Here is a 58,203-nt window from a genome sequence, read left to right on the forward strand (position 1 = left end):
ACCATCCACCTTAGCCAGTCTTCCGCTGAACTGGCTGACCTAGTGTAAAGTCTGGTGCTTTTTCTTTATAATTTTTATATCTTGACTTATCAATCTGCCCGTTTTCACGATAAGCCCCATTTCACCAGCTGGAAAGGAAATTGCTTGCTTCTGGTTTTTTTTCTATCGATAAGCTAAATAAATGCATCTTCGAGAAACTTTACTGTTGATATTTACTCGTCAGGGACAAAACTTTAGAAGATTTAAAAATATATTCAAACTGCTCTAAAGCTGCACGAACTGCACCTCTGCAGTTGCGGTCCTACGATCTTATTGGTTTGTGCTGTTCGCTTGCCATTTAGGGGAGGTTGCGCCACTCTCACCCGGCAGGGGCGCGGCGACGTGGGTGGGACGGAATATGATTGATGGAACGCTCAGCCATTCATGAACCGGGTTGCCATCCATACGCGGCAGTTTGTAGCCGCTAGCGGCCAATCAGTGGGCGCCTGATGGGGAGGGTGGGCCTTCGTTCTCCTGAGTCGGGACTCCCCCCCCAACGCCAGGCTGCGCTGAAGTTGCTTGTCTGTGCATGGGTGGGAACTTGCCAGGTTAAATTCGTTGCAGATATTTTCGCTTCTTTTGCGTTTTATTTGTCTTTTTTCCCCTCTGCTACTTTTTTCGGAGGTGTTGTTGACGTTGAGAGAAGCCATGGTTATCAAGGTCTTTATAGCAAGCCAGTCCGGTTCCACCGCGGTAAGTGAGACTTGTTTAAAGTTTTTTTTCCTCTTGTCTCTCTCCATTCACTGGAGGAGCAGCGTTTATTTTTATATCCAGCACAGCTGATAACACATACCAGACCCAGACCAGCAATCAGTCAAACCCAGGCACTTCCCCACGCAGATAGTGCACAGCGAACCTTCCAGAACCTGAAGTTACATTTTTACTTTCTCATACTTCCTACGAAATACTCAACTATTTTATACTGCATTAATTTATAAATTTTCTTTCATTTAGAAGGCATTGCGTTTACTTCAAGACGGCGTGTTGTAACAAGGCGAGAACTGGATACAATCCGTTTCAGGGAACAGCTCTAAGCTTCCACGATGCATAAGACAATGGGTGGCTGAGCTGTACAAGGTTTCGCAATGTGTCACTGATCTCTGAATTGGTTGACCTCAGCACAGTTGATTCTGCGGGTGTTGCAAAAGCTTTCAGTATTCCAGGATTAGGGAGGAAAACCTCGTCTTTAGGGCGTCCTTATCCAGTGATCATTTTTGGCATTGTGTCTGTGTAACCGTGCCGAGTTATTTGATCTCAGCTCCAGTGATGTTACAGGGGAGAATGATGTCTTGGTTCAGGCAGAGTTTCTGTGCCCAATGATCACCTGTTAACCCACTCTGAAAATGTATATTTGAAGAGTTGGGCCAGATTGAGCCTTGGTAGTAATACTGCTATGGTAAGTTGGTTCCACAACATGCACTGATCGAATTAATACACAGTGGCATTGGTAAATCGTAGAATCCCTAGTGTGGAAACAGGCCATTCGGCCCAACAAGTCCACGCTGCTGTTCCGAAGGGCATCCCACCCAGACTCATTTCCCCCACCCCGATCTCCCATGTCTGACCCACCCAACCTAAACATCCCTGGGCGCTACGGACAATTTAGCTCGGCCAATTCAACTACCAGGCATATCTTTGACTTGTGGGAGGAAGCTGAAGCACCCAGAGGAAACTCATGCAGACATGGGGAGAATGTGCAAACTTCACACAGACAGTTGCCTGAGGCTGGAATCAAACCTGGGTCCCTGTGCTAACCACTGAGCCACCGTGCTGACCTGTACCTTGCGTTCCATCAAGCAGGGAATAGTGTCAGAAGAGGAGGGAAAAATGGAGGTAAAACATAATTTTTAAAGCATTTTTTTCATCTGTGAAATATCACTTGCATCAAGCTTTTGCGGTTAATGGCATAAAGAACAGAATCGTTCAGTGAAGGATAAAGGATAAAACTTTTTTGCTGCCTGGGTTCAACAGGATATGAAACTTTTAAATTGCACAGGAGTTGAACTTCTGAAGTCTTAGCTATGAAAGTGATCAGAAGGTGCCCAGCCTAAAAACTGCATGACATCTGGTTATTGAGTTTGAGAACAAGTATGGGAAATTTGAAATAAACACAGAAAATGTTGTATAAACTCAGCTGATCTGGCAGTATCTATGGGGAGAACGCAGAGTTCATGTTTTGTGACTGGTGACTCTTCAGGTTCTGGTGAGAAACTGGACTCAAAATGTTAACGCGGCTTCCCCCTCACAGTTACTGCCAGGCCTGCTGAAGTTCACCAGCAATTTGTTTTTGTTTCATATCTCCAGTTTTTTGTATTTAGTTTCTAAAGTAAACAGTCCAGTCCTCCAGCTTCTCATCAGAACTTGAAGAGTTGCCAGTCGCAAAACGTGAACTCTGCTTTCTCTCTACAGATGCTGCCAGGCTACCTGGGTTTCTCCAACAATTTCTGTCTTTGTTTCAGGTTTCTAGCATTTGCAGTTCTTTGTTTTATACTAAACTGTGGATATCACTGTCTAGGTCAGCATTTTTTTTGCCCATCCCCAGCTGGCAGTGACGAGTCAATCACAATGCTGTGGGCCTGCAGTCATTTGTAGGCAAAACCAGGATGACAGAATCACTTGCTTAAAGAACTGTGGAAGCCTTTATAAGTCGTTCTTCAAGTTAATAATTTCTCCTAAGTTTGAAAGAGTAGCAAAATGAGAACTCAAATTTGAATTCCTGATCCAAGACTTTGTGACTTCAAGACTTGATCTTGTTTGGCCTGTTATTTTACACTGTTCAAATAACAATTACTGCACTTAAAGATAGTTTACAGCCAATGAAACTCTGGTACATCCTGAGATCAGGAAAGTCTTTGTTTACTGACTATCATCTACCTCACACTGAGCCCCAATCACACAGTTCTCTGGCCTGTCTTGGCTCCCAAATCCATCCCCAATTTTCACTGCTGTTTCCATATAAACCATAAATTCATCAACTAATGCCTCAACCTATGATTCCCTCTTAATACCTCCACCTCGCCCTCCACCTCACCTTCTGTCATTGCTTCTGCCTCTTTAACCATGTTCCTATTCCTCATCATTTCTTCTGTGGCACAGTGTCGTAACTTCATAATTTCATTAGAAGCCAATCCATGAAGTGTAGCTCATCATGTTAAAGATGTTATATACAGTACAAACTGTTGCTCTAAGATTATGCTGCTTGTGGATTTTTATGGCAAATGGTGAAATTGGAATTTCAAAAAACTCTGGTTTAAAATCTAGCTTACTGTAGATCGTGCAACTACTAACAATTCTGACCCTTTCATGATCTCAGGATGTACCAACATAGTTTATAGCCAATGAAATAATCTGAAAATGCAGTCACTGATGTTTTGATTATGTAAAGTTAGAGGCCATTTAAGATTAAATCTGGAAGTCACATAGTCTTGGATCAGGAATTCAAATTGAAGCCCCCACTTTGCTACACTTTCAAATTAAGGAGAAATTATTAACTTGAAAAAACGGCTTCATAAGTCTTTCATTTTTCTACCACTGGTCACAACCATTGGCTGTAAAACACTTCAAGACATCCTATGAGGTACTTCTGAAGTATTATCATTGTTGTAACATTGAAATGTGGCAGCAAATTTGCACTCAAAGCACCGTTAAACTGGAATATGGCCATGACCAGATAATGTTCTTCTTAATGAAATTGATTGAAGGAGGGGAAATAAAAGCATAATGTTTAAGGTACTAGGAAACAGTTTTTACAAGCATGAGAGGTTTCATTTAATCTTCTCCTTAAAGCATTTTTGAGAAGGGAATAAGGAGGATAGTTTTCCTCCATTTTTTTATTCTAACTGTCAAACACTCAAGTTGAGAGGTTGTATGCAAATGCAAGACTCAGTTTCTGCTTTCTGACTATTTTATGATATATTTTCAAAGCAATTTATGCAATGTATTTGTTCACATTGTCTGGTTTTAATAATTGGAACACCAATGCCATTAATATGCATCAACTCTTCCCTCAAACAAGCCTCCTGTAATCTCATGATTTCTTGAGGGAAGTGTTTTCATTGGTATTGAAATTTGCAAAAGGCACCCAATAATCTGTCATATCTGTATCTATTTTATGAAATAACTATTGCTGAGGCAGGAGTGACGAGCCTGTTTACATGTTTAAAAATATATCCTTTGGCTTTCCTATTATGTTGATTTTTTTTTCACTCGAGATCTATTTTCTCTTGGATAAAGATAACCTGAACAAAATGACTTGCAGGCTGTTATAGTTTCGGAAGATGATTTACCACTATCTGCTTAAGGATGACTTGCATTGTTATATATGTAGTTTCTGGTGTCTGTGATTGCAGGGGGAGAAATAAATTGGTTTTAAAGTTTACTTTTGAGTGTATTGGGGGAATGGGGTTAGAGAGAAGAGAGATGTAATTAACTAACAGTTTTTTGTTTATATCTTCAATTCAAACTGCAGTCCATAATTAAGCTCATTGTAATATTACAGTGTGATTGTAGAACAACAGAATTACTTCAGCCTGGGAGAAGGCCGTTTGGCCCACTATGTGTGCACCAATTCTCCAAATAAGTATTTCATGCAATGCCAATTGCTTTCCTTCTCTCTGTAACCTGACACATCAAGCAAGTCTAATTGACTTTTCAATAGCATCAGAGTCATACAGCACAGAAACAGACCCATCAGTCCAAACAGTCCATGCTGAAACATGATCCCAAGCTAAACTAGTCCCACCTGCCTGCTCCTGGCCCATATCCATCCAAACCTTTCCTATTCATGTACTTGTCCAAATGTGTTTTAAATGTTGTAATTGTTCCCACGTCCACCACTTACTCAAGAACTTCATTCCACAGGGTACCACCCTCTGTGTAAAAACTGTACTCAAAGGATTGAGCATTGGAGACAAGTGTGCCAAATTCCTTTTTAACTCTGTATGTGATGCAAGCTTCAAAGAATTCTGTACCTGCTGTCGAGGACCCTCTGTTCTACAACACTACCCAGGGCCTTACCATTAATTATATCAGTGCAAATCTTGTTTGTTCTACTGAAATGTAAAAGGATGAATATTTGTTCTGCTGACATGAAAGAAATTCGGTGCTTTTTGCTCTGTTGATACCGAAGAAATTAGGTTCTAAGCTGTGTCATGGGTGCCTCTGTCTCGCAGACAAATTGTGGTAATCTAATTATAGTCTGCTCCCTGTAAATGTTGAACTAAAGCTAAAAAGGTACGGAACTGTCTAAAGCGGCGGTTGAGAATTGAGGAACTATGTGTGTACGTGTTGTTTTTGGGCAGATGAACTTTGCTTCCAATGATAGATGATTTAAGTCACTTATGATCACTGTTGCTAGGCCGATAACTATGGTGAAGTTCAAAAAATTGTATCTTGCATACGTGACTAACTGTGTTGCAAAATTCTATATAAGAGGAAGGTGGTTCCCTTACTGGGGGCATCACTGTGCAATACGTCACATATAGCATGGAGTTTGTAGAGTAATCCTCCACATTGGTAAGCACGATACAGGCAACCAGCTTGTAACTGATGTCCATTTCAAGCCCACCGACTCCCACAGCTACCCAGAATACACCTCCTCCCACCCACCCTCCTGCAAAAATTCCATCCCCTATTCCCAATTCCTCCGCCTCCGCCGCACCTGCTCCCACGACAAGACATTCCACTCCCGCACATCCCAGATGTCCAAGTTCTTTAAGGACCGCAACTTGCCCCCCACAGTGATCGAGCACGGCCTTGACCGCGTCTCCCGTATTTCCCGCAACACATCCCTCACACCCCGCCCCCGCCACAAACGCCCTAAGAGGATCCCCCTCGTTCTCACACACCACCCTACCAACCTCCGGATACAACGCATCATCCTCCGATACTTCCGCCATTTACAATCCGACCCCACCACCCAAGACATTTTTCCATCCCCTCCCCTGTCTGCTTTCCGGAGAGACCACTCTCTCCGTGACTCCCTTGTTCGCTCCACACTGCCCTCCAACCCCACCACACCCGGCACCTTCCCCTACAACCGCAGGAAATGCTACACTTGCCCCCACACCACCTCCCTCACCCCTATCCCAGGCCCCATGATGACATTCCACATTAAGCAGAGGTTCACCTGCACATCTGCCAATGTGGTATACTGCATCCACTGTACCCGGTGTGGCTTCCTCTACATTGGGGAAACCAAGCGGAGGCTTGGGGACCACTTTGCAGAACACCTCCGCTCAGTTCGCAACAAACAACTGCACCTCCCAGTCGCAAACCATTTCCACTACCCCTCCCATTCTCTAGATGACATGTCCATCATGGGCCTCCTGCAGTGCCACAATAATGCCACCCGAAGGTTGCAGGAACAGCAACTCATATTCCGCCTGGGAACCCTGCAGCCATATGGTATCAATGTGGACTTCACCAGTTTCAAAATCTCCCCTTCCCCTACTGCATCCCTAAACCAGCCTAGTTCGTCCCCTCCCCCCACTGCACCACACAACCAGCCCAGCTCTTCCCCCCCCCCCCCCCCCCCCCCGCCACCCGCTGCATCCCAAAACCAGTCCAACCTGTCTCTGCCTCCCTAACCGGTTCTTCCTCTCACCCATCCCTTCCTCCCACCCCAAGCCGCACCCCCAGCTACCTACTAACCTCATCCCAACTCCTTGACCTGTCCGTCTTCCCTGGACTGACCTATCCCCTCCCTACCTCCCCACCTATACTCTCTCCACCTATCTTCTTTACTGTCCATCTTCGGTCCGCCTCCCCCTCTCTCCCTATTTATTCCAGTTCCCTCTCCCCATCCCCCTCTCTGATGAAGTGTCTAGGCCCGAAACGTCAGCTTTTGTGCTCCTGAGATGCTGCTTGGCCTGCTGTGTTCATCAAGCCTCACATTTTATTATCTTGGAATTCTCCAGCATCTGCAGTTCCCATTATCTCTGATACTGCAAGTTATCTGTCTGTTGATGCCGTACATTTTATGGAGACTAGTTTATGGAGACTTTATCTGGGCGGCATGTTGGCTCAGTGGTTAGCACTGCAGTCTCACAGCGCCAGGGACCCGGGTTCGATTCCCGCCTCGGGCGACTGTCTGTGTGGAGTTTGCACATTCTCCTTGTGTCTGCGTGGGTTTCCTCCACGTGCTTCGGTTTCCTCCCACAGTCCAAAGATGTGCAGATTAGGTGGATCGGCCATGCTAAATTGCCCGTAGTGTTCAGGGGTGTGTGGGTTATAGGGGGATGGGTCTGGGTGGGATGCTTCAAGGGGCAATGTGGACTTGTTGGGCCAAAGGGCCTGTTTCCACACTGTAGGAAATCTAATTTGTTTCAAGCGTATATGTTAGGTGAAAAAGAACTCAAAAGGACAGTATCAAAATGCAAAGGGTTGGTGTGACTCAAAATGGGCTGAAATGCCTGCTTCCACACTAGAGATTTGATGATTCTATGAATTACGATGATGTTTAAGTACAGTAAAAGTGTTTTGTACAAATCTCATCTCTCTCACAACTTGTTGCTTTAGCATCTCATACGGCGGTGCTAGTGGATATTGCAAGAGTGTCTGTTTACAGTAGCTACTAATTTGTTGGAGGATCAGGAACACTACTTGAGTCTTTCTTGGCAGTTGCTGCAATCCCGTTTTATTGCTTGGAACCGTTCCATTTTTGTGTGTAATTTAACAGCTTTGACTTTCTTTTTGTATAGTTTTGTTTATACTGATTAACAGCAGAACAAAATAGCTTGACATTAGTTCTCAATCCTGAACTTGTAACAGTGCTGAAATACTAGAATGTTTAGACTTCTGACACTAATGCACTTACCCACTGGCTAAGTAGCTATAGGACAGGCTGTCTTTACATGTTCACTGTTTCTGTAAAAGGAGCAAAAGTATTGATGACACTATTTATCACAGAACTAATGTAAATATGTTCAACTGAAAAGATGCAGGAACTAATATAAATTAATAGTTGGCTGATCTACAAAAGGAAATAAAGTAGTGGTTAATAGGTGATCATAATAGTGTATTTAAAAAAACATTTATTCAAAATAGAAAATCTGACAATTAACAGATCTTTTGCAACTTTCAAAATACAAGTAAAGGGTTTGATAGTGGCAGCTAGACTTGGACAGAAGAACTCCTTGACTGCTATATTTACTAATCTGGTTTTAAAACTGGTTTTGCAGTTCTTGCAAGTTGTTAGAATAGTGGGAACATTCTCTTTCAGTCATAATTCAAATAGTCACAATATTGAGTACGAATACTTCTTGCACTTAAAATGGGGGAGAGAAAAAGAGACCAACTGTGCTCTGAAGCTAATTCTACACCTAAATCTTAATTGTCATTTTGACACAACCTTTCTATACTTTTGCTTACAAATAATCCAACCAAGCTCAAGGCACACTTGAGGAACAAGAGCCCATCTTTACTTTTAAGGACTTTGAAACTCGTTGGCCTGAGCACTTACATTGTCTCTTGCAACTTTAGGCATTCGTGCTCACCATCTTCATGATAATGCTGGGATACGTGGTCTGTAATCCATGCCCAAATAGGAAAGAATGAAATACACCTCTAGGTAAACTGTGTTAAATTATGTCCTGAGAATTTGTTTTTAACAAAGCACACTTCGATCAACTTTTTAAAAAAAACTTTGAATATTGCAAATCGCATTCCTAAACGAGAGGTATAAAAATGTTTATCTCTCTCTGTTATAAATAACTATTGACTTGGTGGGTGAATATAGAATTTAATAACATTTAGATGGATAACATAAAGGATCTTTTAAAGGACAAATATGAGGGAGAAAGAACTCGCTGATAAAGTTTAATGAAATAGGGTGTAGGAAGACTAGTGTCAACCATAAACATTATTATGGACCTTTTGGGCTGGCGTACATCCTTTTTGTGCTGTAAATTGTTTATAATTGTCTTAGACAAGAATTCTAGCTTTTGTGGATTCCCATTTGCCTTCATTTTGCCCGAATCCCTATATGCCTTAAATGTTGTAACATTACATGCCTCTACTAATTCCTCTGGCAGTTCATTCTACATGTGCTCCCTGCAGTACAATCCTATCAAGACGATCACCTGCTTCTGACCTCTCCGTTCCACCCATATCGCCTCACTGGAAGATCCCCCAGGAATATCTCTGTAGGTACAGCAGTGATGTTTTCCCCGATCCAAAAAAAACCTCCCCGCCCCCCCCTCCTTTTTTGCCTCCCTTTCTATTACATCTAAATCCCAGAATATTGAGCTGCCAGTCCTGACCCTCCCTCAGCCATGTTTCCAAAGTAGCTATGATATCCCAGGCCCATGTTCCTATCCATGCTCTGAGTTATTGTGAAGACTTTAGCAAAAACAGCAAATTTGAGGTGAGAAAAAGCTTTCTCGCAGTGAGTGATCCAGGTTTGGAAATGCATTGCCTGGAAATGTAGAGAAGTTGGGTGTAATTGAGGCATTTGAGAGGGCATTGTATCATTTTTAAATAATCATTAAATTTGCTGTGTTGCTATGAAAAGGCACGAGATTAACACCAAGTTTAAATACTTAGAGTCAGCGCAGTCATGACTGCACTTTAATGATTTTGTGACTGTTCCTACTTTGGTGCTGTTTCCTTTTGTTCCACAAGCTGCAAATATGAGGCACAAACTGCAAATATGCATGATGCTCCATCTCTGGAGGAACAGGCATCATCAATCCAAATTACTTAGAGGAAAAATATGGGTATGGGGACCAAACAGGAGATTGGGACTGGAAAATGGAACTTGTGGAGAAGAAATCCTTTGCCCAAATGATCTTGTTCAATGCTGCAATATTTAATGTCTGCACAGAACAGCTTCATTCTGTAAGAATAGTGGTGAAAGATTTTCAAGAGTAACTACTTAAATAGATTTTGCTGAGCTTTTGCTTCAGTAAGATTAATAGGTTGCCACTTTGGCACTTGATCTCCAATTGATTGTGTGTCCCAGAATTTACATACAGTAGAGAATGGCTTGCAAATATTAACACACGGAAGTATTGTAGTCTATCAAAATGCAAACAGTGCTGTCAGAGCAGAAAGATCTCTAGCTGCTTTGTATTTGTATTTTGCAATCGAAGTTGCATGGTAGTCAGTCACTGATTACGGAACAATTCAGATGTCTTCATGACTTGAGGAATTCATTGGGAATCTGCAATGTCCAAACAATCAAGCTCAAATGCCCATTTGCTTCACTTCTTCCATTCAGTATCATTCTAATTTCCAATCAGGAGACGTTCACTCCATAATGTGAGGGATGCACATTTTATGTGGCATCTGTAACAACCTCCAAACATTGCAAACACTTTGAACCAGTGAAGTACTTTTAAAGTAAATATTTTGAAATCTGCATGTTCAGAGATGATAGTACACATCTCTGGATCTGGTGGGACTTGAACCCAGGCCTCCTCGGAGATAGGGACACAACTGCTGCACCAGAAGCGTCCCTTAGTGACTTTTTAAAGCATGCCTGAGCAGGTTCATTTAAATAAAATATCTGGCACATGTGGGACTTGAACACAGGCCTCCTGGCCCTAGGTAGGGCTGTTGTGGTGTGGTGGTAATTTCCCGATGATCTTTTGAGGTTGATTTTATTTTTAAATCCAACTCCGATGTGCTGTTTTACACACTTCTGGAGCAGGTGGGACTTGAACTCCAGGCCTTCAGATCCAATCATAAGGGCACTACTACTGTGGCAAAAGAACCCTTCACTTTTGAAGTATAGTCACTATTGTAAATGTAGGAAGCCTTGCAACTAATTTGTGTAACTTATTGGTTTAACATGAGACAATTACCTTGGCAGCCTTCTGACCAGTTTTGGCAGTGTTGTTTGTGTGAGGTAGTATATATAATGGTCTGTACTTAATGAGGTCTTCCAGGCATGGAACATTGGCATCAGAGATAATGGGAACTGCAGATGCTGGAGAATCCAGGATAACAAAGTGTGGAGCTGGATGAACACAGCAGGCCAAGCAGCATCTTAGGAGCACAAAAGCTGACGTTTCGGGCCTAGACCCTTCATCAGAAAAGCTTTTCTGATGAAGGGTCTAGGCCTGAGACATCAGCTTTTGTGCTGCTAAGATGCTGCTTGGCCTGCTGTGTTCATCCAGCTCCACACTTTGTTATAGTGGAACATTTGCATGTCGGTCTTCCAGTCTACTCTTGAAGCTTCATCAACAAAGCACTTTGTGATCTTGTTGTAGAGTAAAATTATAAATGATACAGACTTAAAATCAGGCTATTTGACCCAATCACTGTATTTATGTTCATCATTCTCAACTAAATCTATTAGCATTCTCCTCTATTCAATTCTTCCCCCATATGCTTATCCAGCCCCCATTTTTAATACCTGTATGGTAATTGCTTTAACCATTCCCTCTGGTGGAAAGTGAACAATCCAATTTATATTAGACTTGAATTTAGCATAATCTCCGTCAAATGTGGAGTGTGGAAGAATAATCCCAGGTTAATACAAGGTAAATGGTACTTATGCCTTTACCCTAAGAATAGCTACTGAGCATGTACTTAAGAAACAATGCTATAGTAGTGATGTCAAAGCAAATGGAACTACAGCCTAAGTATGGAGTTTCAGAATGATGTCCTCTATTATAGTGCCTAGTTCACAGTTGTGCTTGTCAATGCACATTCTCTGAGCAGAGACCTCATTTCCTACAAAGAAGGGTGTAGTAATTTGTGACACAGAAGAGACAAGATTGGCATTTTGTCATTCTTCAACAGAAATCTCAGTGAGTGACTTTTGTATTTTCTTGCAACATCCTTCTATCCAGTTGCTTTGTGCTGCAGCATTAGTTCAAGCATAAAGCTGGTTTGCAAGTAAACATTCAGTTCACTGTAAGGTTGTGTTCTGTTTTCTGTCCTTGTTCGAGCCACTTCCTGATATTGTGGCTTCGTATCAGAAAAAAAGCAAGGCAGCGTAACCATACACAGTTTTGAGATAAAAGTTCTTTCAGTCTGCTTAACCCTTCGGTACATTCATCATCATAAATATACTGTGTTCCTTCCCCCTGTGGTACTTAATCACCTTTATTATCTTGTTTCTGTGTTCATGTAACAGCACTGGAAGAATCCCATTTATAATTTTTAAAACAACTTAAAGCTAAGTTCAGCAAAATCTTTTCTGCCACCAAACAGCTATTTTTTTTTTGTTTTAATTGAGGTGCCAATTCGTTACTGTTGGAAGCCAGTAATTTATACTTTGATATTCTCTGCTTTTCTTTCAGCAGTGCAGGTCCTGCTGAAGCAGGATTGGTAAGATCTTTGAGCATTGCGCTGACCTATAGGCACTACCTACAACAATGCAGCCCTTTCTCAGTATAATGTGCAAGTGTCAACTTAATTTATGTACTTGTGCTAATGTAGGGCTTGAAGTCACAGTTTGCTGTGACAGAGCGGGTTGAACAGATACACTCCATGAAAATACTATGGATTTACTTGTGAATTAAGAGTAACTAGTTATTCAGTCCAATCTTAAATTAGTGTTTATTCTTTCTGTAGGTTTTAATTCTTGAAATATTTGTAACTATAAATTTAGTCATTTTCTACCCTAGAGTGCGATGGACACTGGGGCATTACATAAATTTGAGGAGATAGCCAAACAGATTTTTAATTAATAATGGGTTATGGAGAGTAGGCAGGAAAGTGGAGTTGAAGTCAAGATGAGATCAGCCATTGTTGTAATAAATGGTGAAACACGCTCGTGGCTGAATTGCCTGTTGCTACTACTTGTTCTTGCGTTTCTCTGTTACTGTGTATCATTGGTTATTCCCTGGTCAAAAAATATTATATTTCCTCCAGATGACTAATTTTATATATGATTTGTTGCATTAACCAAGGTTTGAAATGGTAAATCTATTTAATAACTAAATATTAAAGATTGACATGGCAGTTACGTTAACTGGTTCAGCGTTGAAAAGCAATTATGCTTTATTTTTGTGCACCCAGTACCATGTTCAGCTATTGTACAGGCCAATATCCCTCAGACTATGCTAACTTTGTATTGTGGTACTGATTCCAGATTATTTGGCCTTGTACATCTGCCTGTATTATAGAAATGATTATTTGTTTTTAAGCTGTACATGCTCAATCTTTGTCCTTATTAAGCCCCACCAAGTTCTTAATAAAAACTGAGAGGATTCCAGTTGCTGTAAATCCAGAACACAACTGTGCAGTTCTGAGGAAGGATCACCAGACCCGAAACATTAATTCAGTTTTTTCCTTCTCAGATGTTGCCAGACCTGCTGAGCTTTTCCAGCAACTTTTGTTTTTGTTCTTGATTTACAGCATGACTTCCAGAAGTTGCTGGAAGAGCTCAGAAGGTCTGGCAGCATCTGTGAAGAAAAATATCAGTTAACGTTTCAGGTCTGGTGACACTTCTCAGAACGCTGTTTCAGCAGAAATTTACCACGGCTCTTTAGATCGGTTTGGAAGGAGCTATGGCCACTCTAATTTAGAACCAGGGGAGTAGCGACATGGGAACCCCACCACCTGCAAGTTCACCTCCAAGCCTCTCCCCATCCTGACTTGGAAATATATTGCCGTCCTTTCAGGGTTTCTGGATCAATATCTTGGAATTCCCTCCCTAATGGCATTGTGGGTCAAACTGTAGCAATTCAAGAAGGCAATTCACTACCCCGTTCTACAAGGCAACTAGGTTTGTAGTAGATGCTGCCGAGCCTGCAATGGATGCAATCCTACAAGTGAATTAAATGTAAGTTCTGTCTCTTGGGCTCCATATTCACAAATTTCAACAACTTTGTAGAGGTTGCTAATGAAATTACTATCAAGATCATGACATCAAAAAGTGGCGCCTGGGGACAGTCTCTATTCTAGTAGCAGAATAGACTGAACAGAGGTGGTGACAGTGTTATATAGTTGGTGAGATGGTGCCCTGGCAGCCCTCAATATTGACTGTGGACCCTGTGAAATCTCCTGGCATCAGGTTAAAAAAGGGAAGGAAACTCATTGCTCATTACCATGTTAACCTCTCTTTCACTACCCCCCCCCCTCCCCCAAACTAACTGAATTTGTATTCTGCCATGTGAACGCCACTTGAAAGAAATGCTGAGGATGGCAAGGGTGCTGAATGTATTCTGGATGAGGACTTTACTGATCACAACCATGAATGGCTCAGCAGCTCCACCATTGACTTAAGTTGGCTGTGTCCAAAAGGACATGGGTGCTTGACTGGATGGGTGCCTGGTGGTAAGGGAAAGACATACAGGAACATATTGTCCTGCCATGTATGCATCTATTCATTAGTATTAGTAAGAGTGACCTCTGTATTGTCCTTGTGGAGATAAAATCCTGCTTTCACACTGAGTATACCTTACATTGTGTTGTGTGGTCATATAACCATGCCAAATTGGAGATACTTTGAGCCACTGGGCAGACATGAGGTACTATGGCCCATCGACAGTATAGGTATTAGTCTTAACACAAACTGCAACCTTGTGGTTTGGCACCTCTCATACTCTACCATTACTTTCAACCAGGGGATCAAGCCTGGTTCAACGAAGAGTGCAAGAGGTCATGCCTAGAGTAAGCAGCCCTAAAATGTCAATCTAATGAAGTTACTGAACAGGAATACTGGCATGCCATACAGCATAAGAGTAAGTGATTGTCAGAATTGACTGATGCCACAATCAAAGGATCAGATTGAAGCTTTTCAGTCCTGCTTATCCTGTCATGAATGGTGATAGACAATTAAACTCCTCTCTGGAGGAGGCTCCACAAATATCCCCATTCCCGATAATGGAAGTGCCATCACATCAATGCAAAAGATAAGGCTGAAGCATTTGAAACAATCTTCAACCAGAAGTGTTGAGCAAAACTGGAGTAATTGGAAATTGGGGAAGTACTGTGCTGATCAGAGTCAAACTTGGCTCAAAGGAAGATGGTGTGTTTGTTTGAGCTGCAAGAGTTCCTCAGGGTAGTATCCTTGGCCCAACCATCTTCAGCTTGCTTCATCAATGATCTTTCTTGCATCATATGGTTAGAAGTGGGAATGTTTACTGATGATCGCACAATACTCAGAACCATTCACCACTTGTCAGATACTGAACTGTCCATGTTCAAATGCAGCAAGACCTGAACAATGTCCAAGTTTGGGCTGACAGGTGGCAAGTAACATTCATACTACACATGTGCTTGGCAATGACCATCTTCAAAAAAGACTATCTCACCACTGCCCCTTGACATTCAGTGGCATCACCATCACTGAATACACCACTATCAACATCCTGAGTGTTACTGATGGGAAACTGAACTTAACTGGACTGGCCACATAAGTACCACAGCTACAAGAACTGGTCAAGATAGGAATCTCTCAGTGAATGACTCTCCTTCAGAATTCCCAAAACATGTTCATGACCTACAAGTCAAGAGTGTGATGGAATGCTCCCTACTTGCCTGCAGCAGCTACAAGAGAAGCTCAGAGGCTAGGAGTGCTGTGGTGAGTAACTCGCCTCCTGACTCCCCAGAGTCTGTCCACCATGTACAAGGCACAAGTCAGGAGTGTGATGGAATACTCCTCACTTGCCTGGATGGGTACAGCTCTAACAAAACTCAAGAAGCTTGATGTTTCCAGGACAAAGCAACCCGCCTTATTGGCACTACATCAAGTATTACTCCTCCATCACTGCTCATTAGCTACTATCTACTAGATGCGCTGTGGAAATTCACCAAAGATCCTCAGATAGCACCTTTCAAACAGATGACCACTCCCATCTAGGAGGACAAGGTCAGCAGATATGTGGGAACACAACCACCTCCACATTCCCCTCCAAGCCACTTACCATCCTGACTTGGAAATATATTTCTGTTCCTTCACTGTTGCTGGGTCAGATCCTGGAATTCCTTTCCAAGTGGAATTGTTGGTCAACCCACAGAAGGTGGACTGCAGTGGTTCAAGAAGGCAGCTCACTACCACCACTTTAAGGGCAACTCAGGATGGCAACAAATGCTGGCCAGCTAGCAATGGCCAGCTAGCAATGCCCACCCATCCCACAAATGAATAAACTTTTAAAAATTCCTATATTTGCAGTATGCCAAGTGGGGGAAAAAAAATCCAGTATCCCTATCCTCTGTTCCCTGTTAGCTAATCGGCTTTCCTGGTAAGCACCTCTTTTTTCCAAGATATCAGCTAAGAATTTGCACCACTTAAAGCAACTTTTCTAACCTTTTTTTCTTTGTTGAGGTTTGCCTTCAACTTAATGCTGGAGCTCCAACATGCAGTAACACTGTGGGCAAATCCTGATTCCCATCTGTCCATTACTGCCCAAATGTGTCTCTGTGAAACCCACACTGCTGTTTTTGCACCTTTCCCTTTGGGTTTGGCTGTCCTTTTGCCTCGGAGTGCAGTTTTTAGCTGTCACAGCTTGTGAGTCTCTGCCTGCTGACGATTTAAACTTTCTCGGATGATGACTAGCTGCTCTTTCTTAAAAGTGTACATACCTAAAAGTAGTAACACAAATTTACATGTTTTTGCAGAATTTTCTGTTCCTTTCTCTTCAGGTTCTTCTGAATTCTGTTCACTGTAGATGTTTCTCAGGGCTTTTTACACAAATGTTCACTGCTATCAGCATGCCAAAAACATTGGTGAAAAATCTATTGTTGCCCTGTGTTTATAAAATTGTGGTGTCTGGGATCCAACCACTGGTGGCTTGTGGTTGGGGTAGAATTCTATCATCAATCCTCCTCATCACGTTAGTTCATTGAGTTGTTCTCTTGTGGCAAGGATGGACCACAAATACAGTTCCAAAAAAAGTCTTCTCTTTATCAAGATGCAATTTAATGTTTCTTGGCGTCTACATACATGCTGCATTAATTTGTTGGCATAAATACTGCTCCCAGCAAAAATCCAAATCTTGTCCCGAATGAGAGACCATGCCAATGTCCACGCTGTCAGCACAGACTTCTGCATTGCCTGAGGCTGCACCAGGTTAGACTGTTTGTATCATTACTTTATGTAGCATCCATTAAGGGCTGATACCACTGGAATATATTTTGTGCAAAATAAAATGTGCTGCCATTGTCTGACTGAAAGGTAAAGAGCCTTATTTCAATCCAGGTCAATTTAGAGTGAAGAAGCAACGATTAGCCTTTTCAACTGTTGCTTCTTCATACATTGTTAAAGATTAGTATCTTGTACAAGATGAATATTTCTGTGCAGCAAAACTTGCAAAACTGTATGAGCCTTTGTTACAACATTAACACAAACTATACCTTGATAACATGAGCAGTGCATGTGGGACTAACACTGTACATTTTAAAGTTATTTATTCATGGGATGTAGATGTTATTGACTGGAGGTGACAGTGAGCTGCTTTTATAAACTGCTGCAGTCCATGTGACCAGCACCGACTTTGTCCTGGGTTTAATACAGGCCATTTCACAGGGCATTTAAGAGTCAAATACACTGCTGGTGGCCTGGAGTTATATGTTACAGGCCAGATCTGGCCGAGAAAGTATATTTCTTTTCCTAAAAGACACAAATGAACTAGGTAAGTCTTAGCACAATCATCAGTGTTTTGTTTGGTTCTTTTATCAATTCAACTCAAATTCCACTAGTTGCTGTGATGGAATTTAAGTCCCCAAAACATTAGCTTAGCCCAGTGATATTAATGCTACTCCTTTACGTCTTTGCTAATTCTTTGCTAATGTAGCACCTGATCAATGTATAAGTACTCTACAAAAAGTCGAGGCCAAGAAACCATATGAACAGATATGGCAATGTCACGTTTCAGTCAGTGTTGTGGGGGAGGGGGAGGAGGTCAGTTGGTGATGGCTGTAGATCTGCTCTATCTTTACAGGGAGAGAAGCTGGCTTGCATTCTTGTGTCATAGATACAGCTGTATCTGCTTTTTCTGAACTGAATTAAAACGAAGTAGGATCCCATTTGCTGACTAATTCTTTTTAATATCTGTAATATGCAAATCAATGTAATTGTAGCTCCCAGAAAATTGAAGGGGTAAAAAAATTAATAGTGAAGTGTTTAAGTTTTATTAGATGGCAAATGTAGAGCAGTCTACCATGACCTAAGTATGACTGGGTTTATTCCAAGGGCATATAATTAGTTTTTTTTTTGCGTGACCTTATTAAATCCAGTAAACCCAAATTATCAGTGTGCAAAGTTAAATTGTCCTGCCCCTCCTAGTTTGGGAACTGAGTTTAGAACACCTCAGTTTATAATGTATACAGTATTAGTGAAGCATTGTTAATCTTTAAGACTATATGTTTTAAAAATATGTGGAGGTGAGTTGAAAAACATTGAGTAAAAACGTAAAATGTCATGACCATGATGGGGCTGTTGAAATGAAATTGTTTTCACTTGTTTTTGCATGAAAACTCTGATAGTACAGAAACTCCAATTCATTAAGACCCAGTTTTTGAGGTTTGATCCTAAAACTGCATTTATATTAGCTATTGATAGTTCTAGTGAGTGTTATGCATAAATTTATTGCAGATGGCATACCATCAAGGTTATTAACAAGCTGGACAGTTAAAAGGTTGCAGTGCCCTATCCCACATTAGTAAACTTACCTAAGTGAATTGCTTGTAATAAATTAATTTTAAATCCTGAATGTTGTCTTGGTCTTGTGTGCACTAAGGTTGTACAAACAGCACTGAGATGAACGATCAGCTGCTGCTTGTTGATTAAGGGGAGTATATCAAAAAGGACATAATGAAAGCTCTCTGCTTCTCCATTGAACTGTGTGGATCTTTATTTTGCTCAAGGTGAGGTGATTAGATAACAGCCCTTTGTATTGCATTCAAAAACTGCAGTGATGTTGCACATTGTTCTCATCATTATTTCATATCTTGATTCACAGATGAGAATATGATCAACACTGACTTTTACTTCAATTTCTTAATCTTTGTGTTGGTGATGTGTCCAAATCTGCCTGTTTCATTTTTCATCTATAAAAATACTATTTGAGCAAGGTGATTATCAAACCGGAATTTCACGTCTTTGATCAATGTTCACGAGTGGGTCAAATTATAAATATTGGAATTTTATCCCTGACCACTTCTAAAATTAGAAATCATTGTAGTTGAAATGGAATTTTGCTTACTCTGGTGTAAAACAGTGGCCTTATAAATAGTTGTATGATGAAGCCTCCACTCAAGTTTCAAAAGTCCTTTTAAACTACCATGTTATGAGAAGTTGTTAATAACTGTATTAAAAAGCACAGTTCAGTTTACCCATGAGGTTATCATAAAAGATTTTCTGTCTGTGCCCATGATTTACTATTATTCATTTTTTGACCTGCCAGTGACAGCCATGCCCCACGTTTATAGCCCATCTTTAGTTGCCCTTGAAGGTGGTGGTGGTGAGCTGCTTTCTTGAACCACTGCAGGTCAACCCACAATGCCATTAGGGAGGGAATTCCATGATTTTGACCTAACGACATTGAAGGAACAGCAGTATGTGTCCAAGTCAGCATGATGATTGACTGCGAGGGAAACTTGCAGGCGTGATATTTCCATGGTGTGTCCTTTTAGGTGGAGGTGGTCATGTGTTTGGAAGGAGCTATCTGAGGATTTTCGGTGAATTTCTGCAGTTCATCTTGTAAGTGGTACACACTGCTGCTACTGCTGGTGGAAGTGGATCTTTGTGGATGTTGTACCAATCATTGGGCTGCGTTGTCCTGGATAGTGTCAAGTTTCTTGAGTGTTATTTGTGGCTGCACCCATGCCGGCAAGTAGGAAGTGTTTCATCACACTCCTGACTTCTATCTTTGTAGATGGTGGACAGGTTTTGGGGAGTCAGGACGTGAATTCGTCACAGAACTCCCAGCCACTGACCTGCTGTTGTAGCCACTGTGTTTATGTGGCTAGTCCGGTTAAGTTTCTTTCTGGCCAAAAGTGACTCTGAGAATGATGTTAGTAGTGGTATTCGATATGGTAACACTGTTGAAAATCGAGGGGCAGTGGTCAGATTTGGCTCTTGTTGGTGATGGTCATTGCCTGGCATTTGTGTAGTGTGAATGTTACTTGTCACTTGTCAGCCCAAGCCTGGGTACTGTCCAGATCTTCTTGTGTTTCAACTCGGACTGCGTCGGTATCTGAGGGGTCATGAATGGTGCTGAACATTGTGCAATCATCTGCAAACATCCCTACTTCTCTGACTTTTTGATGGGGAAATATCACTGAAGAACAGGAGACGGTTGGACCTAGGACACTCCCTTGAGGAACTCTTGTAGAGTTGCCCTGGAGCTGAGAGGACTGACCTTCAACAACCACAAACACCTTCCTATGTGCCAGGTCTGACGCCAACCAGTGGAGAGTCTCCCCTGATACTCACTCACTGATTTCAGTTTTGCTAGGAGTCCTTGATTTCACTCTCCATCAAATGTGGCCTTGATGTCTCTCTTCCCCTCTGGAATTCAACTCATTGGTTGATATTGAACCAAGTCTGTATTGAAGTCATGAGCTGAGTATACCTGGTAGAACCCAAACTGAGTGTCCCTGAGCAGGCTATTGCTGAGCAAATGTAGCACTGTTAAAGACACCCTCCATTATTTTTACTGACAATTGAGCATAGACTAATGCGGCAGTATTTGGCTGGGTTGGATTAGTCCTGCTCTGTGTGTATAGGACATACTTGGGTAAAGATCCATTTTGTAAGATACCGGTGTTGTAGCCGTGCTAAAGAGCTTGCCTAGGAGAGTGGCAAGTGCTGAAGCACAAGTCTTTAATACTATCACTGGAATGCTGTTAGGATCCATAGCCTTTGCAGTACCCAGTGTCTCCAACCAACGGTCCTTTTTCCTGAAATGTACAATAGTGACCAAAATTATTTGCTATCTGCATTGTGAATTCATACTACTTAAATCAGACAATAAACAACTTCATCTGTCTTCCATTGTCCCAACCCTTGTAAATTTGTGTTTATGAGCCACTTTGGAAATCTTATTGCCATTTTGTATCTATTATTTTTAACTGTTGATTTTATATTTTATTTTTTTTCTTAGTCTCTCTGATACAATTAATTTACAATTTTTCTCCTTTTTAAAAAACTACCCAACTTCCTACAATGCTAAAGTTTTTTGATAACATTTTCTTTGATCTTCAATGTATCTGATCATTGCAGGAATATAAAATGATGTATAATTCCAAGCACCTAACCTTGATTTCACTGGCAATAGTTCCTGTTCAGATTATCTGATCAGAGCATGTGTTGTTTATAGAATATAACTTTTGTTTGAATCAGCATGCTTAGAAGTCTGCTACTGGACGCAGAAGTGGTCTGGAAATTATTTTTTGTGTCAGAGATAATAGAAACTGCAGATGTCGGAGAATCCGAGATAACAAGGTGTGGAGCTGGATGAACACAGCAAAGGCCCGAAATGTCAGCTTTCCTGCTCCTAAGATGTTGCTTGGCCTGCTGTATTCATCCAGCTCCATACCTTGTTATCCTGGAAATTATTTATTTAGGGTTTGGCCCAGGTTTGGGAGATTTAAGTAGAATACTGTAACTGATACAAATCGGAAAAGAAAATTTCCGTTCAGATGTTTTGGGGCTCCTTAGCTCCTCACTTGTCTAACTCAGGCAGACAATAATCAACTTGCTCTCTCTTCCCTGGTCCTTTTTGCTTTTTAAAGGCTCCTTAGCTAAGCTCCTTAATTTGGAATGCTTTCCATCTGACTGGAAGGCAGACCTGTTAATAGGTTTACTTGCAGGAAAAATTCAATACCCCATCCCCTTGGCAACTTCCAAACCAAGCATTTTAGGTCATTTTGAAATATGCATCCACCGTCCTTTTTAATGCTGCCTCATTTACCATCTCGGAACGTTTTGTAAATTCTTTACAGTGCTTGGGGAAGGAGTGGTGATCCAGTCATAAACTGTTCACAGAATCCATGTGTTTACATTATAAGTACTTGCAGAGATTAGTGTGTGAAATTACAAAAGGACTGTGTGACCTGTTCTTCCTCTGCTTTATTTATTACCTCACTTGGCTTACACACACAACTCAACAGTGATCTTGTTCGCAGATCAAGAAGAAACAACAGGATGTTCTGGGTTTTCTAGAAGCCAACAAAATTGATTTTAAAGAACTGGATATAGCAGCAAATGAAGATAACAGAAAATGGATGCGGGAAAATGTTCCAGGAGAAAAACGCCCACAAAATGGCATTCCCCTCCCTCCACAGATTTTCAACGATGAACTGTATTGTGGGGTAAGTTTTTATTTAATTTTCTTTACTCCCTCTGTTTTGAATTCTTAGGAGTTTGTGTTCTTCCACCATCATCTCTTAAATGTGATGCCTTTTTGTTTACATTTATCCCTGAGCTAATAAACTACTTTGCTTGCATCTTTCTTGAATCTCATTGTACACACTATGTAAACCATGTCTTCACTGCTCAAGAGGGGCAAATTGATGCCATAAAGCACACCATTCCTGGACCTCTGCTTGTGGCCTGTCCTTTTCTTCAGCTATCTTGATAACTAACTGAAAAGATAACTGATGGTACCCTGCAAGTGCATTTGACGTGAACGAAATGATGGTGTGTTAGGAGTCTGTTGTGTGTCTTTGTTAATTTTTATTGCCTTGACTCCAAATAAGAGTAGTGTGATCTGTTCTGTTCATAATTGTAAAATCTCTCTGGGATGCCAGGTAGTTCAGTTGGCTGGTTTGCAATATGATGACACTGACAGCGCAAGTTCATATCTTGTTCTGGCTGAAGTCACCATGTGAGGATCTTGCCTTCTCTGTTTTTTTTCTGATGACCCTTGGGTTAAACACCCTGCCAGACATCGCTCTATAATGCATGCATAGTCTGTGATGAATTTTATTGGTGTTATGATGTTATTATTGCATACCTCTCATTCATAAGAAGCACAATTGTACTGCTTTATTACTGCTTAAATTTATTCATTTTATACATTGAATGTTTAGTGTTGAAGCGTGATAGTTACAACTGGGTGGAAATTTCCGGAAAAAATACAGAAAAATGGAAACTGCAGCCCTGTCGTCTTGTCATTATGAGAGGCCATCCCCGTTACTAAGTTGGGTAAAAAAATAGTCATTTCAAGTATTTGCGTCTCCCTTAGCAAGTCCAACATTAAAACTTATTTTATGGATCACCCCGTGCCCCAAAAAAAAATCCAGGTCTAAGCCAGCCTTTCGAAGATATGGGATTTTATGCCGTTTGCTGTTTTTGGCAGTTTTCATTTGGTTCCATGAAATTGGGCAATATTCTGTAGAAAAACAAATTGAACAAAAGGTTAAGATTAAACAAATAAAGCAGTATGATTTTCTGGTTTTCCATGTTCTTTTAATATGGGACTTGGGATAGCAGCTAGGCCAGCATTTGTTACCCATCCTTTAAGAGTCAACTATATTGCTGTGGGTCTGGAGTCATGTGTAGGCCAAGTCATGTAATGATGGCATATTTCCATCCCTAAAAGACATTTGTGTTTTCATATCAATTAACAGTGGTACATGGTCACAAATAGGCTGGCTTGCAGGCTTTTTAATTGAATTCAAATTCATGTGCCATGTTGGAATTTGAACCCGTGTCCCTAGATCAAAACCAGAAATTGCTTGAAAATCCCAGCAGGTCTGTTGGCATCTTTTGGAGAGAAAACAGTGTTAATATTTCAGATCCAGTTACCCTTGCTGCTTCAGAGCTGATTGATAGTACCTAGGAAAAGGATGGTTTTTATGAAGAAGATGGGAACGGGATTGTAAATGATACATGGAGGTGGAGCCTATAAGAGACAGAAAAAATTAGACAGAAGAGTGGTTAAAGGTCAGTTTAGGGAATGAACAGCTGCTAAAGGGGTCTATTAGTGACTTACATTGGGTAGTGCATTGGTGGCAGTCTGTGTGAAGACAAGTTCTGAAACTGATGTCCATTTCAAGCCCACCGACTCCCACAGCTACCTAGAATACACCTCCTCCCACCCACCCTTCTGCAAAAATTCCATCCCCTATTCCCAATTCCTCCGCCTCTGCCGCATCTGCTCCCAGGATGAGGCATTCCACTCCCGCACATCCCAGATGTCCACATTCTTCAAGGACCGCAACTTTTCCCCCGCAGTGGTCAAGAACTTCCTTGACTGCGTCTCCCGCATTTCCCGCAACACATCCCTCACACCCCGCCCCTGCCACAACTGCCCCAAGAGGATCCCCCTCGTTCTCACATACCACCCCACCAACCTCCTGATACAATGCATCATCCTCCGACACTTCTGCCATCTACAATCCGACCCCACCACCCAAGACATATTTCCATCTCCACCCTTGTCTGCGTTCCAGAGAGACCACTCTCTCCGTGACTCCCTTGTTCGCTCCACACTCCCCTCCAACCCCAGCACACCCGGCACCTTCCCCTGCAACCACAGGGTGGCCGGTGTGGCTATCTCTACATTGGAGAAACCAAGTAGAGACTTGGGGACCGCTTTGCAGAACACCTCCACTCAGTTCGCAATAAACAACTGCACCTCCCAGTCACGAACCATTTTAACCCCCCCCCCCCCCCCCACTCCCATTCCTCAGATGACATGTCCATCATGGGCCTCCTGCAGTGCCACGATGATGCCACCCGAAGGTTGCAGGAACAGCAACTCATATTCCGCTTGGGAACCCTGCAGCCCAATGGTATCAATGTGGACTTCATTAGCTTCAAAATCTCCCCTTCCCCCACTGCATCCCAAAACCAGCCCAGTTCGTCCCCTCCCCCCACTGCATCCCAAAACCAGCCCAGCCTGTCTCCGCCTCCCTAACCTGTTCTTCCTCTCACCCATCCCTTCCTCTCACCTCAAGCACACCTCCATTTCCTACTTACTAGCTCATCCCACCTCCTTGACCTGTCCATCTTCCCTGGACTGACCTATCCCCTCCCTACCTCCCCACCTATACTCTCCTCTCCACCTATCTTCTTTTCTCCATCTTCGGTCCGCCTCTTCCCCCGCCCCTCCCTATTTATTCCAGAACCCTCTCCCCATCCCCCTCTCCGATGAAGGGTCTAGGCCCAAAACGTCAGCTTTGGTGCTCCTGAGATGCTGCTTGGCCTGCTGTGTTCATCCAGCTTCACACTTTATTATCTTGGATTCTCCAGCATCTGCAGTTCCCATTATCTCTGATGTGAAGACAAGACCTGATATGTCAGGCGGTCGTAAGCATGGGCAAAGCTGTTAAGCCCTAACATTGTTGAACTCTACTTCAAGTCCAGAAGGGCACAAAGTTCCCTAGCAGAAGATGAGGTGCTGTCCTTCCAGCATTCACTGAGCTTTGCTGGAGCACTGTAGCAAGTCTGAGACACAGATGCTGGCTAGGGAACAAAGTGTTGAAGTGGCACTCACCTGGAAGCTTAGGGTCTATTTTGTGGACAGAATGTAGGCCTATTGTAAAGTGGTCATCCAGTCTGCGCTTTGTTTCCCTAGTGTAAAGGAGGCCACACTATGAGTAGTAAATACTGTAGACTAGATTTCAGTGAAGTGCAGGAAAAGCACTGCTTCACCTGGAAGGTGTGTTTGATACCTTTGGATAGTGAGGAGGGAGGAAGTAAATGAGCAGTTGCTATACCTTCTTTGATTGCAGGGCAAGGTGCGGTGGGGTTGTGGGGACTCTTTGGGAGTGAAGGAGCAGTAAACTGGTGTGTCTGGAGGAAATGGGCCTTGCGGAAGGCTGACAAGGGAGTCCCTACTTATAACTCATCCTGGGACTTGCACATCAGGGCTTATTGTAATGATGTTGTGTTGATATTTCCAATAGTATTTAAAAGGAGCATTGTTGATGCATTACAAACACATCACAAATTTCTAAGCCGTTGATCATTTTGACACTCTAGGACTTTGAAGCTTTCTTTAATGCCAAGGAAGACAATGGAGTTTATGCATTTCTTGGTCTGGATCCTCCTCCTGGTTCAAAGGTAAACCCTCATTATACACTGAATTGTACTCCACTTTTTTAAAAAAAATGCCTACTTAATGTCATAAAACTGTGGAAATGAATGCACAACTTATTGTTAATAATGTTCGTTTTAATTCAAACAGTCTGCGGAGATTGAGGACAATAATGGACTAGGACAAGCCCTTGAACCTTGAGATTTATCAGTATAAATAAACTAACTGATGTGAAGAAATCTGTCTGTGATGCTTTCTTGGGCTATTGTGAAGTTGAATACTCCTATAGAAGATAAAAATAAATGCCTTGTGCTAAGCAAAGGTCTTTAGGAACAGGAGTTTTTTTTTGTTCACTTCCCAGATGTGGAAAATGTCACCAAGACTACATTTGGTGGTGTTCAATTGCCTTGCTGGTGTTGGGTCTTTTATCCACGTGTACTATTTCAATCAATTACTACTTTTCAGTCAGTCAGAAACGAATTGCACAATAAAACTTCATGGAATGTGGACATTTCTACCTAAGCCAGCATTTATATGCCCATCCTAAATCTGTTGAGATGATAGTGGTACTGAGCTGTTTTCCTGATCTGCCGTAGTCCATGTGGTGTTGATACACACACAGACACACACAAAGAGGTGTTGGGGAAGGAATTTCAGGACTTTGACCCAGCGATAGTTAAGAAACAGCAACATAGTTCTAAGTTGGGATTGAATGTGATTTTTGAGGGGAGTGTGTAGATGATTTATTTATTCACTTGTGGGATGTGGCCATCGCTTATTGGCCAGCATTTATTGCTTGTCCCTGGATGACCATGAGAACGTGGTCGTGAGCTGCCACCTTGAACCACTGCAGTCCATTTGTTGCAAGTTGACCTGCAATGCTGTTAGGGAAGGAATTTCAGGAATCTCAAGATTTTCACTGAATGACAATGTAATTACACGTCAGGCTAACGAATGGCTGGGAGGGGGACTTGCAGATGGTAGTATTCCCCTGTATCTGCTGCCCTTGTCCTTTTAGATGGAAGGACCTATCAGAGGAACTTTGTGAATTTCTGCAGTTTTTCTTGTAGATGGTACACACTGCTGCTACTGAGCATTGGTGGTAGAGGAAGTGGATCTTTGTAGATATGGTGCCAGTCATGGGGCTACTTTTGCCCACGATGGTGTCAGGCTTCTTGAATGCTGTTGCATCCATCCAGGTAAGTGATGGGTATTCCATAATACTCCTGACTTGTGCCTTGTAGATGATGGACAGGCTTTGGGGTCCAGGAGGTGAGTTAGTCATGATGTGAGAGATGCAGAGATGTTCCCACAAGTGCATGGTGTAGGAATTTCTAGGATGTTGATTCAACTAGGATGAATGGTGTAATTTATGTATGGATTAGATTTAAGCAATGCTGGTATTCTCAACCAGTGATTGTGTTCAGGCAGTGTATCATATCCTCTAGCTTGTGAATGTGACACACTGCAGTTGCAAATGACAAGAGGGAGGAGACAATATTGAATCCAGTCGTAGAAAGACAGACCACCCTGTTCCCTCTGTACTAAATTCTGTTAGCGCTGTTGAGGCTGCGTTCATCCGATGAATGGTTAATGTTTCATCACCATTGTGACTTGAGCCGAACCAAACTGGAAGGCATAGGTTTAAGGTGAGTGGGAAAGATTTAAAAAGGAGCGGAGGCTGGTGTATATGCGGAATGAACTACCAGAGGAGGTGGTAGGGTTAGGTACAATTACAGCATTTAAAAGATATTTGCATGGGTACGTGAATAGGAAAGATTTGGAGCGATATGGACCAAACACAGGCAAATGGGACTAGTTTAGTTTAGGAAAATTGGTTATCGTGGTCAAGTTTGATCAAAGTTCTCTGACGCTGTGGCAGTGGCAAAACCTTTCAGGGTCAGGATACAAAATAGCCAGTCGCTGCCTGACTCTTGTAGCGTTGTAGATGTGACTGGTCCAGTTCAGTTGTGATTGTTAATTGTCTGAGAGTTGTTGATGTTCTTTACTGAGCAATTTTGATTGCGTTGTTGGTCAAGTTTTGATGTCCATTTGAGCTGGTCATTGCCTCGCTTTGGACCAGGAGGAGTCCAAATGAAGTTTGAGTGTGGTTTCCAGAACTTTGTGGGAAATTGGAGAAGAGATTTCCGGGCCCTTTGCTGAGATATTTGTGTCATCTATAGTCATGTGTGATGTGCCAGAATCCTGGAGGTTCACAAATGTGGTGCCATTATTTAAGAAAGGCTGTAAGGAAAACCAGGGAACTATTGACTGGTGAGCCTTATGTCAGTGGTGGGTCAGTTGCTGGAGGGACAGAGTTTACAAGCATTTGGAAACTCAAGGACCGATTAGAGATGGTCAACATGCTTTGTGCATGGGAAATCATTTCTCACTAACTTGATTGCTCTTCAAAAAACTCTTACAAAACAGAATGATGAAGGCAGAGTGGTAGATGTTGTCTGTATGGACGACTTCATCAGTGTTCAACAAGACTCCACGTGGTGGACTGATTAGTAAGTTTAGATCACATGGGATCCGAGGGAGCTAGACAATTGGATATAAATTTGGCTTGAACGTTGGCGACGTGGAGGGTCACTTTTTGGACTGGAGGCCTGTGACCAGTAGCATGCTACAAGAATTGGTGTTGGGTCCACTGTTTTTGTCACTACTTTTAAATGATTTAGATGTGAATAAAGGAGGCGGATGACAACAGAGTAGGTGGTGCCATGGACAGTGAAAAAGATTATCTCCGGGTATTACAGGACTTTGGATGGGCCAGTGGGCTGAGGAGTGGCAAGTGGAGTTTAATTTTAGATAAATGAGGTGTTGTATATTGGTAAGGCAAACCAGGGTAAGATTTATACAGTTAATGCTAGGGCCCTGGGGAGTGTTGCCGAACAAAGAGACTTAAGGGTGCAGGCACATTGTTCCTTGAAAGTGAAGTCACAGGTAGACAGGGTGCTGAAGGTAACTGGCACACTTTTATTGATCAGTGCAGAGTATAGCAGTTGGGATGTTATGTTGCTGCTGTACAGGACATTGGTTAGGCCACTTTTGGAATACTGTGTATAATTCTGGTCACCCCTCTATAGGAAGAATGTTGATAAACTTGAGAGGGTGCAGAAAAGATTTATAAGGATGTTGCCAGGGTTTGAGTTTCCGGGAAAGACTGAATAATCTGGGGTTTTTTGCCCTGGAGCATCAGAGGTTGAGGGGTGGTCTTATAGAAGTTTATAAGATCACGAGGGGCATGAATGAGGTAAATAGCCAAGATCTTTTTCTTAGGGAGGTGGAATCCAAAACTAGAGGGCATAGGTTTAAAGTGAGGGGGGAAGGATTTAAAAGGGACCTGAGGGTTAATTTTGCTCATGCAGAGGGTGGTGCACATATGGAACAAGCTGCCAGAGGAAGTGGTGAAGGCAGGTACAATTACAGAATTTAAAAGGCATCTGGATGGTTGTATGACCAGGAAGGGTTTCGAGGGATATGGACCAAATGCTGGCAAATGGGACTAGGTCAGATCAGGATGTCTGGATACGGATTAGTTGGACTGAATGGTCTATTTCTGCGCTGTATGACTCTATGAACATTCAGGTGAGAAGCTGCACAATGGACTGCATCTTAGAATATGAAGGAAAATATTGTCTTGAAGTAAATTTCTTGAAATATTTCAAGTCCTGGAACTCCCCTCCTAACACTACTGTGGATATATCCTGATCCCCAGGGCTGCAGTGGTTCAAGAAAGCTGTTCACTGCCACCTTCTCCAGGTATTTGGGGATCAGCAATTAAATGCTGGCTTAACTATGATGCACAGATCCTACAAACAAACAAAAAGGGGGGGAGAATCAAGAATGGTCATAGTCCAGTTTGATGCAGCTGAAAAATTAGTGTGCTGTAAGTTGACCCGCGATGCCCTTAGGAAGGTAATTTCAGGATTTAGACCCATGTGACAGTGAGGATGGTGAGTGGCTTGGAGGGGATCATGTAAGTCATGGTGTTCTTAATGTATCTGCTGCAATTGTCCTCGTAGAAGGAAGCTGTCCAGAGTTTGGATAGTGCTGTTTAAGAATCTTTGGTAAATTTCTGCAGAGCATTGTACAGATGGTATATACTGCTGCTACTTAGTGTTTGTGGTGGAGAGAATAGCTGTTTTTGGATATGGTGCCAGTCTTCCAGCCTGCTTCCTCCTGGATGGAGGGAAGCTTCTTGTGCTTTTGGAGCTGCACCCATCAGGCAAGTGAGGAGTATTCCATCACACACTTGACTTGTGGCTTGCAGATGATGGACAGGCCTTGAGTCAGGAGATGAGTTATTCGCTGCAGTGTTACTTGCCTCTGACTTGCTCTTGTAGTCACTGTTTGTGTTTATTTGGGTTTCTGGTCAATGGTAATGATGTTAATAGTGAGTAATTCAGTGATGGTAACACCATTGAAAGTCAAGGAGCGGAGGTTAGATTTTTTTTATTGGAGATGGTCACTTTTTGGCATTTGTATGGCTTGAATATTACTTTCCATTTGTCAGCTGAAGACTGAACATTGTCTAGATCTTGTTGCATTTGAACATGAAGTGACAGTATCGGAGGACTTGCAAATAGTGCTGGACATACCCCTTTGTGTCCTGCATGGAGGCAGCATGACCTTTGCACTAGGGCCTGCAGGCATGGAATGCAACCTGAGTACTTATGGTCACTTATTATCATTCTAGACTTTTTCACTGTTTCATGGTAATCTATTAATTTTTACTTTGTAACAACACTTGATTTTTACTCTAAGATTTATGCCTAGGTACTCGTGCCTAAGATGGGGCCATTAACGGCAGCCATTAGTAAAACCTTTCACTGTACTTCTGCACTGGAGTACATTGGACCAAGGATAATCTGTACTATCCTGTATTATTCACTTCTGACCTTTATGGAGGGAAGGTCATTAGTGAAACAGCTGAAGATGTTTGGGCTTGAGACCCTACTCCTGAGGAACTCCTGCAGAGATGTCCTGGATCTGAGGTGACTGACTTCCAACAACCACAGCCATCTTCCTGTGTGCCAGAATCGACTCTAACCAGCAGCCTCCTGATACCCATTGTTTCCAGCCTTGATAGGGATTCTTGTTGCCGTGTTTGGTCAACTGTTGCCTTGATGTCAATGGGTGTCACTCTCTCCTTGCCTCTGGAATTCAACTCTTTTGTTCATATTTGGATTAAAGCTGTGAATTGATCAGGAGCTGAGTGGCCATTGCAGGACACAAACTGGGCATAAGTCAGCAGGTTGTTGCTGAGTCCGTGTTGCTTGATAACACTGATGACACTTTCCATTGCTTTACCAATAATTAAGATTAGACTGATGAGATGATAATTCACTGGATTAGATTTATGCTGTTCTTTGTGTACAGGACATACTTGGGCAATTTTCCACATTGTCAGGTAGACACTGATGTTGTAACTGTTCAGGAAATGTTTGTGAGGGGAATGGCAAGTTCTGGAGCACAAGTCTTCTGTACTGTTGCCAGTATGTTGTCATGGCTCAAGCTTTTGCATTGTGCAGTGTCTTCAACTATTCCTTGATGCCACGTGGAGTGAATCAAATTCACTGAAAACTGATGCTGGGTCAAGTGAAGGAGGCAGAGTTGGATCATCCACATGACACTTCTAACTGACGATGGCTGCAAATGTTGCAGCCTTAACTTTTGCACTGATATGTTAGTCTGTTCCATCATTCAATATTTTACTCCTCCTCCAGTAAATTGTTGAATTGTCCACCATCATTCAAGACTGAATGTAGTAGGGAATGTGCAGTGTTGGAATGCAGTTTTGCTGCTGTTGGTAGTACAGTGCCTTGTGGATGCCCAGCCTTGAGTTGCTCGATCAGTTTGAAGTATGTCCCATTTAGCATGATGGGATAGTGCCATGCAACATGATGGAGGTTATTCTCAATATGAAGGTGGGACCTTGTTTCCACAAGGACTGTGCAGTGATCATTCTTACTGTTGCTGCCATTGACAGATGCATGTGCAACCAGCAGAAGCTTTTCCTTCTTGTTTGCCTATGATGATTTTATTTTGGGGAATGTGGTCTCAGCATCATTACTTCCAGTTGAGTACAGAATTGATTGGAAGCAGCAGTATGCTTTTTCTATCTTGGCCTTAGGCCCACCCTTGAAGAGAATCATCTTCTGCACCAGTATAATTGATCTCCATTCAAAATACCAGTCATTTTTATGACCTGTCTGAGTGGAGTTGCCAACAAAGTGCCAGTTCAAACACTGGACCAGCAACCATAATGGCACTAAACTGAGAATTGCAATGCTCCATACAGTTCACTTGGTAGCGGGCAAAAATAAAAACTTGTGTCATTTATGTAATATACTAATGAGTCTAATTTTCAGAAATGTGTCCCGCACCACCTCCAAATAGCAGGTTCCTCATGCATGCTATTTTAATCAGCTATTTTGTCTGTAATAACCAGAATGAGGTTGAACAATTAATTCAGATCAAAACGTCATTGGAATTCATAAAAGAACACAAAGTAGGACCGAGCAGATCTAACCTGTTGAGCTGCTCCATATTAATATGATCAAAACACATCAACTCCACTTTCTCACCCACTTCCTACATCCTTCAATCCCCTGAGTCCAATAACCTGTCTGTCTCAATGATTGAATTCTATCATTGAGGGGAACCTCTGTAAGCTTTTGCGTACAGAATTCCAAAGATTCACAACTTTGAGCAAGGCAATTTCTATTTTAGTCTCAAATAATCCACCACTTACCTGTGCCCCTATGTTTGAGATTGGAAATAATCCTTCATGTTCTTGTATTTTAACCTCTGTAAATTCCTGTTAATTGTAGTTGTAAAAATGCTATTTTCTTTTGGAATGTCAGCTGGATAAATGACTTCCGTCATGTATGTTAAATTTGCTTTCATATTTTCTTTGCACGTTATACTATTTCAGATAGTGTATTGGAAGTATTGTGATAGATTTAAGCACATGAATTTAAAAGTTGCAGTGAAAATTCAATATCTGGTTTTTGAACTGTATGAAAACTTACATTTTTACTGGATGATGACCAATGCTCAAACTTAGTGAATCTCAATTTTGTCATTTTTATTGCACTGAATCTGAAGTGGTGAATTGTTGAAATCATTTCCTCATGTTTATTAATTTATAGGCTATATGCAATTCTGTGTTTCTGTTTTTTTTTTGGTTTTGCTCTGCTTCAGGAAGCACATCAAGCTGCAATCATCCAGAATGGTGAAGTTCCAGAAAATGATCAAGCAGATGTAATTAAGCTTTAAGTTTGCTTTTCCCCTTTTGTCCTCCTCTACTTCATAATCTAAGCTAACCCATTCAACTGATGTTTTTGTGCTCCTGAGATGCTGCTAGGCCTGCTGTGTTCATCCAGCCTCACATTTTATTGTCTTGGATTCTCCAGCATCTGCAGTTCCCATTACAACTGATGTTTTTGCTTGGCGCTTTTGAAGCATGCCCTGTGGATTGTTGATTAGATCACTGCTTGGAGCTGCATAATCTTTACTTTTTTGGCACGTATCAATTGGACAGAATCTGAATCAGTTTTGGGGTGTATTTCACAATTGTAGCTCTATTAATTTAGTTGTTTGGAGCTGAACTTATCCAAATATAACAGTGTGCAGCCTGACAGTTTGCAGTTTTGCACGTTTTGGTTTTCTCACAATGATCATATTTATTGCCATGTTTTATAGCAGTACAGAGGAGACATGTTACTTTGTAATGTCAGTTTAGGTTCAGTAATGGTGCAAGTGGATGTAGAATTGTGAATGCAATTGCACAAAGAACTGTGTAAAGATAAGATCAGCAACTATATAGCAACCAGTTTAACCATAGTGGTGTGAACACTTCTGCTAATCTAGGCCAAAATTAAGTTACTTTGATTAGGAAAGGCAAAATTAATCTTGTCAAGGGCAAATTGCATTTAAACTGGTTTTTATAGGCAATAGAGTTTAATGCAATTATTGCAGATGAAATAGTGCACAAGTTCCTTATCGCAGACTTGTCAAGACCCCAAGGTGTATAAAGATAATAGCATGGATGCATCAGTGGGTGAGTGACTGGAAACAGAAAGTTGAAAAGTTGCTTTTCATACTGGAACAAAGCATACAGTGGTTCCCTAAGGATCCATGTTAGGAACCCTGCTTTTTTATGCATATTAATGATTTTAACTTGAGTCGATGGGACAAATTTGAAAATTTAGTGATAGCAGTAAATGTGGAGAGAATCTTCAGAGAGAATAGCAATAAAATTTTCAGACAAGATTGGGCCACATTTTTGTAATACTGTGTTCAATTCTTGTTTGCCCCCTATAGGAAGGAGGTTGTGAAACTTGGAAAGGTTCAGAAAAGATGCCAGGGTTGGAGGGTTTGAACTCTGGGAAGAGGCTGAATAGGCTGGGGCTATTTTCCCTGGAGTGTCACAGGCTGAGGGGTGATCATCTAGAAGTTTATAGGATCATGAGGGGCACCGATAGGGTGAATAACCAAGATCTTTTCCCCAGGGTAGCAGAGTCCCAAATTAGATGGCATAGATTTATGGTGAGAGGAAGAGGATTTAAAAGGGGCCTTAGGCAGCTTTTACATGCAAAGGATGGTGCATGTATGGAATGAGTTGGCAGAGGAAGTGGAGGAGGCTGGTCCAATAACAGCATTTAAAAGACATTTGGATGGGCATATTGAATAGGAGTTTAGAGGGATATAGGTCAAATGGTTGCAATTGGTATTGTAGGAAGGATGTGAAGGCTTTGGTGGAAAACGCGATGTTACAGGGATTATAGAACCTGTCCGTGGATATCATGGAGCAGTCTGGTAGTTTGCAGCAAGTGGTCAGTACCTGGAACACACTGCCTGTGAGGTTATTGGAGGCTTTCAAAAGATATTTGGATAATTTTCTCACGTCTAAACCATTTTCAGGGAAATGGTGAGGATTACACAGAGCTGCTCTTGCAGAGTTCTAGGACATACATGTGTGACCAAATGGCCCCCTCCTATGCTGTAACCATTCTATGATAGTGAAAGTAGGTTGCAGAAGTTGGCACTGATCAGGCCTACTGAGATCTCGAGTAGTTCAGGACTATTGAATTAAATACTAATGCAATTGGGATATGTACAAGCAAACAAATATTAAGATGATTTTCTCTACAACAAAATTGCTTCAATGTCTATTCCAAATGTGGTTTTGAAAAAAAGTGAGGAGAACAATAACCAACTTCAGGAGGACATAAACTGGCCAGGGGAAGAATGTGCAGCGAATATTAATTATCTATCTACATTTGAAGGGTTTATAGGAGCATTGAGACCAATATACCAACATTTAAGGTGACCGAGCAAGCTGATACACTATTTTAAAAGATGAGATATTTAAGAGTTGGTCACTCTGATCTTCTGCATTGTGAAAAGTGATGGGGTACAAAAGAAAGGAAGTTATGCTCACCTTTGTCATAAATCACTGGCAGCCAACTGGCATTTTATCCATATGTTTAGTAATTTTCAGAAACCTGTCAAGAACTTGCAAACTCTGCAGTGAATATATACCAAAATGTGGGACTTCAGTTACATGGAGAGAATGGAGCAGAGGATTTATTCAAACTCCTAAAGAAGAAATTGTTTCCATTGTGAGTGGGTTGCTAACTAGAGGATACGAAGTTGGTGAAACACACAATTCCCACTTTGCCAATGTTTATTTTCACATGAAGTTATGATCTGGAATGCATATAAGAGCTTATTGGAAACAAGTTCAGTCATATCTTTCAGAAGAGCATTGGGTGTATACTTAAATAGGAAATCATGCAAATCTGTGGGGGAGGAATGGATGAATTAGTAATTTCATGGTTCTTTCAAAAGAATGACATATCCACAATATTCTCAGGGCTTCTGAGCTATAAGATCCCGTAATTCTACCGACAGATTTTCCTTTATCATACAACAGTGATGACTAAAGGGTAAGTTGATGTGGGTATGTGTAAAATTATGTAGGAATAGAGTAGGTAGAAATCTGCAGTTTCAACTGATGAATTAACGGGAATGTATACAGAGATGAAGAATAAATGTAGAAGATGTGGGAAAGAGGCATGAAAAACTTTTACATACGAGTTTGAGGCTGTGGACACTCAACTTTAGGACAGGTAGGCAAAGGAACAAGTTCAGTGCATAGATGTGGAGATGGTTAATGGGGATTTGGAAACAGTACCACAAAGAATGAGTGTAGGGCCAGGACTTTAGGCCCCTGGAACAACCTTGTGATAGTAAAAATCTGCTCCCCACTAGATACTGTGTTAGCGAGTTTTGAGAAGATTTGTAGCTCAGGTTGAGGTTCTGGATGTGAGTTTGCTCGCTGAGCTGGAAGGTTAGTTTTCAGACGTTTCATCACCATTCTAGGTAACATCATCAGTGAGCCTCCGACGATGCGCTGGTGTTATGTCCCGCTTTCTATTTATCTGGTTAGGATTCCTTGGGTTGGTGATGTCATTTCCTGCATCGGTGATGTCATTTCCTGTTCTTTTTCTCAGGGGATGGTAAATTGGCTCCAAGTCAATGTGTTTGTTGATGGCATTCCGGTTGGAATGCCATGCTTCTAGGAATTCTCGTGCATGTCTCTGCTTGGCTTGCCCTAGGATGGATGTGTTGTCCCAATCAAATGTGTCCCACATCCATCCGAGGACAAGCCAAACAGAGACATGCACGAGAATTCCTAGAAGCATGGCATTCCAACCGGAATGCCATCAACAAACACATTGACTTGGAGCCAATGTGTTTGTTGATGGCATTCCGGTTGGAATGCCATGCTTCTAGGAATTCTCGTGCATGTCTCTGTTTGGCTTGTCCTCGGATGGATGTGGGACACATTTGATTGGGACAACACATCCATCCTAGGGCAAGCCAAGCAGAGACATGCACGAGAATTCCTAGAAGCATGGCATTCCAACCGGAATGCCATCAACAAACACATTGACTTGGAGCCAATTTACCATCCCCTGAGAAAAAGAACAGGAAATGACATCACCGATGCAGGAAATGACATCACCAACCCAAGGAATCCTAACCAGATAAATAGAAAGCGGGACATAACACCAGCGCATCGTCGGAGGCTCACTGCTGATGTTACCTAGAATGGTGACGAAACGTCTGAAAACTAACCTTCCAGCTCAGCGAGCAAACTCACATCCAGATACTGTGTGGTAAAGCTAAACAAGTGAGAGAGGAAAGCAGACAGTGAGCTCGACAGGAGTCTGAAATTTTGCCATGTGGATGTCAGAAATCTGTTTCAAGAAGCATCAAGAATACACCCATTAATATCAGGCAATAGCTTTCATGGAATTGTCTTTCTATAATGTAAACAGTAAGATTAGAGCTGATTTTCTCTGAACACCACATGTTGTAGTATCGAGTCTTTTTATATATAATTTTTTTTAAAAGAAAGCCCGAGCCTGGTGACAGCTCTTAACTTTGCCTTCCACTCAGTCTGTTTTGAACCCAAACTTATGGATATGGGTGTAAAATCACACCAGAAGAATTGAGGCTATTACTTACTTGGAAGATAAATAGCAACATTAGCAAATCGGGCCATTGGCCTGTATCCAGGTTTTAATTTCATTGCAGTCTGCAAACCTAGTTTTGGATAACAAAATCCTAGAGAAATAAGAGGTATGTGCATTTCAAATTTGGAAGAAAAGTAGCTTTAACCAAATCATAAGCCACACCAACATTTTATAATTCCAACATAAATTCCAATGGCAGGTATTTTCAATGTCAGAGTGCAATTTTTCATGTCTCTAATTTTTTTTAGCTTGGGTTAACAGAAAATAATGTTGCCTGTCAACAATATTCTTCTTTCTGCCTGTAAAACTTGTCTACAACATATCTGCATGATGCAACTGCTTTCCCTCATCTTGATATTTCACTTTGGTAGGGCAATGAGCTGTCTATAGCTGCAGAAGATCAGCCTGAAGAAAATATTGATATGTTGCATACTCCTTTTGAGCAGTCAACAGATATAAATGTAATTATGCATTTGCTTTTATTGTGTGTGGCATATGTTTTGTGCATGCTTTCTTGCTTTTTTTTACACCTCTTTTCCATAATGGTATGCGGAGATGGAAGTAGTAATTTTGTGCAAGCACAGTAATGGGTCCTAAAAATTCAAATTTGCCATTTTGATGTGAGGTTTAAAGCATACATTTTGTAGAAATAATACATCTTAACAGCTTAATTGATAGTAGCGAATGATTGAAGGATTGTCAGATATTAGTTCTGCATTAATACATCTTAATACATTTTGCTGGACTGCCAAATTTATACCTTAATTTCGTGGAGCAAAGTATTAGAGGTATTTTATGTAGTTACCTAAACTGCCTTTTTAGTTGGAATTTATTTTTTACAGACCTTTGATATAGCATGCTAAGTGTGGGCCATAACATTTACTGAAGATGTAACTTTTTCTGTTGGATTATATGATTTCTATCACTTGCATTTCACTTTCAATTGACATATACATACACCATTATGCAAATTTGAACATCAAGGCACCAATCTTAATTTGGGGGCTCAGGTTACATGTATTACATGTTTCATTCATTTAAATTTCTGTCTAAATGCTTTGATAAAATTGACTGATCATTCCTAACTGTTAATTCTTTTTGCATTTAAGATTTGTCAACCTGATTTATAACTCCTGGAAATAAAATTTAAAATGGTGGAGCACTGAAGCACATTAGAATAAAGAACATATGTGTTGACTTCTCGTGCTGCCATCTCTCACATAATACACAGAGCACATGTAGACCACTTACCTTATATAACCTGTTTGTTATTTGGTGAACTTGGAGCTGATTTGCAGTCCAATTCTGCTAGCATGTTTTCTACCATTTTGTTTAACAAATTTCTATCAATCTCCACTATTAAAATTAGCAGTGGATATGACATTGATTGATCCTTCTTCTTTTCTGGGAAGCAAGTAATAGACTGAGAGAATAGGGTCAGAGGTTGAAATTTTCTTTTCCTTTCATCAAGGAAAGACATGATGCTAATATCTGCCATTTAGTCATCATTATTTAGCATTCATATACACTTTTATTCTGAGTATTAGTTTTCATCCTTTTCATTTTCTCCCCTTTGTTTTTAATTGTACTTAGTCCTAACTTTGAAATATCGGCATGTTTGTTTTCACCAGAGTTTACTTGTTTAAATGACTTTGCAGTTTTTAGTGTTTGTTTTCCATTTGAACTTATAGAATCAGTTAGATTTTGTGTACATTGCTTTCCTTTGAATATTGATATTGGCATGTGCAGGAAAACATTGGTGAGAATGAAGCTGACAAACATGAGGAGTCTGTTCATCAAACAATTGAACCAGAAGAGACTGTAAGAGAACCTTTCAAATTTATAAACAGACCTACATTTTTCATTTGAGTGGCTTGACCATTTCATTTCTCCATTTTAATTCCTATTTTAAATTAATTTGGTTCACAGGACAAACTAATAATGTACATGCCACTTGATAACCATCTAATGTTCAATTCAGCAATCATTTTAGTTCAAGATAGCACGATCAATTTGAGCATCTTCAGATAGGATTGGGAAAGAAGCATGAACATTGCTCTTTAATTTTAAAGTTGAGGTAGGATATGCAAGAGGGGACCATAGAGACTGTGTGTGTTTTATAACATATTGTCCTGTCTGTAATCATTAACTTGGTCATCTGAAAATAGTAGTTAAGGTATGTTGTACCTGTGGATAATTCTGAGTTACAACCTGGTTTACTGGTGATTTGAACTTGCCAACCTACCAAAATAGATTCCTTGCACTTGAAAAGGCACCCACAACAACCTGTTTTTGGGTAGTGAAAACAGTTCTCTGATCATTAATTGACATTATCAATTTGATATTTTAGATCTGCAGTTAGTGCCAGTGATCCTTATGACCCCAAATTATCCAGGCATTTGTGAATATTCCCAACTGTATTGTACAGGGATACAGCTGTATAGTGTGACAGAGATCTACTCTCCTCTTTCAGTTCCAGGTTTAACATGGTGAAACACCATTCATTACAGTGGTTTATTCCTCTGTTTTGCTTCCAGTAACCCTCTAGAAATAACCTGATTGTAACATCACATACCCATGTGAAAATATGAAGGAATATCTTTCACCACTAAAAATACCCTTGGTGCTCATCCTAAACCAAATTCATAAGTTTAATTTAAGATCAAGGCTTGACTATTTCCAATCAGTGTTATAGTGGTGGGCTGTGTGTAGCTTTTCATTGTAGCAAAGGCTTGTTCTGTCTGTCATCATACATTTATTTACAGAGTGCTTCTATTAATTCTTTACCCTTTCAGCTGTTGTGGAATGAATTTCATTTGGATGTATGCATAGCCATTTATCCATTATGTAACATGTTAATCTTTGTTCATCTCACTTCCATCTTGCTATTTAACAAATACAGTTCTTCTAAACACTCTAGGGTGTGTTGAAACCTCTTGTCATCAAATTTGTAATTTAAAAAAGTATGCTTTACATTTTAGTTTAATGCTGTTGTCTATTTCACTTTCTTCTAAGGAGACTAGTCCTGAAGACAAATGTAGGGGAGAAAAGTGATACTTAGTGTGAACTGTTTGTACTGCACTATTTCTGAAACAACAATTTTGTATAGAAAAATATTTTCAAATGTTCTACAGACAGCTGTTTAAAACTATTTATGAACGTCAGGCTGTAGTGGAATAGTATTGGCAGGCAATGGCCTAGTGGTATTATTGCTAGACTGTTAATCCAGGGACCCAGATTGAAACCCTACCACGGCAGATGGTGGACTTTGAATTCAATAAAATATCTGGAATTAAGAATCTAATGATGACCATGAATCCTTTGTCGATTGTTGGAAAAACTCCTCTGGTTCATTAACGTCCTTTAAAGAAAGAAACTGCCCCCCCCCCCCCCCCCTCCCCAACCAGGGTTGTCTACATGTGAACAGGGCAATTAGGGATGAACAATAAATGCTGCTTAGCCAGCGATGCCCTTATCCCATTAATGAATACAGATTAAGAGTAAGGAAAAGGTAGACTTTAAAATAGCATTTAACTGAGGAGAGGCAAAATCAGAGAATAGGTCCAATGCTTCAACTGTATCCCACAGTGAATTAGGGCTTTGTAACTAATAATTTTAAGCATGTTGTAGACCATAAAGGCATAGGAGCAGAATTAGACTATTCAGACCATTTGAGTCTGCTGCACCATTCAGTCACATCTGGAGATGAGGAACCCGTTGTTCTCCTTCATTTCTGTAGCTCTTGATCCCATTACTAATCAAGAACCTATCTACCTCTGTCCTAAATATACTCAAATGTGTGGTCTCAATCCTTCTATGGAAATAAGTTCCACAGTTAACCACATCTGGCTGAAGAGATTCCTGTTTGTGTTGGTTCCAAAGGGTCTTCGCCTGAGGCTGTGCCCTCTCACTAGTGGAAACATTTGCTCCACGCCCACTTTATCCAGGCCTCTCAGTATCCTATAAGTTTCAATTAAATCCTACCTCATTCTTCCAAACTCTATCAAATGCAGACCCAGAAGTCTCAACTGCTCCTCATATGACAAGCCGTTCCTCGCCAGGATCATCCTTGTAAGCCTTCTCTGGACCCCCTCCATATCAGCGTCCTTCCTTAGATACAGGGCTCAAAACTGCTGTCATTATTCCAAATGCAGTCTGTCCAGAGCCTTACACAGCCTCAGCAGCACTTCCACGCTGTTGTATTCTAGCTCTCTTGAAACGAAAACTAACGTTGCAGTTAATTACACTAAACTCCTTTTGCTAGGCCCGAAACGTCAGCTTTTGTGCTCCTAAGATGCTGCTTGGCCTAAGGAGGTGGCCATGGGCACCCGCGTGGGCCCCAGCTATGCCTGCCTCTTTGTAGGTTACGTGGAACAGTCCCTCTTCCGCACCTACACAGGCCCCAAACCCCACCTCTTCCTCCGGTACATTGATGACTGTATCGGCGCCGCCTCTTGCTCCCCAGAGGAGCTCGAACAGTTCATCCACTTCACCAACACCTTCCACCCCAACCTTCAGTTCACCTGGGCCATCTCCAGCACATCCCTCACCTTCCTGGACCTCTCAGGCAACCAGCTTGTAACTGATGTCCATTTCAAGCCCACCGACTCCCACAGCTACCTAGAATACACCTCCTCCCACCCACCCTCCCTGCAAAAATTCCATCCCCTATTCCCAATTCCTCCGCCTCCGCCGCATCTGCTCCCACGATAAGACATTCCACACCCGCACATCCCAGATGTCCAAGTTCTTTAAGGACCGCAACTTTCCCCCCACGGTGATCGAGAACGCCCTTGACCGCGTCTCCCGTATTTCCCGCAACACATCCCTCACACCCCGCCCCCGCCACAACCGCCCTAAGAGGATCCCCCTCGTTCTCACACACCACCCCACCAACCTCCGGATACAACGCATCATCCTCTGACACTTCCGCCGTCTACAATCCGACCCCACCACCCAAGACATTTTTCCATCCCCACCCCTGTCTGCTTTCCGGAGAGACCACTCTCTCCGTGACTCCCTTGTTCGCTCCACACTGCCCTCCAACCCCACCACACCCGGCACCTTCCCCTGCAACCGCAGGAAATGCTACACTTGTCCCCACACCTCCTCCCTCGCCCCTATCCCAGGCCCCAAGATGACATTCCACATTAAGCAGAGGTTCACCTGCACATCTGCCAATGTGGTATACTGCATCCACTGTACCCGGTGTGGCTTCCTCTACACTGGGGAAACCAAGCGGAGGCTTGGAGACCGCTTTGCAGAACACCTCCGCTCAGTTTGCAACAAACTACTGCACCTCCCAGTCGCAAACCATTTCCACTCCCCCTCCCATTCTTTATATGACATGTCCATCATGGGCCTTCTGCAGTGCCACAATGATGCCACCCGAAGGTTGCAGGAACAGCAACTCATATTCCGCCTGGGAACCCTGCAGCCTAATGGTATCAATGTGGACTTCACCAGTTTCAAAATTTCCCCTTCCCCAACTGCATCCCTAAACCGGCTCAGTTCGTCCCCTCCCCCCACTGCACCACACAACCAGCCCAGCTCCTCCACTCCACCCACTGCATTCCAAAACCAGTCCAACCTGTCTCTGCCTCCCTAACCGGTTCTTCCTCTCACCCATCCCTTCCTCCCACCCCAAGCCACACCCCCATCTACCTACTAACCTCATCCCACCTCCTTGATCTGTCCGTCTTCCCTGGACTGACCTATCCCCTCCCTACCTCCCCACCTATACTCTCTCAACCTATCTTCTTTTCTCTCCATCTTCGGTCCGCCTCCCCCTCTCTCCCTATTTATTCCAGAACCCTCACGCCATCCCCCTCTCTGATGAAGGGTCTAGGCCCGAAACGTCAGCTTTTGTGCTCCTGAGATGCTGCTTGGCCTGCTGTGTTCATCCAGCCTCACGTTTTGTTGTCTTGGATTCTCCAGCATCTGCAGTTCCTATTATCTCTGCTGCTTGGCCTGCTGTGTTCATCCAGCCCCACACTTTGTTATCTTGGGAACTGCAGATGCTGGAGAATCCATTATTAGATTAGATTCCCCACAGTGTGGAAACAGGCCCTTCGGCCCAACAAATCCACACCGCCTCCTGAAGCGTCCCACCCAGACCCATCCCCCATAGCCCACGCACACTATGGGAAATTTAGCATGGCCGATCCACCTAGCCTGCACATCTTTGGACTGTGGGAGGAAACCGGAGTACCCGAAGAAAACCCACGCAGACACACGGAGAATGTGCAAACTCCACACAGACAGTCGCCCGAGGCTGGAATCGAACCCGGGTCCCTGGCGCTGTGAGGCTGCAGTGCTAACCACTGAGCCACCGTACCGCCCCATCTCTGACTAACATTGCATTCGCCTTCCTAATTGCTAACTGATCATGTATGTTAACCTTGAGAAAATCGTAAACTGGGATTCCCAACTCCCTTTGTGTTTAAGATTTCAGTTTAGAAAATACATCTATACTTCTGACTAGATTGCATAACCTTAGTGGAGTATTCTGTCTGCTACTTATTTGTCACTCTCCTAGCATGTCCAAGTACTTCTGCAGCCTCCCCACTTCCCTCCATCTGTCTTTGAGTCATTTGCAAACTTAGCAACAATGCCCTTAGTTCCTTCATTAATGCATAATGTGAATAGTTGTGGTCCCAACACTGACCCCTGTGGAACCCCTAGTTTACCAGCATCCATCCTGAAAACGTCCGTTTATTCCAACTGTCTGCCTTCTGCTAGTCAGCTAAGCCAGTATCTTGCCCCTAACACCCCATGGGCCCTTTATCTTATTTAGCAGCCTCCTCTGTGGCACCATGTCAAAAGCCATATTGAAATCCAAATTGATCATGTCCATTGGCTCTCCGTTTGTCTCTTTACTCCAAAATAGCTTTGAGCAATGTCATAGGAAATGAACTGTTTTTCTTTCAGTAGAAAAGCCCTAACTGTTTTGAATGAAAATGAGGTTTTGAAACAACGGTTTAACGATACACGTATGCAGGTGTTTGTTCATCCCTCTTCTTTTTTTTCCTCCCTATCTCATCTTTTGTTTTCATGACACTGCCAGACAAAGGAAGAGAAGGAACCAGAAGTAGAGGTTTGACCAGTCATGTTTTATTTCCTCACAGTTTTGTGAATGATGAATGTATCTGTGTATGCATGTGATTCTATATGTCAGGAAAGGAAACTATAAGGGTTTGGTGGGTTGGGTGGGTGGAACTTGCCAATTCAAACTTTTCATTAGGTAATTTTCATCTAATCTTCCCTCCCTGTCCCTCTTCTTGACTTTGATTGCATTCTCTTTCCAATTCCTCTCTGGCTTTGTTTTAGAATCAATGTGACATATCGTCTTTCTCACTTCCTACATCTGCATCTGTATGAACTCTTCTTCAAAGCCAGCTTGTATTTTTTTTAAAGAAAAGCAGAATTTTGACTTGAGATTCTGTTCTGAACACACATGGTTAACATAGAAAAGGCTTCATGACTAAGGGGAAAAAGAATACTTGGATAAATGGAGTAGTTGCAAAGCCATGGCATGAGTATTGCAATGATTTTTGAGCAGTTCTGTGCTTCTGCACTTACCTGCCATGTGTTCTTATTTATAATTTCACTAGGATGAAGAAGCAGAGCCAGTTAGAGGGTCGATCAGTACATTCTGTGGACACCTACAGATGATTGGTGGTTTACAAACTAATTCACAGGATTTTTGTGTAATAACTACAGTTTTCCTGTATGCCCTTGTTGTGACTTTTTATTTAAAAAAATCACATTCCTGATGCAAACTGCTTGAAGTGTTTCATCAGGTTTAGATTGATTACATGTCTGTTTGCCTTTTATCTCACTCTGACTAATCCAAATCTTTCACTTTTTTGTTAATTGCAATTACTTAGCCACTTGTCTATAATTTCCTTCTCTAGGATGAAGAAGAGCAACCTGTTACTGAGGTAGATACCCGGTTAAATGGGTTATTAGTTTTCATCATCTTATTAATCATTTTTTGTTTCTGTCTCATCCGTGCTTCATGACAGATACTTTATTGAAGAATTATTGGTTCATGTGAATGGAATACACTGATGCCAGATAGCATCTAGACTTTTGAGCAATTTGTTGCTTTTGTGGAGTAGTGCTATGCATACGCACACTTCCTCTGATTTACAAATATCTTTAGATATGAGCAAAATTTGATTACCTATTTGAGTCAAAACATTCTTTCTGTCAATGATCTGACAATGGCATTGTTCCATGGATTCTTTGAAATATAGTTTTGATAATACATGTGTAAATTGTTAGTTTAATTGTGCATTAATGCTTGTGATGAGTTTCACTTGAGAATTCTATCTGAAGAATGGGTTTTGTGGCATTGGCTGTTGCTAAAGTTGATAAAAGTCAGTTATAATTTTGAGGTAAATCAGGGATCAGATAGCAGGTGATGAAGCCTGGTTTTTGGATTGCATCAGGAAAAGATTGAGTCCCTCTAAAAGACTAAGTTGGAAGAGACACAGCAAGGAGTCTTCATTTCAGTCCTCTGTAAATGCATTAAGGAGAAGAACATACTTTATTTACAGGAAGGTGTAAAGTCACAAGTCATTGATTACCAAAGGAACGTTCCTTGATAATGTTGGAGCCTCGTGTGTGCAAGTACCCTTCAATGGAGAAAGAATGGGATTAAAATTAAACTTTAAGGTTCCCTGATTGCTTAACAACATGAATATAAATCCTACTTCAAACAGACTAGCAAAGATTACATTTCCATGTCCTGATTGCTCAGTAAGTCACATTAAAGTGGAAAAAAAAGTATCAATCCTGAAGAATCAAAGTACTGTATTTCAAATTATTTCATTTCAATGTTGAAGCTTGCACACCTGCCTCAGTCTATCACAAAAAGAGTTTTAGATATACTAGGATAGAAATCATTGACTCCCATTCTGGGATAGCTAGGAATTGTCTGCCTTGTGTTTGTAACTTTAACTTTTTTTCCCCCATAATATCAGCTTGCAAAATTAACAAGTTAATTGCAAGACTAGACTTATAGGACTTATAGGTATTCCTGAACAATGCGCTTGAAAATCAAAGCAGTGCCATAGTTAACAAATCATTCAGTTTGTTCAAATCTTTTCTTTCACAATCAAATACTTTTAAGCATTCATCTGAGCCCTACCTTTCCCTGTTTGCAACATGGAAAGCTTGGTTGTGCTTTTGAGGAAATTAAATGGAATTAGATGTTTGTGGCATCAGTCTCTTTCTAAAGCAAATATTAGAATACTCTCTCCACATCCATTATCTCCTTTTTATTGCAGTTTTATCCATTACATCCTTGCCTCTGTTCTTCACATTCTGAATTCTTCTTTGGTTCTGTTGCAGGATGTTTTCCACACTTAATTGTTTTGTGTTTTTTTTCAAATTAAGACGTCTTTCTTTCTTTCTTTCTTTCTTTCTTCCACTTCCACTTTCTTTCTCACCCTCCACATGTCCCCCTCTGATGTGTTAGGAGGAGGATGAAGAACAACCAGTAACTGAGGTACTTACATAAACTTCTCCAATTATAACAAACAGAATTTCAAAAAGGTTATCAAGCTATTTTCATAACCTTGGTTGTGTTGTATTTCAAAGATGTTTATTTTACATGATTAAAACCTTTGTATTGAGGAAAGTTTTGATTGCACTAATAACCTCCTTAGTTTAACTAAATTCTGCAGAAGTATTGTCCACACATCTACGTCTCTCAAATTTTGTGAATAGATAGTGATTGTGATTATGAAATTAGTAGAACTTAAAGCAGGTAAATGGGTGGTGAGGTAAATAGCTAGGAGGCAAGTCTTGGACAACAGGATGATAGATGGGCTGGTCAGATAGACTGAACAATGGCACATGGAATTTAATCCTGAAAAATGAGAGGGGTGCATTTTTGGAGGACTAACAAGGCAAGGAAGTGCATAATGAATGGTGGGACCCTAGGAAGTAGAGAGGATCAGAAGGACTTTGACGTGCATGTCGATATATCCTTGAAGGCAGCAGGACAGGTAGATAAGGTGCTTAAGAAGCATGTGGGTTACTTGCCTTTGTTAGTCAACACATTGAATACAAGAGCAAGGCGGTTATAATTAGTTAGACCACAGCTGAAGTACTGTGTAACTTTCTGAACACCATACTCCCTGTGCTAGTGATTCAGCTATGAGAGAGAGGGGCTGGGTTTGTTGTCCTCAAAGCTGAGGAAGGGTGGGGGTAGGATTGATGTATACAAAATTGAGAGCCATGGATGGGGAGGAACTTGTCTCTCCATTGTAGGTGGATTAGTCAGGAAGGAGCAGTTTCACGGCAAGGAGCAGGAGCTTTTGGAGGAGAATTTGAGGGTGAAAAATTGTTTTCACACGTGGATAGCGGGTATCTGGAACCCACTTGAAACACCATAACTACAAGAGGGGGGAGGGGGAAGAAAACGGGATTAGGCTACTTAGATACTGGATAATCGATGTAGGGACTGTGGGCAGAAAGGTGTTTTCTGTGCTGTGAAACTGCAATCATTTGCCTTGTGCTTATTTTTACTTTTTCTTTATTTGTTAAATAGGAAGAGGATGAAGTGGATGAATCTTAAAAAAACAATTATGCTTCTATATGATTTCATCTGTAAGGGGTTAAGGTAACGAGTATATACTTGATTCAAGCATTCAGAACAAGCATGCAAAATTATTGATTTGCCTGTTGACATTGCTTTTTTGGATCTGAGATGAGAACTAGCCTCAGTGGGTGGTATACCAATTTAACTAAGGCAACTAACAAACTGAGTTTAAAGTTTACATAATATTGACTAACCTCACCAAACATCCTCTGTTTGAATAGTTTTGGTTTCTGAATTTGTATCGTAGATGAGTTATTTTCATTGAGTTTCATCATTATCGCCAGGTGTAGTCTGCCGGAATGGAGATTTTGGGTTTAATTGGTGCTTATAGCTATTTAGCTGTCATTTTTTCTATTTCCCCTCATTCATAATCACTTGGATATTTGAAGAACTTCTTTTTGTGTGAAACATTTAAGTTGGGCTTTGCACAGCATGTTAGCACTTGTATTGCAGATTGTGCCTGTACTGTACTCACCGAAGTTTGTGCACTTGCTTTCTCTGTTTCGTTTCCAAGGTTCCCAGTGTCATAGGCTCCAGATATGTAGTACTGAATAATGTAACTTTTGTTTTTCAGCTATCTATCTGCCTAATAGCTGTATTTTAATAATCTCTTAAGATCTATCACTGCTGGAGCTAACAACATTTGCCTTTTAGGTATAATTATTGAATCCTACTTTTATGATAAATATAAGATAAAGCTGTAATGATGTACCTTACTGTGAACAGTGTTTGAACTGGATCATCACAAGGGTTAACATGGATAGCGTATAAAAACAATTTTTAAGATGTCCATTTGTGAAATGCAATATATTTCAATGTTATTTTACTTCAAATGGGAGCAGTTTCAATATTAATCGATACTTTTGAGACTGTGTAATTGTATCTATGTAACACTGAGGAACCTTTTTTACCGGGATTGAAGTACCTGCTCAAAGGATGTTGCCTCCTCTCTATACACCCTATTGTGCCCAGACCCAAATATTGCAGTTATTAGACTGGATGTTTGGATCTAATTAAATGTGAAAATTTTAAATGTTCACTGTTGCATGCTGTGTGAAAACAATCAGAAGAATTTATTGACAAATTAAAAATTGCTTTCCATTGCAATAAGTTTGGATTCCTGTTCTGCTGGGAAAATATACTTGTTAAATGTATTGATGGGCTTACTGCATAACAAGTGGCTGCAGTGATATTGATATCTTTTACATCAATACTGGTGTTTAATTAACCATTTTTTTTCTCCCCCTTCCCCATCCTCCACCCCTCTCTTCTTTTAGGAAGCTGAAGCTCTTGCAAAAAAATCATAAGTGGAAGAACATGAACATTATACCACCTGTGGTAACCTCAATAGAAAATTTGGCATTGTCCAAGAAGTTCTGCAGTTCAAAAATAGACATGGATTTCTACAAAGGAGTAGCCTTGGAACATCTACTCTTTTTCTTATAAATATTGATCCACATCAACCTTTTCCTTTTGTTTGTAGTTGATTAGCTGATTATATGCTTGAACAAATGGACTTTGTAGAAGCAAAATTCGGTTTTTGTATGCTGATCTAGGCACTCCCCACAACATGGCATGGTTAAATGCCCCTTTAACAGCTGAAACTTTCCTCCCTGCCGATTGAAGCTTACCTTCAGCATAAGAACTGCCAATGTTTGCGAAGTTTTGCCTCATTGTCTCAATTATGCCAAGTTGCCTCTATTTCCTTCTTTTTGCCAATGTTCCTTTCACTGAAAACAGTTACTGTGAATGTTGGAGAGTGTTATTACTGGTAAATGATGCAATGAATTTTTGTAAAAAAAGACTCCTTGTTTTATTCTTTTCTCCCCTTGCCTGATTTATTTCATTTTAGTAGAGCATTTTTGTGTTACATCAGTGTTTAAACAGAAGAAATCAGTTAAGTTAAACTGTAACTTCCCTGGAAAGACTTGACTGACTCTCATTTCCTTAGGAGTTCAAATGTCCATCCTGAGATCCAGGACTCGTCATCAGATACCATTTCCATCTTAAAACACAAATCTGGGTTGCTCTTTTTGCCTTGTGTATTGTGTGTATTGTTCTAATCAGTCTCATGTGACTATTGTGAATTGAAGTCTGCTTATTTGAGAGAAGGACACCTGGAATACAGTTCTATCCTTCTTCAGAGTATGAGCTAAATATCTCACCAAGTATTCCTACCAGACACACAGAGATAGTAGGTACTGCCGATACTGGAGAATCTGAGGTAACACGGTGTGAAGCTGGATGAACGCAGCAGGCCAAGCAGCATCAGAGGAGCAGGAAAGTTGACTTTTCTGAAGAAGGGTCTCTACCCAAAATGTCAACTTTTCTGCTCCCCTGCTGCTTGGCCTGCTGTGTTCATCCAGCTTTGCGCCATGTTATCTTTTTTTAAAGTTTTATATTAAAGAAAGGATGAGCGCATAAATTTGATTCACCAAAATACATGGTTGCTTGTGCACAATCCCCTCATCTAGTTTTAAAGTTGGCAGTGTTGGGTGCTGGTTTAACGTGATATTTTGACTCACGCTGGTGGACGATAACTGTAACATTGTGAATAGTTTGCTGGCTGTCTGTTGCTGGTTTGTTCATTGCGTTGAAGTTGGATAGGAAAATAAATCAGACCTTCACTTAATGAATAGCAAATCTACAAGACTGAGCTTACTACCCAGCAAAGTTAGATTTACCCCTTTGGTTTGCTGCCTCTTGTGGATTTTTGTATTGGTTTAGCCTCCAACCATAGAGTCTTGAAGAATAACAATGCAAACTGGAAACTAACACTACTCTGTTTGAAGTCCAACATCTTGCATATTATTTCAGTTTTCTCCACAGGAATCTGAGACAAATAGCTGCTCATCCATTTTCAGTTATTTTAAATCAAATTGAAAAGGAGAATGCATTAGTGCTACATGCCACGGAAGTAATTTGATTGCTGTCAGTTTTCTCATGACATTTCAACGTGGATGTTTGTGGAAGATAGCCCATGTTATATTACCACTTTTCATTAGAGTGTAACTGGTGCTCCTTTTGAGATGCTTTTGCCTGGAACACTAATTTGAATTGGTGGAATGATGCGACTGTTAGCTGATTCTGAAATGTAGCCATAATATTCTTTATTCCCTTGTCTGAAAGCTGTAATAACCAACCTACTCCTTTGCCCTGCTCTGTTCCTAAGTGCTTATCACCAAAACATTTGATCATTCAAAGCTTTCCAAATACCTTTGCACCAGCAATTATACTTACATTGTACCCATCAGTGTGTTTCCTTTCTGTATGTGTTTAAAAGTATTTAGGTAACACAATTACAAATGTAAGCATTTTTCAATAATTTTAATTTTCTGGGGTCTAAAGAGACCCTGACTGCCAGCAGAATGTTTTCAGATGCACCTCTGTTCATGGTAACAGGCTTGTTCTCTGGATTCAGATCAATATTCTCATTGCATCAATATGGGAATTATAGCAAAATGAAGATGAGGGCCATCTAACATTTTGCTCATTCTAGATTAATTTCATTTTGTCCCTTCATTTACTGTTTGTTTCAGCAATTCCAATTTAATGTCATGTTCCATTGAAAGCACCTTAAATGTTCACTTATAATGTGCAAAGTCATAATAGTTTTACCATCAGCTAAAGCCTCACTCTCTCTTTTATCTAAAACAAGCATGGTAAGTTTTTACAAATTCTGACTTCTCCCGAGGCTTAAGTTCCTACTGCACAAGTCTTGTAAGAGTGTTTTACACAAAGATTAGTACAGCTGTGTCCCTCTGGTCTTCCGCCAGTATGAAACAAATAAATAAGTCTGTGGATGACAGTTGGAACCAAGAACATAAGTAGATTTTTTTCCATTCCTTGACCTAAGACAGTGAGACTAATTCCAGTGGCCATTGCTACTGTGATAGTTTGTCTGCTTCCTTGTACAGAGGAAATGACAGCTGAGAACCTCTCCTGATTTTTTAAAATTTGTTTTAGGAAGTACTTTCACCTATTGAGCCCGAAAGTGAGCTTTAACAGTTTTGAAATTAAACTGGAAAATCAGTCATTTTTCTCATACAAAGGTAACTACAGCAAAACAAGGAGCTAACTGATCTAACCGCATGGCAGTTGCGATTGTTTAGCTTAATCCCTTCCCTGGTGCAGACACAGTCTCCAACATAGTAAAATCACTCGACTATTATTCACACTTAATGCTGGATTCATGCCAGTAAAACTGCACTGTAACTTTGTACTCAATTAAATTTTGGTGAATCGTTCACTTATTTGTATTGATTATTGCATACAATGGGGAGGCGATGGCCCAGTGGTATTATCGCTGGACTGTTAATCCAACCACCCAGATAATGATCTCGGGACCCAGGCTCGAATCCCACCACGGCAGATGGTGGAATTTGATTTCGATAAAATATCTGGAATTAGGAATCTAATGAAGATCGTGAATCCATTGTTGATTGTCAGGAAAAACCCATCTGGCTCACTAATGTCCTTTTAAGGAAGGAAACTGCCATCTTTACCTGGTCTGGCCTACATGTGCCTGCAGACCCACAGCAATGTGGGTGACTCTTAACTGTCCTCTGGGCGCTTGGGGATGGGTGATAAATACTGGCTTAGCCAGTGATGTCCTCATCCCGTAAATAAATAAAAAAAACACAAATTTTGAACAGAATTTTGTAAACAGTTAAGAACTAGACGCATTTTTCTCATTAGTGTTTTCCATATGAATGATCATGTGATACTTGGTCCAAAGATGCAACATAGATCTAGTTCTTAAAGTGGTATCATCTGAGTTCAAATATATCATTGCTGTGAGATGGCATTTATCACTGTCTGCCATTAATTAGATGTACCTTGCATTTTTTTTTAAACTATCAAGTTGCTGAAAGTGAGAGTTAATAGTGAGAGTGAGCATAAGAGGATATCCTTGAACCTGAGTGACCAGAGTAAGCAACGGTTTCTTTTTTAAGGATTCTGATTGACGTACTGTGCAATGAACGGCAGAAGAACTGGAAAGAAATTGTACGTTAATTTCTGAGAAGATTTAATGCCAAATCGGGTAAGGAAACAAATTGAGGGGGGAAGGGGGAGGGAACAATTGATTTCCGAGGGAAGGAGAAAGGAAATAAGGAAGTAAAACATTACATTAAATCTCAGTCTTTAATTCTCAAGCAGAATTGAACCTTGAACAAAGGTTCCATAGTTGTAGCAGTTAATTTTCAGCACCATAATGGCTTACTTGCGGTAATTAACATATACCACCTTATTAAATGGTTATTTCAGTTGAAAAGGACAAGGTTTTAATTTCATAGATTTGGTTCATGTTGACCATGCAATTCAGAAACTTTGCCTTTGTAAAAAAAAGGCATTGTGTTGCCTGCTGTCTTTTCAACAGCTAAAACAATGGCACAAATTGGACATCAGCTTTTGAGCTCACTCATCCATCTGTCAATTGTCCAAAGTTGCTGTTGTGTTAATGTGTCAATAATGTTGAGAGGTAGTAACTTAGTGGTATTATCACTGGACTGTTAATCCTGGGACCCAGCTACTACTTCTGGGACCCAGGTTTGAATCCTGCCATGGCAGATGGTGGAATTCAATAAAAATCTGGAATTAAGAGTCTGATCACCATGGATCCATTGAGGTCTGGTTTACTAATGTCCTTTCTTGAGGGAAGGAAACTGCCATCCTTAGCTGATCTGGCCTTCGTGTGACTCCGGATCCACAGCAAAGCAGTTCATTTAAACTGCCCCCTGGGCAGTTTGGGGATGGGCAATAAATACTGGGCAAGCCAGTGATGCCCATGTCCTCTTAATGAATAAATAAAAAAAGGGTACTTCATATCCTTGCCCTTTTTTGACAGAAAGCAAGGGCCTGTTCCTAATTCTGGTGACATTTTTTAAAAAGAAATTGTTTAATTGTTTTTAATGAGTCTTCCATTCCTCTTTAATAAAGAAATGTGAATGCTGAAGATCTGAAACAGAAATTGCTGCAGAATCTTAGTTACAGGGACTGTTCCTTCCTGGACACTTTGTTCCACGACTAGTCCATTCCTAACATGTTCCCCCACTTCCCTGTAGTACCTTGCTGTGCAATCTGGGAAGGTGTAATACTTAGCAGCTCACCACCTCCCTCCTATATAATCAAGGCCCCAGACACATTGTACAGATAAAACGAAGATTTACGTGCACATTTCTCAATCCAGCCTACTGTATCCATGTCCACTTTACATTTGGGTAGAAGAAACAGCGGTTGAGTTGTAGATAACAGTGTGGAGCTGGAGGAGCACAGCAGGCCAGGCAGCAGATCGCTGGGGCGGCACGGTGGCTCAGTGGTTAGCACTGCAGCCTCACAGCGCCAAGAACCCGGGTTCGATTCCAGCCTGTGCAGAGTTTGCACATTCTCCCTGTGTCTGCGTAGGTTTTGTCCGGGTGCTCTGGTTTCCTCCCACAGTCCAAAGATGTGCTGGCTAGCTGGATCAGCCATGCTAAATTGCCCGTAGTGTTCAGGGGGTGTGTGAGTTACAGGGGGATGGGTCTGGGTGGGATGCTTCAAGGGGCGGTGTGGATTTGTTGGGTCGAAGGGTCTGTTTCCACACTGTAAGAAATCTAATCCTCTGCTAGCAAAAAATGCTTACGCTCTGTCCGTAAAAATGTTCCTGAGCTTCTAGTTGCCCACCACTTTGCCACACCACCCTGTTGCCGGGCAAAATCTGTTTCAAGTTGGCTGCAGTGCTATGGCAAGGTTCAGCACAAGGATAAACAGCACCTTATTTTCTCGTGGGAACACTGCAGCCTCTAGAACTCCATATTGAGTTCAATTATTTTTAAGCCTGAACACCTTTCTTGTTCTTTACCCACACCTCATTCCAGGCCTTTTCCCGACATGAGCTGTTTTCAGAACAGCCAGCCCATTTTCAGCTACTCCATTGTCCCTGTATTAACTTGTCTCCTTCCCTGGTTCACAACCAGCCATCTCTTGGCCTAACTGTCACTCTCCCTCCCCCCGTGCCCCTCTCTCGCTCTCCCTCAGCCCCACATCATCATAAACAAGTGCCCTTCCTGCGCTACTATCTGTTGTAAAGAATGGAGTACATGCTACTTAGCAGAGACATTGTCATTTCTCCTAACGTTAAGACAATTGCGAATGACTGCACTATAACCAAAGTCCAACTGTTGCTGTTACTAGTGATAGGCAAAGCTTGTGTGCGGTTCCTAATTTTAAAAAAAGCACCTTCTCGAACTTATTCCTTAGAGTTCTGCCAGTCCTACAACCGTTCAAGAGATCTTTTCCTCCAACTCTGGTGCCCAGTTTCATTTATGTCATAAAGGAAGGCCGTTGCTGTTTGCCAGCATGTTATGGAGCAATTTAATCATACCGATTCTAGCTCTGTAACTGTGCAAGTTTAGTTATTTCAAGTTGTGATCAGAGGTAATGGGAATTGCAGATGCTGGAGAATCCAAGATAACAAAATGTGGAGCTGAATGAACACAGCAGGCCAAGCAGCATCTCAGGAGCACAAAAGCTGATGTTTCGGGCCTCGACCCTTCTTCAGAGAGGGGGGGATGGGGAGAGGATTCTGAAAGAAATAGGGAGGGGGGGGTGGATTGAAGATATTTGGGGGAGAAGATAGGTGGAGAGGAGGCGGGATGACGTTAGTAGGTGGGGAATGGAGGTGCGGCTTGAGGTGGGAGGAGGGGACAGTGAGAGGAAGAAGAGGTTAGGGAGGTGGGGACGAGCTGGGCTGGTTTTGGGATGCAGTGGGGGGAGGGGACGAGCTGCAGGGTTCCCAAGCGGAATATGAGTTGCTGTTCCTACGGCCTTTGGGTGGCATCATTGTAGCACTGCAGGAGGCCCAGGATGGACATGTCTAAGGAATGGGAGGGGGAATTAAAATGGTTGGCGACTGGGAGGTGCAGTTGTTTATTGTGAACCGAGCGGAGGTGTTCTGCAAAGCGGTCCCCAAGCATCCGCTTGGTTTCCCCAATGTAGAGAAAGCCACACCGGGTGCATCATCCTCTGACACTTCCGCCATCTACAATCCGACCCCACCACCCGAGACATTTTTCCATCCCCACCCTTGTCTGCCTTCTGGACTCTCTCCATGAATCCCTCGTCAGCTCCACACTCCCCTCCTACCCCACCACACCCAGCACCTTCCCCTGCAAAAGCAGGAAGTGCTACACTTGCCCCCACACCACCTCCCTCACCCCCATTCCAGGCCCCAAGATGACTTTCCATATTAAGCAGATGTTCACCTGCACATCTGCCAATGTGGTATACTGTATCCACTGTAACCGTTGTGGCTTTCTCTACATTGGGGAAGCCAAGCGGAGGCTTGGCGACCGCTTTGCAGAACACCTCTGCTCGGTTCGCAATAAAAACTGCACCTTCCAGTTGCCAACCATTTTAACTCCCCCTCTCATTCCTTAAATGACATGTCCATCTTGGGCCTCCTGCAGTGCCACAATGATGCCACCCGAAGGTTGCAGGAACAGCAACTCATATTCCGCTTAGGAACCCTGCAGCCCAATGGTATCAATGTGGACTTCACAAGCTTCAAAATCTTCCCTTCCCCCACTGCATCCCAAAACCAGCCCAGCTCGTCCCTGCTTACCTCGCCTCTTCTTCCTCTCACCTGTCCCGTCCTCCCACCTCAAGCCGCACCTCCATTCCCCACCTACCTCATCCCGCCTCCTTGATCTGTCCGTCCTCCCTGGACTGACCTATCACCTCCCCACCTATAGTATCAGAGATAATGGGAACTGCAGATGCTGGAGATTCCAAGATAATAAAATGTGAGGCTGGATGAACACAGCAGGCCAAGCAGCATCTCAGGAGCACAAAAGCTGACGTTTCGGGCCTAGACCCATCATCAGAGAGGGGGATGGGGGGAGGGAACTGGAATAAATAGGGAGAGAGGGGGAGGCGGACCGAAGATGGAGAGTAAAGAAGATAGGTGGAGAGAGTGTAGGTGGGGAGGTAGGGAGGGGATAGGTCAGTCCAGGGAAGACGGACAGGTCAAGGAGGTGGGATGAGGTTAGTAGGTAGCTGGGGGTGCGGCTTGGGGTGGGAGAAAGGGATGGGTGAGAGGAAGAACCGGTTAGGGAGGCAGAGACAGGTTGGACTGGTTTTGGGGACTTCACCAACACCTTCCACCCCAACCTTCAGTTCACCTGGGCCATCTCCAGCACATCCCTCACCTTCCTGGACCTCTCAGTCTCCATCTCAGGCAACCAGCTTGTAACTGATGTCAATTTCAAGCCCACCGACTCCCACAGCTACCTAGAATACACCTCCTCCCACCCACCCTCCTGCAAAAATTCCATCCCCTATTCCCAATTCCTACGCCACCGCCGCATCTGCTCCCACGATAAGACATTCCACTCCCGCACATCCCAGATGTCCAAGTTCTTTAAGGACCGCAACTTTCCCCCCACGGTGATCGAGAACGCCCTTGACCGCGTTTCCCGCGACACATCCCTCACACCCCGCCCCCGCCACAACCGCCCCAAGAGGATCCCCCTCGTTCTCACACACCACCCTACCAACCTCCGGATACAACGCATTATCCTCCGACACTTCCGCCATTTACAATCCGACCCCACCACCCAAGACATTTTTCCATCCCCTCCCCTGTCTGCTTTCCGGAGAGGCCACTCTCCCCGTGACTCCCTTGTTCGCTCCACACTGCCCTCCAACCCCACCACACCCGGCACCTTCCCCTGCAACCGCAGGAAATGCTACACTTGTCCCCACACCTCCTCCCTCACCCCCATCCCAGGCCCCAAGATGACATTCCACATTAAGCAGAGGTTCACCTGCGCATCTGCCAATGTGGTATACTGCATCCACTGTACCCGGTGCGGCTTCCTCTACATTGGGGAAACCAAGCGGAGGCTTGGGGACCGCTTTGCAGAACACCTCCGCTCAGTTCGCAACAAATAACTGCACCTCCCAGTCGCAAACCATTTCCACTCCCCCTCCCATTCTCTTGATGACATGTCCATCATGGTCCTTCTGCACTGCCACAATGATGCCACCCGAAGGTTGCAGGAACAGCAACTCATATTCCGCCTGGGAACCCTGCAGCCATATAGTATCAATGTGGACT

The 58,203-nt window shown here is 42.0% G+C and overlaps 1 protein-coding gene across 6 annotated transcripts; it reads left to right on the plus strand.

Moving 5' to 3' along the window:
- The first annotated feature begins 503 nt into the window (after positions 1-503).
- sh3bgr (SH3 domain binding glutamate-rich protein) lies at positions 504-49,920 on the plus strand. Of its 6 annotated transcripts, XM_048541155.2 has the most exons (11): positions 504-732; positions 22,069-22,254; positions 25,874-25,954; positions 33,144-33,203; positions 37,861-37,950; positions 39,239-39,310; positions 44,556-44,585; positions 45,406-45,432; positions 46,977-47,006; positions 48,054-48,125; positions 49,382-49,920. In XM_048541155.2, exons 1-10 carry the CDS (start codon positions 688-690, stop codon positions 48,078-48,080), a joined length of 648 nt encoding a protein of 215 aa, XP_048397112.1. In that variant the 5' UTR covers positions 504-687; the 3' UTR covers positions 48,081-48,125; positions 49,382-49,920. The 6 variants fall into 6 exon arrangements, with proteins under 6 accessions (XP_048397112.1, XP_048397115.1, XP_048397114.1 ...); XM_048541158.2 differs by lacking the exon at positions 39,239-39,310; XM_048541159.2 differs by lacking the exon at positions 37,861-37,950 and having other exon boundaries at positions 505-732.
- The last annotated feature ends 8,283 nt before the right edge of the window (positions 49,921-58,203 follow it).

Source organism: Stegostoma tigrinum, chromosome 12 (genome assembly GCF_030684315.1).
Source record: "Stegostoma tigrinum isolate sSteTig4 chromosome 12, sSteTig4.hap1, whole genome shotgun sequence".
NCBI lineage: Eukaryota > Metazoa > Chordata > Chondrichthyes > Orectolobiformes > Stegostomatidae > Stegostoma > Stegostoma tigrinum.

What these genes read in the sequence shown, in the direction of transcription:
- sh3bgr (XM_048541155.2), top strand. Translation starts at nt 688, where the DNA reads ATGGTTATCAAGGTCTTTATAGCAAGCCAGTCCGGTTCCACCGCG. An exon ending in GCCAGTCCGGTTCCACCGCG is followed by an intron (nt 733 to 22,068) that starts GTAAGTGAGACT and finishes TCTTGTTCGCAG; the next exon opens with ATCAAGAAGAAACAACAGGA. An exon ending in ACGATGAACTGTATTGTGGG is followed by an intron (nt 22,255 to 25,873) that starts GTAAGTTTTTAT and finishes TTGACACTCTAG; the next exon opens with GACTTTGAAGCTTTCTTTAA.